A 72,089-nucleotide genomic window follows, 5' to 3' on the forward strand; every position below is an offset into this window, starting at 1 on the left:
TGTTAAAATTATCGTAGCATTTTGAAATTTTTTTACTTTACCTTTTTACTCGCTATGACCTTTTTTGGAATGTAGAAATTGCCAATATATATTTATATATCTAGCGGCTGCGCCCCTAGCATCAAGGGACCCCGAATTCTAGAAGGTAAGAAGGGTAAAAATAGCCTAAAACCACCCCAAGGCTTAATTCTAAAAATAAAATACTTTAAACCATCCATGGAACATGGTCAAGCTTCCATAAAAAGAACAACTCAATCAGTTCAGTAGTTATTAAAATCTTACGGTTCATACAAAACAATCCTACTACAAATGATAAAGATATCAATAAAATATATTTAAAAGAGAAACCATTATTCATTCAGAATGCTTTGTCTAGTTTTGTCATTATATACTAGTCAAAAAAACAAAAAAAACTTTAACTGGCAGAAAAATAATTTTTCGTGAGGTGATGTATCTCTGTCACTTTAGTACCTTACCTTAAGACAATGTTCAACGTAGGGCTGAAACTTTTCTGCACTCCAATCTAAAAAAGTTTTCAAATCTTAAATAGCAAACTTTTGACAAATGCATTTGTTGACAAAATATGTATGATAAGTAAAATTGAAAGTAAAGAGATCAAAAGACAGTAGGACAAATATAGTCTAACAAAATGATTACCATCCCTTTACTTTTGCATGGTTAGTTCTCCTGTGTAAATTAACTAGTGGCTTTGCCCCTAGCATCTTGGGGATCTATAGAATAAGAAGGGGGTGGACAAATGGCCTAAAACCATCCATAAAATATATTTGAAAATAAGTCTAAAACTTTCCCTGGACCTATCTTAGGATTCCCTTTAAAGGAGAACTCAATCGGTTCATTACCTATTGAAATCTCAAGCTTTAGACAAAACCCATTACTACTTTATAAAAAAGGATAATTCTACAGAAACTCAGGAAAAAAAACAGAAAAATTGGAAGACGGACGACAAGACAACCTGAGAAAGCCTTAAGTGTCATATGTGACGCAATAAAAATTCATTTTTTTGGGGGGGGAGGGGGTTTCCTTTCCCACATCTCCTCTCATACTTTCTTTTTAGACGTATTTTTTTGACGTCACACATGACACTTTAGGCTTTCTCAGACAAACTGACATTCAAGCAAAAGAACATCATGGTACTTTGCATACCTGGAATTTCATTGATAAGTCCACTAAGTTTACAATAGACATTGGGACATTGAGCAGCTAAACTCATCTTGTCACACCAATCTCTAACAAAAAAGGTGTTTAAAAAAACAATTGCTTCACTTTTTTCAATATAACCCTACAGTTTTGGTCAAAATCTAACAAAAAATGACCCAAATCATGTACAAGCAATGACAATGAGAAAACACAATTGAATTTTTATTTCTACTCACCTCTCCAGAGCACCACAGCTCAAGTCATAGTCCTTGTTGAGAATTTTTCCTTACATGGAGATTGATAATCAACAAATCGTCTTAATTACTAGAAATTTTGTAGTTAACCCCCATAATGTTCAAAGATTTTGATGGGGCATGTATAGACCTTTCTATAGACACATTAACCAGGTTTCTAGCCCAATCCCAGCCAATTTGGCATGAAAAAGACAGACCAATCAAACATTGAGACATGACGGCTACAAAATTTCAATTACTTTAGACAGTTTATTCTTTTAAAAAAAGACAAAACTGTCTTAATTTTTTTGTAATATAATATGCACTCTCCACGTAGAGAAATTTTTTTTAACAAGGGCTAGGTCTCGAGTTGTAGTACTCTGGAGCGGTGAGGAGATTCAAAATTCAATATTGTTTTCTCATTGTCATTGCTTGGACATGAATTATGTCATTTTTTGTTATTTTTTGACCAAAACTGTAGGGTTATATTGAAAAAAGTGAAGCAATTGTTTTTTTGTTAACGTAAGTCGTAGATATTGTGAAGGTATAGTTATTCTCGCATCGTATTATAAACGGCTTTCCGCGGATATATAATGTACAATGGTTTTAATCTTATAATTGTACATTTCTATATTCGTAGAAAGCTGAATATAATACGATGCTAGACATAGTTTTTTCGTATGGATTAGAACCGGTTCCTATCCACCGGATTCGAATGAATACGAGAAAGGTTTTTTTTCTAGCGCAAAATTCACATTACAGATTTACGGACAAAGGTCATGCAATTACCTACCCCATTATAATTGAAATTGGGAAGGCCTGCTTTCCTTGTTTCGCCACCTTATGGTGTTACACCTCCCCCTCCACGTTGGGATTCGTTGTGCACGCCAATGACTGTATTTTTATGCAGAATTGTAGATAGAATAACCAATGACCATTTAGCACCTTGTTTAGTTTAGAAACGAATGAAAGAAGTAGAATAGGTAATTCTACTTATCTTGAAAAATTAAATCACTTACTTGAAAGCTGTTTGATCATGGTAGTAGGGTTTTGCAATGTGGTCAATGACCATTTTTATCTAAATAATAAAATATCATAGATAGAGAGAGGAAAATGAGCTGTTAATTAAACTAGCACCCAAAGTTTTTAAATTCGTTGGCTTTTTAAATTTTGGAAAGCTTTCCAATATTTATGCATATATGTGAGTCAAATGCAAAAGTAATGGGAAAAATTACACTGTTGCCCAAAAATTCTTAACCAAGTTATTCCTATTCTTTGGATTAAAAACCTTTGGATACTTTTATTGTATTTTGAAAGATTTGTTACAATCTAGGAGTTTCCATGCTTTTCAATCAATTAATTTTTCTACGTGAGAAAGAATTTTGATTATAATTATTGTATGTAGCTATATATTCAGCAAAACAGATTCTAAATCCGATAACTTACATTTGGTACTTTTTCAGCAATAGTTGGGATATGATGAATTGTATCAGGATAGCTGTGAAGGTCAAAGGTCAAACCATGATCAGCCAAAATCTGAAAACAAAATGAAATTGTTTTTTTTTTTTAAAGTAGCGAAGCTACATTCAATTGATTGCTGTGACGTCTTAGATTAAAGAGCTTTGATGAATATCCATTAGATTACAACCGCTTCTAAGCCTTACTAAAAAATCATGTATAGCATCGAATGACTGAACATTTTCTACAAATATTATCTAAAAATTATAAAATTGATACCAGTTTTGTTAGACCGTGACTCTGACCCCTCGGGACTAACAAAACTTAATCTTATAATTTTTAATTTTAATGTCACAGGAAGCTGTCTATAATACGATGAGATAAATAACTATGTTCGACTCCCATATTGATACTTTTCATTGCTAAATAGTTCTATTAGAATAAAATTTACAACCACCATAACAAATAGATGGAAAGATAGGCTAACAAACCCTATTTATAGAGTAGCTGAGCTACTGAAACTTTCTACCAATACCTTCAATCCTTGAATGAACGAGTCTTGAATGGAATAATCCACATCCTCTAAGCCAATCAAATGTCGTATTCCAACAAACTACAAATTAAATTTTCAAGAAAGGTTTCGTGATTTATTTAAAATCTTATTTTAGTCAAATAGTTTGTATTCCTTTTCATTTAATTAATCTACAGCTAACGATATAAATTAGAAAAAATTATTGTATTTAATATGTAAAACCATGTCTTTGGTAATATTTTTCGAATTTTATGTTTAAAATATTGTCAAAAATTATCTATTCAGCAGATAAATTAAATATTTAGCTACAAATAAGTTGGTATAAATTTCTCAACAGCAAGGATCCTGATTTAATAGAACGGACAGTCAAGTTACACCGATTAAATAGTAGCTGCGCTACCATAAACGTGATGTGCATTGAATGTGCTGGATTTTGATTTTGTATGTTTTATGTTTACAAATTATTGTCTAAACCGGAAATTGTATTATATGTAGTTTGAAATATCGCCGCGAGGTGTCTCAACTAAAAGTTTTATCTGTTGTGTAACCTTTAGTTTAATAAAATTACGTTTTCAAAAATTAAACCTTATTATTTCGTTTGAAAAGAATATAGAATTAGAATGTAAATTCTAAAAAATTAACATTTTATTTCAAACAATGCATACATTTTAAATTTTCAAATTTTATGTTACAAATCACTAAATTCAGATTTACGAGATCTTATAGTGCTTACAAGCAAACCTCCTCTACTTCCTGTTTATATATTTAATATATATAAGCGACTTAAAAGTAGACTTTTCTGGATACCCTGTTGAATGTTCTTCAGGGTAATTATACACTTGACGTAATTAAAGCATCGGTATCTCAAGGTCTTCGTTGCTTGTTTGTTCATTTGTTGTTAAAGCGAAGCTTTTTAATAAGTTAACAAATAACTCTTTTGTTCATTTAAGCAAGTTAGATTATTCTTATCTATTTAAACTAAGAATGGTTATTTATTTAGTAGTTAGGCACGATTTAGAAGGCGTAGCAACTCTATAAACGTTACCAGAAGGTCCTTGCGTCCATTAATTTTTTTTTGTTTGATATTATCTTTCGATTGATCTAATTTTTTGAGTACTGATTCCTATTACAACAAGGTACAATGCAAAGCATCTCTATAATCAAGTCTGAAAAATGTATTTATTTCCTTAATTAGTATCCTGTATCTAAGCAGTTTTGCAACAATTTTCGTTTATTTATTTAGACTTGTGCATACATTTATATTCTGATTGTTCAGTTTGTCACTGTACAAATATTCATGTTCGTTTGTCCTACCGTTTTAGAGCTTTGCTTTTATGGATGTTGTCATCCTTGTTGCATTGTACCTTGGGTGAGCCAACTTTGGAGAATTTTTCAATGTTCTCCTTGAGTTTGTCATGTTTTGCAGGATCCAAGCCAGCAACAAATCCTTTCACAAAGGTTTTTCCCTGGATAAAAAAATATTTTGGTCTGTTATCTGTTTCATATTTGACTTTGATATAAATTTAGCTTTTATTAGTAGCGAAGCTACTCTATAATTCACTTTGTCCGTCCGTCCGTCCGTCAGTCAGCCCGTAACGCTATGGGGGAAATGGAATTTACTCAGCTCCTATAAGAGATAAAAGGCTGAAATTTTTTGACAACATTCCCATTATAAAGGAGCACAATTAACTATAAGACATCAATGGCGATAGGACCCTTTTTTAGCAGGTTTTAGGCTATTTTTGTATTTTTCACATTTTTCTCCATATCTTTGGTGTTTATGGTCCGATTTCCAAAAATTTTTCAGTTATAGTATCAAAATAAAATTTCTTGTCGTTTCAAGAAAACAACTATGACGGTCAGACTGCCTTTAAGCAGGTTTTAGGCCATTTTTGTATTTTTTACATTTTTCTTCATAACTTTGGTGTTTATGGTCCGATTTTTAAAATTTTTGTAGTTAAAAATATCAAATTAAATTTCCCGTTGTTTTGAGCATCCAGTATGTAGTTTACTTTGACCGCCAGTCTGTTAGTCATAGTACTGAAAAATAAATATTAAGAAATGAAAAAAAATAAAAAAAGGTTTTGTGATTTTTTTCCTAATATACATGATTTTGACAACTAATCTTTAAATTCTTATAAATATTTTTTGTGCTTCGCTACTTATGGATGTTGTCATCCTTGTTAATGTCTAACTATCTATTTATCACTAAGCTTATATCTATCCATCTTTTAACTATTTACATTCATGAGAAAGAGTAATATTAAAATATAAATACCGTATGGTTTTATAAACAGTTTTCCGCGAAGCAGAATTATTTTTTTTTGGTTTATTATTTTCTAATTGGCCAATGCCTTCGACTAATGTGTATAACTATCTATCTATTCCAGTGTGGCTTCAAATCCAATTTATTTCTGATTTAAACTTGTTTTGTTACATGCCGAAAAAACGTATTATATTGTACAGCATTTTTCACAAAAAAAATCTTAAGATTAAACCCTGTTTTGTTGACCCGGACCTATGCATACCTGAAACTGTTTTAGGACCCAATCAATTTCTTCTGGACAATCATGGTAACATTGAACAAACACTGCCTCCTTTATTTCCTAAATTAAGCGCTGGAAAGTGTCATGTGTGACGTCATAAAAATACATCTAAATCTATCTACTTTTTAGAGTTTTCTTTTCCCACTTCTCCTCTTATCCCTCCTTTTTAGACGTATTCTTAAGATGTCACACATGCACTGGTCGCCGGAAGGGAAAAGCAGTTTTTTGAAAGGGGCTATCTGAGATTATTACAGATTCTGATTTATACATGTATAGACTAATGAAAAATGCAAAAAACGAAATCAAAAGCGTTCCTTCTTGGAAGAAAATCCGGGAAAAAGATTTTAGCTATTTTTAACCTAAAATTCACATTGGCAAGCCTGCAAAAAATATAAAGACATTTTAAACATATCATTGCTCAGCACCTAGAAGTGGTAGAAAAATGCTACGCATACCATTGGAAAGCTCATAACCTCTAGTTTTCATTAAGGTATATAATGTTTTTGTACTATCATTAGTTTTTGAGCTATGCTCTAAAGTATACTCAAGTTTTTAAAATGCAGTTTTTTCATGAATTTTAAGTTTGATACTAGTTACACAAACCTTTTAAAAATTATATTGCTTAGCATTTAGGAGTTAAATAATTATTTTATATATGTATATTTGTATATTTTGGGTAATTTCAATTTTAGCTTAATTAAAAATTGTCTTTAAAATGTGTATAGTTTGTAGTAAGAACCAAGGAGCTGAGGGTGGAGTTTATAAACTTATAGGAAATGAAATGCAGTATAAAATTTTGCCCTGGATGTTTTTGGGCTTGTTGTTGTAGTTATTAATCTGATTTTTTATTGTAAAATTACATGATTAAATATACCAGTAAAACTTTGAAAATTGAATTTTGGCACTTTCCTTCTAGGGGCCAATGGTGTAAAATAGCCACTAAGACACTAAAATTTAATGTCTGAGCTTATTTTTAGAGATATCAAGCAAATTTTTTTTATTGTAAACCTTTTTTTGCATAATTTAGCTAGGTAGCCACTAAATATTTCATTTGGCACTTTCCTTCATGGGGCTAGTGGGGTATTTCACCCTCCAAAACACTAAAATTTAAGAATTGAGGTTTTTTTTAGAGATATAAAGATTTCATTTGAACACTTTCTTTCTCGGGGCTAGTGGGGTGAAACAACCCCAAATTGTTAAGTTATAAAATACAAGGAAGGGGGGGGGGGGAGGGAGTTTATACACTTATAGGAAATGAAATTTAGTAATTTTGCTCTGGATGTTTGGGCTAGTTGATATAATTATTAACCTGATTATTTTGTAAAATATCTTATATGATTAATTATCAATAAACATTATGTTTGATACTTTCCTTCTAGTGGCTAGTGTCGTAAAAAAGTTCTGGGCTTATTTTTAAAAATATTGGGCTGATTTTGTTAATGAAAACTTTTTTCAAATAACCTAACTAAATTATCACTATAGATCTCAATTAGGCACCTCTTTCAAGGACTAAATTATTTGTTTCTATGATGTGAAATAAGTTTTCATTAAAGTTCAACATGAAATCTTTGAAAATAAGCTCAGAACTCATAATTTTTTTATTTTAAGGGTGTTTTACCCCACTAGACTCTAGAAGGAAAGTGCCAAAATGAAATCTGTAATACCTCCTTACTTTAATTATGTGAAAAATATTTACATTAAAAAAATTAGCTTAATGTCTTTAAAAATAATCTCATATCATATAACCAATCACATCGTAGAACCAACTTTTAAAAAATAACTATAACTACAAGTCCAAAACAGCCAGGGAAAAATCTGATACTGACTTATAAACTGCGAACCAAAAAAATAGGCAAATCTGAATTTTCAAAATGGCAGCTTCATTATTCATTTGGGACGAATTTACTGTAAATTTAATATGTAGATGCATCTTTTTGTTACAAGTTTCCACCGTTGATTTTTTATTAATCAGCACCAATGAAGAACAAGATCTCAAAAACAGCATTTTGGGTAAAAACTGGTGAACCAAAAAGATATGCAAATCCAAAACAAATCAATGGGAAAACGATTTTTTTGCACTTTTCTTCTGTTTTAAAGATTGATTCTGATAAATTCACAATTTTTTAAGGGATTTATGCATTAATTATTATAAAATGTAGTATAAGGTAGAAAATAATGATTTTTTAAAATAAGAAATATTAGAAAAAAATAAATTCATCCCCTATCACTTTAGAGGTCAGCTGCTGACCTCCAGTTTAATGGATGTAGCCTAATACATGTTAAAGATATAAATTACCCTGAAAAGTATACAAAAATGCTTTTTAATGTGTTAAAAAAAAACATTTTAAAATCCTGATTTTGAGGATGATGTCCTTTCAGATGCTCCTATTGGTGATGATGGTGAGCCAAATGTTATCGAAGTACATGCCCATTACAACAACTTGTCTATCAACCTATGTACCATTTTTTGTAGTCATAGCATTCTCCACTGGAGTCTGCCGACAAGAAATATAAACATCTTCTTAAAACGACAGTATTTACCTTATGCATTGGAGTAATTAAAATTGAAATTTTTTTCTTTTTTAATACTGCTTGGCTGGAGGCTGCTATGAATACAGAAATTGGACCATAGTTCAATATATAAGTTGTCATCATGGTCATGCACTTTGATAACATTTGGCTTACCATCACTACCCATAGGAGCATCTTAAAGGCCATCATCCTCAAAATCAAGATTTTAAAATGGATTTTTTTAACACATTAAAAATCATTTTTGTATACTTTTGGGAGTAATTATTATTTTTAATATGTATTTAGCTTCATCCATAAGACTGGAGGTCAGCAACTGTCCTCTAAAGTGATAGAGTCAAATTTCTTTTTTTCTAATATTTCTTATTTTAAAAAATCATTAATTTCTACCTTATACTACATTTCATAACAATTAATGCATAAATCTCTTTAAAAATTGTTAATTTATCAGAATCAATCTTTAAAACAGAAGAAAAGCTCAAAAAAAACGTTTTTCCATTGATTTGTTTTGGATTTGCATATCTTTTTGGTTCACCAGTTTTTACCAAAAATGCTGTTTTTGAGATCTTGTGCTTCATTGGTGCTTATTAATAAAAAATTAACGGTGGAAACTTGTAACCAAAAGGTGCATCTACATTTTATATTTACAGTAAAATAATCCTAAATGAATATTAAAGCTGCTATTCTGCAAATTCAGATTTGCCTATTTTTCTGGTTCGCAGTTTATATAATTTTGATATGTTTTAGGAAGCCCCAAGAAGGAAAGTGCCACATATGGCTACATATCTAAATTATGAGAATAAAAAAAATCATCTTGATATCTTTAAAAATAGGCTCATAACTTTAAATTTTATTGTTTTGGAGGGTGAAATACCCCACTAGCCCCAAGAATGAAAGTGCCAAAATCTTTAGTGACTACTTTGCTAAAATATGTCAAACAAATTTAAATTAAATAAATTAGCTTGACATTAAATATGTCCAAAAATGTTTACATTAAAAGAATTAACTTAATGTCTTTGAAATAATCTCATATCTTATAATTTTAGTGTTTTGGGGGCTGTTTTACCCTACTAGCCCCTAGAAGTAAGTGCCAAAATTCAATTTTTAGAGTTTTACTGGTGAATTTAATCATATAAAAAATTTTACACAAATAATCCGGTCAATAACTATAACAAAAACAACCAGGGCAAAATTTTATACTGCATTTCATTTACTAGTGCATAAACTCCCCCCTCCCTCCTTGGTTCTTACCAAAAACTCACATTTCAAAGCTTAAATTGAAAGTACCTAAAATATACAAATATACCTATATAAAATAATATATATTTTATATAACTCCTAGGTGCTAAGCAATATAGTTTTAAAAAGGTTTTTGTAACAAGTATCAAACTTAAAATTCATGAAAAAACTGCATTTTTAAGACTTGTGTATACTTCAGAGGATAGCTCAAAAACTAATAATAGTACAAAAAAGTTATATACCTTTATGAAAACTAGAGGTTATGAGGTTTCCAATGGTATGCGTAGCATTTTTCTACCACTTCTAGGTGCTGAGCAATGACATGTTTAAATGTCTTTATATTTTTTTTGCAGGCTTGCCAATGTGAATTTTATGTTAAAAATAGCTAAAATCTTTTTCCCGGATTTTCTTCCAAGAAGGAACGCTTTTGATTTCGTTTTTTGCATTTTTCATTAGTCTATATATGTATATATCAGAATCTGTAATAATCTCAGATAGCCCCTTTCAAAAAAAAACTGCTTTTCCCTTCCGGCGACTAGTGCATGACACTTTTTCTTAAATATTTCAAAAAATTAAATGGCTGATTTTCTTGCCTCCCATCTCCCGCACAAAAATGTCAACTCTCAGTTATGTATAATCATTAGATACATCCCCCTCCCCCCAATCGTTCAGGATTAGCTCCTTTTTTCTTCATTAGTGTACTTTTTTGAGCTGTAACTGAGATATAAAGAAAGAAATTATGCCAATGTTTGACAACTAAAATTTTTAACAAAAGGAAAACATTTTAAAAACAGGGCATGACTTATTATTATTTACTAACTGACATACCCTTATATTTGTGTAGCTACGCTTCGAAAGAGAGGGGACAATGGGCTGTTTATTACACTAGTCCTCAAAGTTTTATGATAACATTTTCTTAATCGTTGACGTAACAACTTTAGAAAATTTTGATAAATTTTGATTGGTTAGTTTATTAAGTTAAGTGTCCAAACGTTTCAACCACTAATTGTAATCTACAGAAGGAATAATAATCAATTTATTTACCATTGTCTTAACCTTTAAATCCCTGGCCACCAACAAGTATAAAACTTACCATTGTAGCTAGTGCATTTTCTGCTTCATCTGCTGTATGGTTTCTGTGGATAGCTTTCTGACAAAAAAAGTAAACAAAATAAAATATTGAAGAACGATAGGTTTTGACCTTCCGTCCGTTTAAAACGTATTGTTATTGTAGGTAGTTTTATTGTTTTGTCGTATTTAAAACTATAAATGATGATTTATGTATTAGTTAGGTACAATTTAGAAAGCGTAGCTACACTATAATCAGTATCAGAAAGTCCATAACCCTTTAATCATAGCTATAGTGCATTTTACCATTGGTTAATGAAAATTTATTCTGGCCTTTCACTAATCATTTATATTGTATTACGTAATTTTTAAAAGCGAAGCTTTTCTATAATTAGGGTCGGTCCGTCCGTCCGTAACGGATAGCTTTTTTCGTTAAATTGGGCATGTTAGAATTGTCCTATCGATTTCAAACTTTGCATGGTGATTCCTTTAGTAATTAGTAACGATTTAGAAAGCGTAGCAACTCTTTAATCATTACCAGAATGTCCGTACGTCCATTTTAAACATGTCGATTTTTTTACTTTTTTAACAACAAATTTTCATGTGATCTAATCATCCGATTGATCTGATTTTTGGTATATCAATTCCTGGGACAACAAAGTATAATGTTAATAGCGAAGCAACTCTATAATCAAGTCCTAAAAATGTAAGTATGTTCATAAACATTATCCTATATCCAGCAGTTTTTCAACAAATTTATTTACTATTTTGGTTCGACTCTTATACATTTATATTTTGATTATTCAGTTCTGACACTATGCAAATTTTAACGTCCGTTTGTCCTACCGTTTCAGTGCTTCGCTTTTATGGGTGTTATCATCCTTGTTTTATTAGGCACTATAAGCTGCTTCATTTTCAGGACCATAATAGGATATATGTTTTAAGCGAAGTATCTTAATAAACAAGGCTCAAAATATGTAAGTTTTTTTTCACATTGAGCATCTTATATGTGAGTACTTTTGGAATCTCTTTAGATTTATAAAGAATTAGAAATAACATTTATCTCACAAACAAAAATACCTTCTTAAAGTTTTAAATACCTGTTCAGGAGCGGGAAATCCCATCGATATATTCTAAAATAAAATTCATAAAAGTTAAATATGAAATACAAATTGTTTTTTAAAAATAGTTAAGAATGGGGAAGGTAAGTCCTAAGTCTAACTCATGCGGTCGGTCATAACCCTGTGTTGCTACCTAGAATCAGAATATGGAGAACCATGTACCACAAACAGAATAATAAGATTCTAATTAAAAAATAACAGTAAACTATTATACAGTAACCTGGTTTGGATAAGCATCTCTGACTTCCAAATCAAAGATATGGAAATGGCTGTCGAAGATTTTTCGTCCTGACATCTTTTCTATAAAACATGGATGACAACATAATAAAGCGAAGGAACTGTAACTGTATGACAAATAAACATTAACACTTGTAAAGTGTTTAAAGAGAAGCTTCGCTTTTGAAAATGCTTATTTTTTTTATATATTTTCAATATCTGTTGCTTCACTAGACTTCAAAAACAGCTAAGATTGTATTCCAACCTAAATTGTAATATAAAATCAATCAGTTTCTACAGATTGTCCAAAGCTATCAAAGCCAGGTTGCAGTTTCGGCTGTGTATTTACTTAATTAAATACATTATTACTTATTCGAAAATCAAACAATTTAGATCTTACTATAAAAAACTTTTTTTTGCATATCACGATACTTTGATATACACTGAAATACTAAATTGTTTACATTTTGATATTGTGTGATTTATGTTAAAAACTAGATTTTAAAAAGCCACATTTCGTAAGAGATATAATCATTACTATGTTGACTATTTATGCAATGTACATATAAAACAAGGATGATAGCATCCATAAGTAGCCAAGCACAATAAGCATGGATTAACAAACGGACAAAGAGATTTAAAGTGCAGTAAACGTAAAAAAAAAAAAATTTAAAAAACACGCAACCTTTATTTATGTAGAATGACCTACATACAAAGTTAATTATATACTAGATGTTTATTATTAGGGGAATCATCTTTAATAAAAAAAATACAGCTGTCTAGCTTTAATTGAGCCGAGATAATTTAAAATGTTTGAAACAAACGTATAGTTCGAATTATAAAGTATTCTCGCTACGGAATAAAAATGATAAAACAAAAAAAAAGATTAAAATATTATACATATATTTAAATTTTAATTCTTTATTTCATGCTAGCGGTTACACAACTAGGCCCAAGGGTGTCCAAGCTTTTTCATTTCAAACTAAAAAAATTTTAACAACAAATATTCAATTCAAGCAAAATATTAGGATTAATCATATAAGTTTTCACAGGCTAGCCTGAGAAATATTTTGGGATTCTGCCTAATGAAATATACTGTTTAAATTTAATTAAACCATAAAATAAAATACAAAAAGATGACACATCCATAAAAGCGAAGCTCTGAAACGGTAGGACAAACGGACACTAACACTTATATATTGTCAGAACTAAATAATCCGAATATAAATATATAAGAGTCGAAGCAAAATTCTGAGTAAATTTGTTGAAAAACTGCTTTAAACAGGATAATGTTTATGGACATACATACATTTTTAGGACTTGATTATAGAGTTGCTTCGCTTATACCATTATACTTTGTTCTCCCAGGAATCAATTTACCAAAAATCAGATCAATCCGATGATTTGATCACATAAAAATTTGTTGTTAAAATAGTAGAAAAATCAACATGTTTAAAACGGACGTACCGCATTTTGGTAATGATTATAGAGTTGCTACGCTTTCTAAATCGTACCTAACTATTAAAGGAATCACCATGCAAAATTTGAAATCGATAGGACAATTCTAACATGCCTAAATTAACGAAAAATGCTATCCGTTACGGACGGACCCTAATTATAGAAAAGCTTCGCTTTTAAAAATTAATTGTCCTTTAAACAAAACTTTTCTTCCAAAATTAAGGTGTGATATGGCATCTCAAATATTATAGATGCTCGTAGTTGTATATACTGAATGACTAAAAAAATGACATGTTCATAAAAGCGAAGCTTACAAAGTCAGATGTACACCAGAGCGACAAAACTCTAGATATGTCGAATATTTTGTGATACTAAAAGATGTTGCAATTGAAATTTGTAGCGCTGATTGCACAAGAAATCACATTTATTTGATAAATATATAATCTTAAAAGTTACAAAATGAAGTTTCATCCCTTTTTATTCCTAAATGCTACAGAAATCATTAAGCAGAGTTTGACATCGAAAGCTGAATTCAGAGTTATTAGAGTTTACTAATTGTAGAAAAGTCCAACTAATAACATGTTTTAAGCAAATATTGTATTTGTCGCCATCGACATTGAAATTAGAAGTATTTAGTTCAATTTGAGAAATGAGGGTTTTTTTAACGAGCCCACTGTGTCGATATGGTTCTTCTATACAATAAAGTTTCTCATAGGTCCAAGGAATATTTCTAACTATTTCGATTATACTTACAAAATTCGAAGATAAATAGCCCCCCCCCCGCCCCCCATTTCTTTTCGCTTTTTCCTATAAAATCTAAAATTAAAAGTTGAGATTCGACTCCCCCCCCCCCCCTCCCTCATCTCAGATAAGTGGCCCTAGAGACCTCTTAATTAAGTAAATGTATAAGTTACAGGCTATATATTTGCTATGCTGAAATTAATTTCTATTTGATTAAATCAAAGTACACAAGCATACAATTAAGTATAGTACGTAATGCGTATATTTCATAAGAAATAATTAAATGTTTTACCCATTAATTATATAAAAAAAATCGCAAATTTTTTTACATGAAAATTACACGCTTTTTTAGCGGAATGATTATACAATGCTTTTTAAATAATTAAAGTGAAAAAATTCCTTATAAGGAGACATGAGAAAGAGAAGAGTTTTTGGTACTCGGAATTGCAACAACCTGTAAAAATAAATGTTGGTAAAAATGGCAATATTACACTATGTAGTTATATTAAGGATCTTCCATAAATATTTAAAAGTTCTTTCACAAAAATTTGCTGGTTGTGTTGGTTAGAAAAGGCAGACATTTCCAATATTCAGTTTATTGGGGTATTTACTTCTCCCCCTCCCCCTCTTCCCTTAAAGTCTCAAAAGTTTTCTAACAAAAACTTCAATGATATAAATTTATGCAGTTTTGAGTTTTGCCCAAAAATATTTGGCCATCATCCAGTTAAAGTTTACCAAAAGCAAGGGGAGAAGGGTATATTCTTTCCACATGTTTTAAAAATCTCTCAAAGGGTCTATTCAAGCAAAGTACCCCTTATAAGTTTTTTCAATAAATTAAAAATATGGGGAAGATGATATGTTTTTGTTAATAATATGGTTGGGCCGGATAATTTTTTGGCTGGATACCGTATATCCAGCTGATTTCAAATGCCAGATATCCAGTATCCTGCCAGATATCTGGCCAACGATGGATATCTGGCAAATCACCAGATATCTGGCTAAATTACTGGATATCCTGCCAGATAACATGCCAAATTACTAGATATTAAAGTAGCCAAAAAAAAATCTTCATAAACTGGAGTTTTATTATATAAAATTAAGGTCAAAACTTAAAAATTAAGTAACTTTTAAATGATTTTTCTTCTATGCAAATAATCTACTGAACTATTAATACCATCAATCTGTTATATTAACCCCTAACGGTTGGAGGATAGGCAGGGAGGTGGCATTGAACCCCCCCCCCCCTCTCTCTTTTTCTAGGTATAATCCTGCAAGTCCTGAACCTCCAGGTGTCCAGAAATCTTAAACAGTTCTTGTGACTGCAATTTTTGACTTAGAGACTTCAAATTTTAAACTTAGGCTTTCTTATGTGTCTTAAAGAAAGCCTGCAAGAAATACCACGCTTTAACTGCTGAAAGACTGCCACAAGTAGACCAAATACCCCAAATTTGAGGCCTTCGGCTTCTAAAACAAAAAAGTTCTAGGCATTTTAAAATGACATTTTATGTACAATGAAAATTTTGAAAGAATTGCAATGCTCATGTTGAAAACTTTGAAATTAAACTACGTGGCCTATAAGCAAAATTATAAGCTTATTTTTGTCATGAATTTAGGTTTCCAGTAACTAATTATATTTTTACATTAAAAATACCCATTTTTATAGTCAAAATCATTAACTTGCTTTGTACCGAGTGTACTGTAGCCAATCAGAAGGCTAATTCTAGGTTCTAGGTAGCCCCATATGTAAAGGCCCTTCATATATTAGACATCAAAAACTAATTTAATTTCAATTTATTATTTGAAATTAACTCGGGGGGTTTTGTGTTCAAAAGACACTTTAAGGGGGATAGAAAAATGTAAAACAACAACTCAATTTGTAACAATTAAGGGATTTAAAGATCTATTTATAGCAAAATCCGATCCTTTTTAAGTTTTTCAATGATACCCAACAGGAAGTAAGGGCGGGGGATAAATTATTAACACATTATCTGGTACTAGGACAAATGTCAGAGCAACAAACGTCAGAGTGACAAAGGTCAGAGTGACAAACAAAAAATAGCTTTTGTAAAAGTCTGACATTTTAAAAGAACTTTAAAGATTATGTTTTGTATTCATTGTTTTTGAGGATTAATCAATCATAAAAAATATTTAAACCCAAATCACAAAAGACAAAGGTCAACCTCTGCAAATTTTAGGTTGACCATAGAAGCTTTAGGTTGACCAATTTTATAAAGGTATTTGTGGGTTGTACTTGTTTAGGTTGACCTACAGAAAAAATCGGTCGACCTTTAAAATTAATTTCTGAACTGGGCATTATGGAAAAATGGTTTTACTTATAATAGAATTGCTACATATGTTTGTTTGACATCCATTTGAACAACAACTGTCAATTTTAGCTGATTTTACTAATTGGCCAAAATTATCAGTCTTTTGGGGATATATTTTGCTAGGGTCAATGTTTTTAAAAATTGTTTTTTGATCTTAACACTTAACAGTCAGGCCCCTTGCCGCACCTTAATCGGTTGGGGGGGGGGGGGGGTTCAATGCCCCAGCCCCCCCCCCTAACCATTAAGGGTTAATGTACTCTTCAAGATGAATTCAGGAAGGTATATAAAGCAATAGTTTGAAAGAAAAAAATCTCACCCAGGGGGACCCTTCCCCTTTTTTTTGAAAATTGAATTTGACATATTGCTGGAAAAAAAAGCTACCAAAACACTTTTTAGATTAAACACAATTAAAGGATTGGGTTGGAATAGCCCGCCCATTGATTCTTTAAAAAAGTGGTAATTCTGAGTCGGTGTATTATACACATTTGGACATATTTGAAGATTCCTTGGAAAGGAGAACTAAATGGGTTAAGCGGTTAGTGAGATTACAAAGAAAAAAGCTTATTACTTTATATAATAGGATATACTTTTACTTATCCCCAAAAAATAATATAAAGTATAGTTGTTTACTATAGTGTTATTTTTAATGTGCAATAGCAAGGTTTAAAGGAGTACCAAATCTAGGGTGAAAAAACAAACCAAGAAAAAGACTAATTGTGTATTATAATTCAAAATGATTTTGACACACCCTATTACATACTTTAATCACATAAAAAATACACACTTTTACTTTTCATTTAGTCATTTACAGTCTTATTTTACACATGCAAGAGCTAGGTTTAAAGCAATATCAAATCTAAATGAACACTTTATAAGCCTCTAAAATCCTGTTATTTATACAAAAATTTCTTTTACTTGTCTTCCTTCACAAAAACAATGAATACAAACATAGTTTTTAAGGTTTATAAAAAACGTCTAACTTTTACAAAAAGCAATTTGTCTGACCTTTGTACCACTCTGATGTTTGTATAGTCTGACGTTTGTCCAGTCCGACGTTTGTCTCTCTGACATTTGTCGCTCTGGCGTTTGTCACTCTGCGTTTGTCCTAGTACCCATTATCTCATCCCAATTTTTCTTCAAATGCCCATCTAAAAAAAGTTATAGGGGTGCCTATGACATTGAAATCTAAACCTAAACAAAAAATGTAGTTGCAAATTCGTCAAAACTAATATAATGATTGACAGTTGTTGATTTTGTGGCCACCCTTCAGAGGAGTGGTCACTAACCAATATCAAATATAAAATGGGAAGGATACTAAAAAGGGGGAATAGAGACAGAAGGCTCTTAAAAAAGGGGAAAGGTAATGTGAAAGGGGTCCTGAACTTAAGTATTAGGTTAAAATGGGTGCTTTCAATAAAGGGAAAGGGGGAGCAAGGGAAGGGGAGGAGTTAGGGTAATCTTAGAAAACGCTATTGTTTTAATCAGCGTCGAATTTATTTAGTCATTAAGAAAAATCTGCCTTAATTAATAGTATTATTGTACAAAAAGATTAAATTTTGTACAAAATCTTTTGATTTAAATTTATAATTTTCGAAATGCTCTTTCTTGTGATAGCGGTTTTACCTTTGATATTTTTCATCAAATTTTTATCCAGGGAATGGGGGGAAGTTTGAAAGGGGGTGGGGGAATGAGTGGGCAAAGCTTAGATAAGGTGTAGGAGGAATAATCATAGCTTGGGAGGAGGAGCAGGCAATAAACTAGGAGATGGGGGGGGGGGAGTATTATGGGTAGGGGAGGTGGTGCTGGAATTCTTGTGATACCAGTAGACAGTCAGGAGCCAACACTCAGCCAGAGAACATACACAGATATATGCTTATCAAATCATATAAAATATTTCAAGTTTTTAATTATTAAAAAAGATCAAGCACTGGTTCTTACTGGTATATTGAATTCACCCTTCAAGTTTATGCATATTTGAAACCTGCATTTACAATTCAATAAAGAAAGACAATGTGATAAAAAAGAAATATATTTGAAGTGGCTTGTTCATAAAATTTGTGAAAGCAAACATGACATATTTTCATAAAAAGTGTTAAAATATCAAGAAATATAACATAACTTTGAAAAGTGAAACGAAAAAAGAAACAATATAAATTTCATAATGAATCCATTTAAGTTATTGGTACAGTGTTTAACATTAATAAGCATAGTCAGCCTTTGTCGGGCATTGGACAGTAGTGCACAGTACCTGGAGCAAGCTTTATTAAAGAATCTTGGTCTCCGGGCGAGGCCCAGACCTGCTAAACGTGATATCCCAGAGTTTTTGATTAAGCTTTACGAGGCCCAGAGCGGCCTGGAGTTTGACACAGTTAATTTTCCGCTGGCGGGCAAGCTGACCGACTCGGCCAACACGCTGCGCACATTTCCAGCCCACAGGGACAGCGCCAGCTTAAATTATAACAAGCATAGAACTTTTTTAAATTTTTCCCTGGAAAGTTGGCCACAAGATGTGGAGGAGCTTAAAACTGCGGAGCTAAGATTTCACCTGAGTCCGAGTTCTTCGGGCGGAAAAGTCAGTAAAAAGGCAGCGCGCGGCTGGCTTGTCTCTGTACTTGAGGTTGTGTCGGCCAAACGAGGCCAGCCCCCGAGCTTACGCCTACTGGACACACAGACAATCGGCCGGGCGGATGAATACAGCGAAGGTTGGTACAACTTGGACGTACAGCCGGCGGTTGAACGGTGGCGCAACGGCAAGGTAAAGGGACTTGTGCTGGAGGTTAAGCCGGTTGCTAGCAACAGCCTTGCCTCTGACGTCACGTGGCTGGTTGATCATCCAACTTTGATCATCTACACAGACGATGGTCTTAACAAACAAGAAGAAAAGGGCGAAAACGGTCGTGTCAAGCGGTCGCTGAAAGCCCGCCGCAAACACCGGCGGAAGCACAGGCAGCGCGACCGCAATTGTCGCCGCCATAAGCTGTACGTGGACTTCCAGGAAGTCGGCTGGAACGATTGGATCGTGGCGCCATCCGGCTACCATGCCTACTATTGCGACGGCGAGTGTCCCTTTCCGATGGCCGACCACCTGAACTCGACAAACCACGCGATTGTGCAGACCTTGGTGAACAGTGTGAATCCTACGGCGGTGCCGCGGGCCTGCTGTGTCCCCACCGAGCTGTCCCCCATCTCCATGCTCTACCTGGACGAGTCGGAGAAGGTTGTGCTGAAGAACTACAAGGACATGGTGGTGCAAGGCTGCGGGTGCAGATGAACAATAAAAAACACATGTGTCCAGTTAGCCTTGGCATTCACATATAGTTATGATTATTCACCTATTGTTTGAATATGTTGTGATATTTAAAAACCCATTTTATATCAGCATTCATCAACCCTTTATTATTATCCCTCCAACATAACTCTCTAAAAAAAAGAAGGCTGTGGTTTCTTAATCTAATCCTAACCTAACCCTCCACCCCTCTCCCTCTACAGGATTAATAATCTTGAAGTTTAACTTTGAGTCAGCTTATTATCATTATTAACACATACACACAACAATACCAAACAAGTCAGAAACAGATGGATGGTGAGCCCCCAGCTGGGCTTGTGGCAGCTCGGAGAAGTCGGGTCAGCTGCCAGAAAGGAGGACAGGCGGATGGATGGATAGAAAGAGAAGGGTCCAAAGTTGTTGGTTTACAAATCTGCGCGTACAGCATTTAGTCAGTTGAGAGCGCAGGATAGCAGCAGTAATAGCGCGCGCAGCCGTGCCGCAGCTGTTTTCAGCAGCTCAGTCGTGACAGCAGCATTTCCAAGGAAAATTCACTCAGCTCCAGTATGTACTAGTAATACATTATTTTATATATAAATACATTATATATTATATCATATACCATTAATAATAAAAAAGAAAATTTGAAACTGCATTTTTTTTTATTTTTTTGTTTGGTTTGAGTTTGTATGGTTTAAATTAGATGTTTATGGTAATGCATAATGTCTCTAAATTTAAAGCGTCACGAATCAAAGAGATATTGAATTACTTTATATTTTTTCGTTTGGTTTGGTAAAATCATACATATTTGCTTAGAAATTTGGTTCTAAAACAGGTTGATAATTTCCATAAGTAGCGCAGGAATAAGCTAGCGATATTTAAACAACAGTAAACTGTAGCACAGTAATTAGACGATTTTTGGGTTTTAATAGGTCAAATTAAGCATTGCTTTTAAATATAAGAAACATATACATGGCAATTTAGTGTAATGCTGTTATTAAAGTAACAGGATGTCTGTTTGTAGCAAAGGATCCCGCTAAACATGTGTATATTTTTATACATTGAAGATTCTCATAGGTCCAGGTCATAGGTCATAGCGAAGCCCCTTCTATGAAATGACCCCCCCCCCCTCCCCCCAATAAACTAAAAATTCACCTGCAGCCGCTAGCAGTTTTTTTATTTTAATATAAACTTTGTCTAAAAATGTAAACTCCTTTAATTCCTGGTTTTAAAGATGGTTAGTAAAGATTGCGCAACTTGGGAACAGGTTCTAAAAAATCTCAAGTCTTCTGGTGTTTGGGAGGAAAAGAGGGAGGGGGGGGGGGACCACATACCAACATTTGATAAAGCACAAGGAATAGGATGTAGTAGAGACAATTAAAGGTGCATTAATTGTTTCAATATTTTTTAAAGTTTTCTTAGTATAAGATTTAAACTACCGAATTTAAAGCTTAATCAATTATATCGGATTTTTTGCCTATAAAAATTAGCTTCATATAAGTTTTGCCCTTTTCTTGCCCCTAGAGGCTAGAGATGCAGCCGATAGGCGTGTAAAGTAATTCTATAACTTGGGTATTTCCGTCTGCTATTGGAACTACGCACTTCCGTGACCGACATAAATTTATAAATTTTTCCATGTAAGAGAAGCTACTCTATAGTTAAGACCAATCTCAAGTGCGCATATAAAAAAGAAACCGGAATTATAAACTTTCAAATCCACTAACATTAGGATTCTTCAAGTTAAAAATAAATTCATATAAATTAAATTTTCCCAGAGGCCCTTAATTTTAAAAAGGCTACAACCATATTTTAAAGAAATTTAATTAAAATTGTTTTAAAAAATTTAAATCCGGGTTTTTACAAAATATGCTTTTTTGCTGATTATTCTTTCTTGTATTTCACATAATGTTACTAGCGGCTGTGCCCCTAGCCTCTAGAGGCTCAATATTCGTTTGGATTGGGAAATCATATAAAGAGCTTGACACCATTACAAAACTTAAATCTGAAAATAAAATAGCTCCTTCCCGGGACACATGTATAGCTTACCTAAAATGTATAACTCAATCGGTTTAGGAATTCGTAAGCTACAGAAAAAAAACTTACTAATTAATATGCTAAGATAAATCTTTAAATGGTTAATTAAATTATTGAAATCAATTGATATAAATTCTATATGTGTTAATGTGTGGTTGGTTGTTTCTAAATTAGACAAAATAATATTAGACTTTTAACACAATTTTAAAACTTATATTTAAGTAGCGCAGCTACTAATAATGGTTTGTACGTCCGCCCTCGTCAATTACAAGCTTTAGTTTGAGTAAGTTTTATCATATATTTTAAAAGTGTATTCTCTTAGGAGAGATTGGTTAAAAATACAATGCATTAAATGTCAATAATAATCCGTTGTTAACATTTGTCAAATGATAAGTACATCCTAAAAGAATTCTTACAACAAATTTTGATTTTACCTTTTCCTACAAAAAAATGGCGCACTTCGCGCTATTATACCTTCTTAAACTTTAATTACCCCTCTACCCTCCCACAAAAGAAAATTTTTAAATGATATTGAAATCAATTTTATTTAAAAATAGTTAATTTTAAGAAGTAAAAAATAGGATTACCAATTTGTTTTGAGGTAAAAAAAACAGCATTCTATTTTACACTTTGACACTCTATTAGTTGAGAACTATTTTTTGATTGAATTTGGTGATAAGTAAAACTTGTTTCAAGGCCTTTTGTTGATATGTGTATCTGTATGCTTTTTATACCAACCACACTCCACTTACAGTGCATTTATTATACATTTAATTAACTGTTTTTTTTTTATAATTTGTTATGTATTAATTAATATCATTTTGATATTTATAATCTGCGGCTTATTCATGATGTAAAGAATCAAAGATTAATATAGATTAGTTATTTCTCGCATCGTATTATAAACAGCTTTCCGCGGATATAGAATGTACAATAATAAGATTAAAACCAGTTTTTTTAGCCCCGAGGATGATCAAAATCAGGGATCTAAGGGGATAAGACAATGTCCGATAAATTGATGTACATTCCCAATGGTGAGTCAAAAAGTTACCCAATCTATAGTTTACAATCATTGGTTGAAACGATAGGACACTCAACATTTTTTAAAATTCCCCAAAGTTGTTGAGACTAAGATTAAGAAAACGCTATAATAAAACTTTGGGGACTAATTTAGTAAACTGCCCAATGTACCCAATAGACAAAGTAGTTATTCAAATTTCTAAACAAAATTTAAATTTCAGCAATCTATCCCTAATAACAGCCAAGAGAAACATTTGAGCCGTCTATCTACAATAGCAGCTGAGTCAATAATTTTTTCCCTACAATCTAATGACCGTCAAATCATTACCGACAAACTGACGGTCAAAGTAAATATATATTTGATTGGTTATTAATTGAAATAAAAAAATATCTAATGATGAAATTTACTTTTTCATTGAATGCATTTTAAACAATGAAAGTTTAGAAAATCTAAAAGTACGTTTTTGATTAAGTAATTTATTATTTTATAAAGCGTAACTTTTATATAATAAGGAACGGTCCGTACGTCCGGCTGGAATGAATATATTTTTTTATTAATTTAAGCATAGTGATTCCTGTAGTAGTTAGGTACGATTTAGACAGTGTAGTAACTCTATAATCGTTACCAGAATGTCCGTACGTCTATTTAAACATGTTGATTTTCAACTAATTTAACAACAAATTTTTATTTGAAATATCCGATTTACCTGATTTTTGGAATACTGATTTCTAGGACAACAAAGTACAATGTTATTAGCGAAGCATCTTTATAATCAATTCCCAAAAATGTAAGTATGTCCTTAATTATTATCATGTATTTGCGCAGTTTTTCAACAAATTTACTTACAATTTTTTGGACTTTTATACACTTATATTGTAATTATTAAGTTCTGACACTCAACAAATGTTCATTTGTCCTACCGTTTCAGAGCTTCGTTTTTATGGGTGTTGTCATCCTTGTTATTTGAACAAAAGAAATTTATTGTGCTTTCTTTTGGAAGTCCCGTAATTTGCATTTCTAAAGTTACATTGTGTACTTAAGTAATGGGATGGTCGTCTGTCTATAAGTTAGTTATATGAAAGTTTTTAAAAAGACTGGAAAAATTCACCAACCCGAAATTTTTGCCAGGTTTTATCGAATGTGTCTAAATAAATTAAAGTTGCCATCATTGACATATTATTGACATACCGATATTATTATATCGATAATGATGTATATTCCCAATCATGATACACAAAATTACCCTTTCTGTAGATTACAATAAGCGATAGAAACGTTTGAACACTAAAGTTATCAAAAGTTCCCAAAGATGTTAAGCCAACGAATAAGAAAACGTTATTGTATATCTTTTGAGACTAGTGTAATAAATAGTCCAATGTCCCCTCCCTCCCTGTATGTTGGTAGTTTTGAAGGATAAGGACGCAGCAAATATAGTTTTAAATGGCACATATAAGATCTTTTAAAAACGTTTAACTTATGAATTAGATATTTTTTGTCGGCTAAGGAAACGAACAAACCTATGGAATTGTTTGTAGGTATTTATTATTGTTTACTATTACATATGTACATTTGATTTATAATCCATAACAAGGATGGTAACATCTATAAGAAGCGAAGCATCTAAAAAGTCATGGATGGACAAACGGACATTGAATTTTTACAGGTATATTGAGAGTAAATGAACTAGATTTATATTGTTACAGGGAATCATCAACCAAAATTTCAGCGCCTATCATAAATGCCAGTCGAGAAAATAACATATCGCAGATTGTTATACGTTATGTACGGACGGATGCTCAGACAAAATGTATTATAGAGTAGCTGCTAAAAAACAAAGTAAAGATTTGCTTTTAAAGGTGATAAGCGTAGTTACGACTCCGACCATTTCCCTAGCCGCAAGTTTATCGTCTTTCCGTCCCCGCCTACTTTTACAATTTGTAGATTTTGTTACCTGGATAATGCACGGAGGGGAGGGAACGTTGGTATGTAAATTTTTATGATCCTAAGAGCTCAATGGACACGCTATTTTAGGACTTTTACTAAATCTTGATTGGTTAACACAAACTAGCAGTGTCCAAACTTTTCAACCAATAATTTTAAGCTATATCGTTTAGATCTTCTTTAGGGAAAAGAATATACATGTTGTTAAATTGATTTAAGCTATCATGAGGGAGGGTTAGCCCGCCCCCCAACATAAAAAAGAAGGAAAGTTTAAATAATTAATTAGAAAGAAAAATAATTCCTAAAAAGTTAAAAATAAGTCCATAAAAAGGCTTGGGACAAAGACGCTAGTGTTTTATAATTAATTTTATATTCGGTGTACTCTTCTTATACTCAATTTTAGAATACGAATGTACATTTTTGGTAAGCTGAAATTACAACATCCCAAAAGCGAAGCTTTACAATTGTGTTTAAGTTACATCTAAGGCGCATCTAATTATTTATCAAACTAAATGTCATTCTTTTAAGTAAAATTAATAGCGGGACAAAATGACTCAAGAATCAGCCATGTCACACCATAAAAATGAGGGAGATGAGAGGATAATTGGTAAAGAAAATCTCAAAATAAGAGATGGATATTCCCTCATTTTTATGACGTGACATGGCTTATTTTGACACACTTTGTCCTGCTACAATATTTTTTCGTTATTGATGCTCTACCTATTAATCATATTGTCCTTGTAATTATAGAGAAGCCACGCTTATAATACCCCCCAAAAAGAATTTTAAGAACAAAATAATTACTTTATGAGATTGTCATATTTTTACAGGCTTAATTGTAAAATTTGGTTTTTGGTTGTTGGCATTTGTTTATTTATTTAAGTACACAGATGACTATCTTTTATCAACAATCAGTGTCCTTGCATTTCCACAAACTAACCGGTTTTTTAAATAATTTCTCTTGAAAAGTCTTGAGTTACCTTACTTTAATTGTAAAACTTCTAATGCTTTTGGTTGTAGCTAATTATCTCGAAAAGTCATGATCAAATTAAGTTGTTCTTTTTAGAGAAGCTCTATAATTAATTGTCTTCTAAAGGTTTTGATGATTTTGTGTAAGTTAATTTATTTTGCCTAAATGTTTGCCCATTGTAAAATCTACATCTATCAGTGTTTCTTTAATTATACAAATTACATTCAATCAATGAATTAGACATTTGAGAGTAAGCTTTTTTGATGATTTCAACGCTAAAAAACATATTGGAATAAACAAAGAAGTTGCCCAAAATGACTCAAAATAGAAATTATGTTAGTTTATTATCGAAAATTAGTTACAATGTATGGTATACTTGCAAGCACATTTTTAGATGACCTCCGAATTAGTTGCCGAATGTGTACGCAGTTTCCTGAGTGTTTCCCCATCCTAGCTCAATATTTACTACTAGCTAAAAAAGCTTCAAACTTTAAAAAAAATATCAAAATTTGAAAAATTCAAATTTATAATGTATAAATCGTTTATACATTCAAATTTAGATTTTTTGAGGGAAGTTTGAAGATTTTTAGCTAGTAGTAAATATTGAGCTAGGATGAGGAAACACTCAGGAAACTGCGTACACATTCGGCAACTAATTCGGAGGTCATCCATTTTTAAGTTTTCTCCTCCCTCTTTCTCAACCCCCCTTCTTCTTTAAACTATTCTGACCCCTTTCTCTTATTGTTTCAGTGTGATTGGGTTGTTAGTATTTTAAATTATTTCATAGTTTGTGATGACAGGATATAGATAATTACAGGATGGTCATATGCCCTGGTTTCCGGCTCAACTACAACTATACAACCCTTTTTTATCCTCCGGCTAAGTAAAACCAAGGATTGTTTCACCCAAAGGTTAAAAAAAAGATTGTACATCTGTCTGTAAATTACACTCTTTTCTTGGCTAAAACTATGGGTTATAACTTTTATTTACTTTTCATTGGTTTGGTTTAATATTAGTAGAGTCCATACTTTTTATCAACATAAGGGTTGATTTTGTTTATCATTATCGGTCATTGTATTGTCTGTGTGAAAAAAAAACTACGATTGCTAACCTTTGTGTAAAAGTAAAATTGGTATAAAATTCTGTTTACTTATGATTTGGTTGCATTTCCTTAACCTTAAAATGCAGGGAGGGAGGGAAAAAAGAAGTACAAATTATACAGGTACCAAATGTTTTAAAGTTCTCTTATTCGTTGGCTCAAAAACTTTGGGTACTTTATAAATTTTTAAAGTGGTACAAATCAACATTGTCTAAAATTTTCTAAGTCTACAGAAGTGACAATTTTAAAATGTATAATCCAATAACGTATCCCTACTAAAATCTTACCATCCCCCATTCACCCCTTCATTTAAAACTTCATGAAATTCCTAATAGAACATTTGCATATAAGTTTTGGTTCGAGTCTATATGTCTAACATATCTCAATTCAAAATATTCACGTAGTAGGTAATATAAGCGAAGCTTTTTATTTATAGCCGGTTCGTATTTTCATTCTTCCTATTTAACAGATATGTTATTATCTTATGATCCTGATTTTGGATGGAATAACCATATATTTTTTTCTTGCTTTAGTTATTGCTGTCTTTCTTGTTTTTGCTAGAAGTAAAGTTGCTATATCATCAATATCTGAATGTCCGTCAGTTCGACTCCATATCCGTCTGTATCAGATTTTTAAGAAATAAATATTATTTATTACCAACTAAATTAATAAGCATTTACTTTATAGCTGTTTAGAAATTCTCGATATCTTATTAAAGTTTCAAATAAAATCATATATAGTTTTACCAAATAAAAACTTTATTTAACTCAAGATATGAAATCTTAACACAATGTACTAACGAATAATTATGATTTGATAATTTATTAGAAGTCAAAAAGCTAAATTTAACACGGCAATTTACAGAACAAAGTATTTTTAAAATTTAATTCATTTTCAAATTTTGGGGGAAGGGGAAATCGTTGATCATTCATTAAAAACTAAACTATCTGATTTATGAACTTGACAAGGACAACAAAATCCATAGGTATAAAATTTTTGAAATTACAGATATACTTTTTATGTACTATTAGCCTATTATGTCTAGTTGTCATAGGAATTAACATTTTAAGATAAAGTAATTGTGGTTTCAAGTTATAAAAGTTTATTTCTTTGATATGGACGTACAAACTTACTTCAGTAATGATTGTATAATACATATGCTCATCAGATTATCTTATCGTTATAGGAATAACAATATAACTGTATAAATAATTGAAGACGGATGAACGGTCAAACGGACCGACCTAAGACCTAGAAAAGCCTCGCCTTTAAACAAACTTGATAATTGACATGATAATTGTCCTAATGACCAAAAAGCTCATTAGAACTATCTGGAAATAATTGACAACTCATTTAATTGTCAAATAAACAGGATAAACAAATATTTAGCCAAGGAGTAATACAGTATCCAGTTTCATCTCCCCCCCCCCCATTTTACCAATAATTTACCCTTTATAATAATGTTAGACCTGCGATGTATTGACTAATCACAAACATGATTTAAGTAGATGCTCAAAAAGTGGATTTAATTCTAAAACAATTAGTAACCAACCATTTGATAACATGATATTTATCTTAAAGTCTTTTCTGTGTTTATACAATTTCTATAATATATACCTTACTCAATCTATTAACTGGAAAAGCCTGACATTATAGTAACTTAAACCTCCCCTCAGTGCAGACAACTAGCAGAAGTGAAATTATGAGTTTATTCAAAGTGCCTAGTTTTTCGTTTGATTGGTCAGCTTAGTTAGGTTATATTAGGTACTGGGTAGCCCCACTGGTTTAGGCCACGCAGGAAAAGGCACGGCCAAGTTTGGGCTATACATTAGGGAAACAATACACCCCCTCCCCTCCCTCTTGATTAAAAAATAAGAGAATTAAGTGCTCAAAAGACACATTGAGGAAGAGCACCTGAAATAATTACCTGAAGTCGCAAACCTTCTTAAAATTAGTAGCAGCAGTGCACGACGAATCATGTAACTGTTAGGTAAACAACATTCATTTATAGAAAGTCAGGGCATCAGATGGTCTAACATATCTAAGCTCTAATGTTCCTTCTGTAGAAAGCTTAATTAGAATTGACTACATTCCTGCGCCCCTCATTATTGGTTTTCCACCACAAAGTAAATGTGTTTACTACAACTTTAACCCTCGGCCTCTTATTCCTTTCCCACCAAGGTATCAAGGAATGGTTTACTTAAAAGTTTTTTTTTCATACGTGAGGATAACGACATCTTAGACATCATAGATAGACAAACGAGCAGAGTGATTTAAAATGAAGATGTAAAAAAGAAAAAGAATGAAAGAAAATGAAAAAACCTTTATGAAAAAAAGGCTTTTGATTGTCAAAGCGAATCATAAACTAAATATATACTGGGAATCATGACAACCAACTTCAGCTGTCTATCTTCAATAGAAACGGAGAAAATCGCATTTCGCCCCAGTGCAGACGGACGGAAGGACAGATAGACAAGTTAATTATAAAGTAGCGTCGTTGCTACTAAATTAGAACATGGTATTAAAATTATCATATGGCCATTGTTTAACTTTCTTTTGGTCTATTTTCTTGATTTTTGAAAATCCTAGGATGATATGGCAAAATTAGCAAAGTATAACTACAATTTAAATGTCCATATTGAGCTTTTTGTATTTAAATTTGTTTCTGAATAGATTTTTACAAAATTTTGTTCAGGCATATAAATAAATTTTAAAATTAAATGCATTATTACTCCAAATTTGTTCATATTCGTCTGTCTGTCCGTCTCGTCTCTTTGCTTTTATTGATGTTTGCATTTTGGCTTTTTAAAGAATATTTGATTTACCTAAGTTTCAAATAAAAAGTTAAAAGAGTTCTTGTATTAATTTATGAAACAGGAAAATCTTCTGCTTAGTTTACTATTATGAAAGATTGAAATCTATTTCTAGTTAAACAAGGATGATACAATTCATTTGTAGTGAAGCATATAGCTAATTAATATGAAAATGCCGACCAAACGTCTGATCAAAAATGTTTTTTTTCTATTTTTCACAACATCATGACACACAAAACAAAATGGATTATCGAAAGAAAATGAAACTTAGCAATTTTCGTCGTATTTTTAAAGTAGCTTTTCTCCTAATTCTAACCTATCAAAAGCTGCTGTGAAAATTCGACGATACGAAGTAGTCTTGTCATATGAATGTGCGGCTTGCCGGTAGCAAAGTCTTCGTATAAAGTTGAATTTTATATATGCGGCTTAGCACGGCAGTGGATAACAAACCCAGTTTATTCTAAATTTTCACAACAAGTTTCTTATGATAAATTTCTTACACAACCCAAAATTGTGTCACGATATTTTAGGGTCTTATATAAAAGTTCAGCAAAAATTGTCTCAGAATTTTAAATTAATTTCAAAAGAGTATATTGAATGTATTTATTTTATGTTTGACCTTTTAAACTAGAATTAAGAACGCTCAGGAACAATGATAGGGCAATGGCAGATAAATTTATCTCCCCCGTTTTCATTTAAAAATCTGGCTAAGGTAGCTTAGAAAAAATTAGGTAAATCTTTTTTTCTATGAAGGCAGAATACTTAATGGGGTTGTTGGATGAAGATCAATTAATCTTCCACGTTGTCCCCTCCCTAACTCCCTGAGTATCGCAAGGTGTGTATTAAAACGTGGGTATGATATAATTCCAATAGTACGTAGGGAAAATATTCTAAAAATAGCATTAAACCTGGATAAAAATCAATTTGTTCGATGTTTCCTATTAGTTACACAGTCGAGCACAGAACGCCCCTTTCTCCTTCTAAATTTAAAAAGATGAAAGAGAGTTGATGTTTTCTTGGTAGGTTTAGTTAGGTTATATTGGGTATAGGGTTTAGACACTTCAGGTATAGTCCCCGCAGGCAAAGAGTTAGAAACAGAAAAAAACGCTCTCTTATTTTCTATTTAGTTTAAAAATAAGGTTGTGGGGTGAGGGGTTTGTGCTCGATAGGCACTTTAAAGAAAAGTCAATCTTTTATCATTTTCGATTGTAACAAAAGATCAGTAAAGAAATTTAGTCACCAAAAACAGATTACATAACCAAATTCAAAAAAGTCAATATTGATTTAAGCATTTTTTCTTCAAATTAAAAAGAAATACATGTTAACCACACAATTTTATGTGTTTCTTATGACGAATCAAAGAATTTTTATTTTTATTTGCGACTTTTTAGTCTTGGTGAAGATTTAGCTATCTATTTTGTTGGTAAATATATTTTGTTACTTAAAATAGCCTATAAATTATTATTCTTAGTCCATTCATTTAATGCATTTTTCAAACCCTTCATTGTTATCATCCACTTTAATTTTCATTACTTGTACAGCTCTTATCATTGGGCACTTTTTTAGAAATAATAGATTTAGAGACTATTTAGTGCCTAGAATGTTTTTTTTGGAGAGGGGGGGGGGGGGGGGGGTTATATAAGGTAGTATGGGGTATAGAAATAAAACTTCTCTCAACTCCTTATTTTCAAATTATTTTTAAACTTAAGGGGGTCTAATAGGCACTTTCAGAAGTACAAATTTCTGGCCGCGTAAGATGATTACAAAGCAAAACAGAATGCAGTAAATTTAAAGACTTAAGTAAGATATATACATTATACAACAAACTGTACGAACGAGTGAAAAAAACTTGTATGACCCTCTGTTTATTCCTTTCACATGTAGTAGTATGTACTCTAAGAATGTTGGGTGTGTGTGAGTGTGTGTGTATGTGTGTGTGTGTGTAACTCTGCTCACATATAAACAACTTCACATTTTTATAAACAAAACAAGAACAAAATTATTTCTTATTCGTTGGCCTAACAACTTTGGAGACTTTAGTAAATTTTGATTAGTTGATCATTATGTTGAGTGTTCAATCGTTTCAACCACTAATTTAAATCTACTGAAGGGATAATTTTGTGTATCATCATTAGGGATGTTTATCGGCCATTGTCTTATCCCTTTAGATACCTGGGATTATTTACTCCTAACCATTAGATTATTTCTATTCATAATTTGGTTAGGTTTGGTAGGGGTAAGAGGATTCCACATGGCCAGTTCACCTGCTGGGATAGTACTCCACAAAGGCTAAGAACACCACTAAACCTGTTAAATTCTTCATTTTAGGGAATCTTCACATAGTTCTTCGGAAATTTTTTGGGACATTCATTTTTAAATTAGTGTAAAAATTTATTCCAGCTTTGACATTTAGTGTTGATAAAAAAATCAAACTTGGTTAGGATGATTGATTTAGTATTAGCTAGGCTCTTTAAAAACCTGTGTTTGTTTTCAGGGTGGGAGGGGACATTGGGCCGTTTATTACACTAGTCCCCAAAGTTTTAAATAATGTTTTCTTATTAGTTTGCTTAACAACTATTGGGAATTTTGATTGGTTTGTTCATTAAAATTAGTGGACAAAACTTTCAACCACTAATCATATTCTACATAAGGGATAATTTTAATATCATCATTATAGGGATGTAAATCAATTTACCGGCCATTGTCTTATCCCTTCTGATCCCTGGTTTGTTATAATCTTTATAGGTCAAACTCGTGTAGGCCGGCAACCACACATACCATGACACCATAACCACCTACAGTATTTTTTTGTCTTCTAATTTTGTACTTTTTGTACAATATGATTGGTCTGCTTTTGAAGCACTGCATACCAAAAAAAAATATTTGGCAAAAATTGTTTTAAAAACTTAAGTTTCTTCCTCTACGTCTCTCCTGCAGCAGTCCCTAACCCTGCATGCTAGTATCCCATGTAACCTAACCTAGCCTACCTTAAAGTAGTAATTAAAGGAAAAAATATACTCCTCCTCCCACCCCCCCCCCCCTATTTATTGCCATTTATATATTGTAGTAAACCAACAGTTAGCTTTTCCCGTAGAGAAAAGTAATGCAGGTTTAGAATAAATATATTTCAATAATCAGTTTGAATGTTTTTTAGTATACATTCAAGTTCATTAAACAATCTATACAAATGTTTTGAATAACTGTTGAAGGTTATCACATACCCTGGCCTAGTATGTCGTCATCAGTGATATGCAAAACATTGACTTTTCAAACAAACATAGCATCTCTATAAATATCTTATCGTAGTCATTTCCTTTTGTCTCAAGCATTCCTTTGTTACGATACTTTCTATCTCTAAATGAAGGTATTTTCTTTTCTATTACCTTTTTGTTCATGCTGTTTAGTAGCGAAGCTACTCTTTAATTCACTCTGTTCGCCAGTCAGTCTATCTGTAACGCTGCACTGGGGGAAATGTGATTTTCCTGGATTCAATTGAAGATAGACTGCTGATTTTTTTGTGGAGATAATTCTAAGAATGATTTTTGTAATTTTTTTGCGACTACTGAACAATAACATATGCATTACTACTCATTTTGTCGGATTGTTCATTATTTCTGCTACTTTTGTATGTTGTCAACCTTGGTTTAAATTTTGTTAATTAATTGAATATCCTGGATAGTACAGTAACTTAAAAAGCCAATGTCCTTTCAACATATCATGCAGTGACTATGTCTTAAGATTTATATCTTAGGGATCTAAAGGGATAAGACAATGGCCAATAAACTAATATACATCCCCAATGATGATGCATATAATTACCCCTTTTGTAGATTGCAATAAGTGGTTGAAACTTTTGGACACTTAACTTAATGAACAACTAATTTAAATTCCAAGAAAAGTCCCTAAAGTTGTTAAGCAACGAATAAAAACCATATTAAAAAACTTTGGAGACTAGTGAAATAAAGAGCCTAATGTCCCCTCTCTCCTTGTTTATATCCGCTTACACTAGTTAAACAGGGTAATCTAGGCTAAGATCTTTCACTGGTTGTTTAAATATCCAAATGAAAGAAAAGAGGGGCCATGAGCTAAATGTAACTCTGCCCACGGGGTAAAGACATAGTATCGACTTTTAACTTTGTTCTTTGAATATCAGCCAATAGCGTCGGTAATATTAACACAGCAAAGTTGCTCTAAAAGAGAAGAAATCAATTTGCTCGCAGACGAAAAAGGTCCCTACCGCTTGGGCCAGGTAGCTGTCTGGGTTATGCATCTACACTTATACATTTCTTATTAAATAATGACGGCTCCACCATTGTTATATCATTTTGACTTTGTCAATGCAGTCACTTGCAGCTGCAGGCAATTTAAGCCACATCCGGCCACAGCTGCCCTCATCCGTAGCCGCTTCATCTGCAGCTACCAACACCTGCAAAAAAGGTTTACAGCTATCGGTTACTGACGGATGGACTTTCAAATTGTAGAAAAACTGCACTGTAAACAAACAAGAATTCTTAATTTTGTAATAATATTTATTATGAAAATCAAAATAGCATGAAAGCTTAAATCTCTAATATAAGAAAGTTAATAATCCAGTGAGCAACCAAAAATGTAAAATAGATTAGCAACCATAATAAAATATATTTGTAAAAATGAATATACTTTTATATAAAATGAATGACTACATAACCTAAAATGCGCAAGTCACAAAGCTAAAAACAGAGTTGTATAATCGTACTTTAAAAATATAAAAATGGATGGCAGGTGTCATACAAAATAGAGAAAAAAAAATTAAAAATTTCTATTGGAGTCTGAACAAAATTGTCACTAAATTTTTTTTGTAATTGTTTCAATATAAGTAGTTCTTTACTTATTTAAAATTTTGGTTTTAATTTAATTGCTGTTTTTGTAAGCATAAAAAGCATCAAGCAAAAAGAAATGAAAAATCAAGACTTAAAATATGATAGTACGTTGTTTAAAAATGTTGCATTTTTTGTACTTCTTTATCCGTTTTAAGATTTGTTTTATTTTAAAAGAAATTAAAGTGAGGCATGATCTAGATAAGACTTGGACATTGTAGTAAAGTAAGAAATTGCAATTTAAGCCTGTTAAAATATTTTGAGGCCTATGTACATTAGTAGGTAAATTCATCTGTAAAAATTCAGGTTTTTACAGATGAAAGTCAGGGGGTAATCATGTAGCAAAAGGGGAAAGAAAACTTTTAGGGCAGTCTTTAAGATCTAATTTTGTTCTAAAAATATGTGACATAAGATTTTAAAGAATAAATTAATCAAATTGATAATTTTAAACAATACCAGAAAATAATTTATTATAATTGTTATATTTTTAAAAGAATAAATATTTGATAAATATTCTTAAAAACCCTGCTTGCAGTGGCCTAGCAAGGACGTTAGACCACTATCAATGCATCTAAGTTTCATCTTGACTACTTGCCTACTAAAGGGTTAGAGTTGTATAATGTATAATAGAATATTAAGTAACTATAATGTCTGTATTATGAAATATTTTTATCTCAGATAAAATCTCAAGTTAATGTTAGATGTAAAATTTACAAAACTTAGCATGCAACTCTTAAGGTTTCCTTATTCTTCAAAGTATTTGGATTTATTTTTTTAGTCTCATAAATTTAAACATATTTACTACATATAAAGGTTTGCTTGAATACGTAGTTTTAATAGACAATTTATACTATAATTAACAAAAATTAATTTAGGGACATTCCTTTCCTATCTGTAGAAAAGTTTTGCCTCAGAAGACACAAAAATAAAATTTTATCTTTCAGGTAAAACACTCAAAGTGCCTAGTGAGCACCAGAGAAACCCCCGTATGAAAAGTTAATTAATTGGAGATAGTAAGTAAAATATGTATAAACACATGAAAACAACTGCCTTATTTTCAATTTATGAAAATGGGGGGGGGGGTCTGGCTTTAATGGGCACTTTAAAGTAAATCGCCAACAAAAAAGGCTAAAATACCAAAAACACAAGAAAATTTAGTTCAAATACATACCCTCATTTTTTTAGGAAACTCTAGTTGCCCCAAATTGTAACAGAGCTAAATTTTGGTCAATTATATGGTCCCTATGAAAATATCACAAAAAAAGTTTAAATTTTAAATATATTTCTAATGTTTTTTTTTTTTTAAATTTGTGCTACTAAATTTTCTACTAGTATAAAAGATTGTTGGGTCAAAGCTTGATATTTTATGCATTTTTGATATACACAAAATGCTTAGGTTTTATATAAAAATGCACAATTATTTCAAAACTGCATTGACGAGTGGATAAGTTAAAAGGTTTTTAGTATTTAAAAATGAAGGTTTCGTGATATTTATAATAGTTTCTTCTATAATTTCTTTTGTTAAGAAATATATATTAAGATTGTATTACACTTGCACCTTGAAATATAATGTTTTAAAAGTTTTATTTGCCATTGGAGTATCATGGACTGAAAGTACTTTAATCATAAAAGATAAATTTAGAAAATAAGTTTATTTTGTTTTAAAATTGTATTGTTTGTTAACTCATTGGATTAAAATTGAGGGATTCTTTGGACTTATTTTCTCTAAAGATTATTCCATTAATTCTGATGGCTGGTAAATAAGGTCTGTAATTAATTAAACCGGTAATTTCTCCTCTATCACAGGAAATATATATTCTAATGGTTATGCTCATTGTCTCTCCATCAAATAAGTATGCCTACGTGCTAATTTATTTTGTAAATGGCTATGCTAGTGTTTTCCCTCGAAGTGCCAGTCGAGCAAAGCACTCATCTACCTTTTTTTTGAATAAATGGAAAATAATAGAGAGGGAGATGGTTAGTTTTTCATTTGTCTGTTTATTACTTTTGTCAAGTTATGCTAGGTAGGTTATATAGTTCCTGGCTTTGCTTTGAGATTGGGCCTTTTACTGGCATAGCCCGTCCCGAATAGAATTAAATTTACTAATCATTCACTAGAAGTGGACGCCATTTTGCAAGCATGTGTACGACAGCTGTACGAACAAGCAGGGTTACCGAATCATTTCAAAGCAGGGTTGCCAAAAATTTTTGGCTGCTGATTCGAAATGCTTGCAGTTTCCACAGGAAAATCAGGGTAGAAAAAACGTAGGTATGAGCCCAACTTTATCAGGTACCCCCAAAGATAAGGCAAAGAAAAAATTGGTTTTCAATTAATTTTAGAATAAGGGAGGAGGGAGTCAATGCTCGGTAAATACTAGGAGGTAAACCAGCAACATTTCTTTATATAATTTAACTATGTATAAGAAAACAATGTCAATTTCTGTTTCTGTTTAAATTTTAGGGACCAAGTGGTGACCTGTAAAGTTAGAAACAGATAGAGAGAGTTAGTACTTCATACATTTACACAAACAAAAAACTTCGTTTAGAGAATTTATATTATATCTGATTTTATTATAGAAGATTCTTTAAAATATTTTTTTTCAAAATATAAAACGATGTCTCTCTACAAGTCGTCAAACTCTAAATATATTGTTGTGCTTTTCTTGTACAACAGAAACATGTATTTACTAGCTTTTCATAAAAATAATTTCAAAAATTTCTAGCTGCAAATATTTCAGAACCTGCTGCCAAATATTTCAGAACCTGCTGCCAAATATTTCAGTTATACACAACCGCCAGCCGCTAAATGTTTGATGCCGAGCTCTAATAGTATCGTCTACGCTAATGAATGCAAAGTAAATTTGCTAAGAAAAAAACAAATATTTTTTGTAGCTATGTGTTGACGTCTTAGAATTGACAGACAGCCTGGTACCTCTAACTATTGTTTTAACATTCATCTTCTTTTACAACCCCCCCCCCTTCCCTCCCCCTACACTCCCCACACTATTTTCCCCTCCTTGTTTTTGCTGAACTAATCTTCCCTTTTTTTTAGCCCAACCTTCCCCTGTTGATACCAAATTTGACAAGAGGCTTTCCCCTAATCCTTTGCAAGACAATTACCCTGCCCCCCTGGATGTTGGGAGGGGGGGGGGGGGGGGGGTTGTTAACCCACCCATTCTAGATTTGGTATTTAGGTTCTTCTTGCTGCCTGTATGTATATTATTTTACAAACACGGACAGGTTTTAAGCTATTTTAAAGGTTGCAAGTTTTTTTTCCACAGTTCGCCTTATATTATTCTCCCCATTTATTCCCTTTACTCCTTGTTTATAGCCTAAAACCAAGTTTGCGACAAAATTATGCTAAAAGTTTATTACAGTTTAAAATCAATATCAAATAGAATTAAACCGCAGAATAGCAGACCCTACTCATTTCCAAATAGGCTAGCCAAAATTTCTTTAACTAAGCCGCTACCCCCCCCCCCCCATCCCTACATTTTCCCCACTCCCTTCTTATAATTTCTTGCAAGCAGGGTATTACCCCTATCTTGTATCTATTGAACAAAATTCATTAAATATTCATCACATTTACAAAATATGCATATTTAATATTGATTTGTAACACCAAAATTTCTTACTTTCTTCTTATTTTCACAAAAATAAATTTCATTTGAACTTATTTGCAGTAACTTTCAACTTTTCTGTCTTTTAAAAAACGAATAATTGGTCTAGTTTTTTTTCTAAATTGTACAATGATTGCTGCAAATGTCCTTAATAACCAAAGTATAACAAAATTCAATGGGCATGTATTTTTGACAAGCATAAATATTAAAACTAGCCCTTTTATGTCTAAGATCTAGTTTGGAAAGAATATGCTGTACAAAACAGGAAAATAAGTTTGATCTAATCTTGAATATTCTAAACTCTGGCCTGGCAGACATACTGTCTGTTAAATTCTACATAGAAAATAGGGGGGGGGGGGGGGGTGTTGGATTTAGTTGGTGCAAGGTGTTAATTTGCTAGAATTGGAATTATCTATTCATATATGACAAGAAAACAATGATAATATAATAATATGTGAACATACAAATGTAGGAGGAGCAGTGGGGTAAGGATTAATGTTGACCACAGGTGTGCTCTGCTGCTGAGAATCAAGGGATTATACAGAATTAAGATTAAGTATTATAAGTGGGATTTTCCTATCAAGTTTTAATATGACAAATTTATTCCTTTTTATCAAAGATTTGTTTTCATTAATTCCCTTTACTAACAAGAAAACTTGTGTAATGTATAAAACTTTTTCTAAACTAGGATTTCAAAAAGTCCAAAAATATATTCAGAAAAAGCAAAATTGTTGAAAATATTCAAACAAATTTTAAAATGATATTATTTTCTTCTTTGTTAACTACTATTACATGCAATTTTACAACAAAATACAGAAAATCAAACATTTTTTTTGCCACTTGCTTTCTTAATTTTCACTTCATTTAGATATTTTTTAAAATGCATGTTGATAATATAGCTTTAAACCACCCAAAACTTTCCTTAAATTCACAATTTAATATGTCAACCCATTTAGGAAATCGTTTTCTTCAAAGATTAATATTATTTAAACAATTGACAATTTGCTGAAAATGGCAAAAAATTAACCAATTGTTCTCCTTTACGTTTTACATAGTAAAATTTCCTTTAATTATCTCTAATTAAAGGCTTACAGCTTATGGCCTTATCCCCTTAGTGATAGATTGATAGTTCTGGTGCGTAATTTAGTAGTATACGGTATTAGAAAATAATTAAAGGGTAGCTTAGTTAGATACAGATACACCAGAGAGTAGTTAAATTTGGTGTACATTCAAGACAACCAAAATAAGTAGCAGCTTATAGTGCCTGACAAAAAATTACGTCATACAATACAAATGACCAAATATAGGTCAATATATATATTGTAATTGACCAATGGTAAAATGTATACTGGCCTATCATTGGTCATTTGTAGTGTATGACTTAATCTTTCTTAGGTTTATAAGCTGCTTTCGAAAAAAATATAGAAGTAAAATAATAATGCTTCAAATAAACATGGTTCATTCGAGAAATAGTATGTTAGGCTATTTTCTGCTCTTCCATATACCTTTGAATATAGAGCCCCATAGATGATAGAGTGCATCCGCTAGTATTTTTAAAAAGAACCTAAATGTAATTAGTTTGTGTTCCAAGTGTTAGATTTCTTGATAATATTCCCCTGAATTTAACTCTATTACTAATCCGTTTATCTGATATTTAATGCTATATGCTTCTGTATTGTTATAAAAGATTCTTGTCTTCAATCAATTATCCAAGCTGTAATTTACATAAAAGATTTTATATACATATAAATTTGTACAGCCAACTTTTTGTGTTATTTTATATGAACACTTGCAATGCACCCACTAACAGGCTTGAAAATAATAACTCAGGCTAAATAATTATCTGATCTCTAGCAGAAATCTAAAGGGTTAAGACAATAACCGATAAATTGATTTATATCCCCAATGATGATACACAAAATTACCTCTTTTGTAGATTACAATTAGTGGTTAAAGCTTTTGGACACTCAACTAACTGAACCATCCAATCAAAATTTAATAAAAGTCCCTAAAGTTTTAAAGCAAACAAATAAAGAAAAGATTATTATTAAACTTTGGGGACTGGTGTATTAAGAAACCCACTGTCCCTCTCCCCCTGGATCTCTAGTCACTAAGTGCCTTTCAATATTCTAATTTTTATGTAAATTAGTTTTAAAAATGCTATTCGAAATTAAATTTTATGAAAATTGTATTAATTACAGTCAAAGGGGTATTTTTATGACATAGTATTCAATATGATACTATTAGTGTTATCAGCAAAGCAAATAAAAAGACATTTAGAATACCATATTTCAATTATAAAGATCTTATGATTGAAAAATCACTCTGATTTAGGGTATTGCAGTAATTTCAACTGGTTTAAATCTAAGTAGCTTTAGAACTTTTCTAATTATTTAGGAAGCCAAAAAAAAGTAAAACATAATTTATCTTTTCTTTTGTAAATTATTGCCTGCTCATGTTGGTGGAGACCTTCCCACAGTGATAGTTTTATTACCCAAAGTTGGTTATCTTAAAATTTAATCCCCCCCCCCCCCCAGTTTTTCAATTATGGGAGTACAGGCATGGGCCCCTGTCAAAAAAAAGAATCAGTAATATGACACATAATTTGCATTCTTATTTTGCATTATTAAAGGTAACAATTTACCATTATTTATGTCGACTATAAGACTTTCTTATTTAAAAAAAACAGGAAGTATATCTGTCTGTTTGTGTATAGCTTGAAATCTCGCTAGCCTCCGGACGGACATGATTCTCCTTTACAGTGAAGCTTTGCATAGTTTCAGGAAAGGTTTATAACTATTTTTATTAGGGTCCCTTCAACCTACCAATTGGAATCACTCATGGAATAAATAACTCCAAATAAAAAAATTATTAAAACTAAAATCAAAATTAGAGAGTCGATTTTACCCTCTTCCTGAAGTACCATATTGGACTCTGGGGGCGTAGCCGCTAATTAACGATGATACTTATTTTATCTTTAATAGGACATTATTATTATGTTGTTATAATTAAAGCACAAAAAATTTACATGGATACCTCAAAGACAGAAAGAAGAGATTACAGGGTTTTCCTACTAACACCCCCCCCCCCACTATAATCTAGGGGGTGATTACACCCCCACACCCTTGTTTTCAAAGGTTTATCCTCTTTATGTGTGGTGCCAGGGTGTCTGCCCCCGCCTTAATCTTAAGCTAAGCTCTGTATCTGTGTCAGGGAGGTGGGGGATATTGGACTATTAATTAGAAACTTAATCTAATTATTCAGTGGCCTTACAAACTTATCACTTTATTTTTTCACAAATGTGTTGTTTACTACATCAATTTTTGTCCATTGGAAAGACGAAGAAAGTCCCTCAAAAAATCAGCATGTTACCTCATAGAAACGAGAAATTATCCATCTCTTTTTTAGAGATTTTCTTTCCCACTCCTCCTCTCATCATCCTTCATTTTTATGACGTCATTGGGGGACTTTCTTCGTCTTCTCCAGTGGCATATCCCTTGATATCCGTGAACTGTGTAGGTGCCCAACTGTCTATCAATATCTTGTGTACATCAGAGGGGCGGAGATATGTATTCAAACCAGGACAATTATGCCCAAAACGGGAGCAGTAATCGAAAGCAATATTAATTAAATGTTAAATGGATAGCAACAGTGTTGTGCACATAGATTCAACAGGACAACAGGGGATAAAAAGGCGGAGCCGGTTTTTCCTTAAATCTTTTTTAGGAGGCTGTTAACATCCATAATTACTCCTTTTTGCTCAATTTTGATGTTTTGAATAAAAGTGGTCATAGATGACATATTTATATCAACTATATGGCACTACATTTAAGTTGCTATTTCTAAATAATTTGATAACATAATGTTATGTAATTTGTCTACAAAAAAAGGCAGCAAAGCGAAGATTATTATAGTGGCCATAAAAATGACGTCATAAAATGCAAATGACCAATGATAGGCCAATACATAGACAGGTAATTTACATTTTAACTGACCAAAGGTAGGCCTGCATTACGTCAATTCTTATAGGAACCATAAAAAGCTTCCAGCAAAGCTAATTTTGTTGCTGTGAGTATTGGTGCAAAAAATATGACGTAACAAAAAAAATTAGCCAATGAGAGGCCACTATAAATTTTACCATTGGTCAATAACGGCCTCTCATTGGCTAATTTTTTTTGTTACGTCATATTTTTTGCACCAATACTCACAGCATCCTAGTTTTGAATTTTGTAAATTAAGACGGCCTGTATTCGTCCATTTAATTTACTATTTTATTTACATGAGATTTACTATAATGATTTATGAAGTATCTACTTTACAATGCAGGTTGTATATCCGTTTCTGTACATATATATTTCTTATACATAGCCATAGCTAGAGTTGAAAAACAGGTGTGAGTTCTTTTAAAGAAGAAGAAATCTTCCCCCTAGGCTATTGCTTTCCCCCCAATGACAAAAAATGTCAATGTCTTCCCCCTCCCTCAACTAACCATGGGTATATACAATGTATATACAAGGTCATTATACACAGAAAACAAGGATGACAACATCCATAAAAGCGAAGCTCTGAAACGGTAGGACAAACGGACATTAATACTTGTAGATTGTCAGAACTGAATTAGCAGAATATTAATGCATCAGTACAAACAATATTTTAAGTAAACTTGTTGCAAAACTGCATAAATAGATGGTACTGTTTAAGGACATACTTACATTTTGGACTTGTTTATAGAGATGCTTTGCTTATATCATTGTACCTAGTTGTAATAGGAATCAGTTTTTAAAAAAATCAGAAGAATCGGATAATTTTAATATACAAAAATTTGTTGTAAAAAAAGTTAAAAATCGACATGTTTCAAATGGACGTACGGACATTCTGGTAATGATTATAGAGTTGCTTCGCTCTAAAGCATACTTAACTATTAAAGGAATCACCATGCAAATTTTGAAATCGATTTGACAATTCTAACATGCCTAAATTAACGAAAAAAGCTATACGTTACGAACGGACGTACGTACGGACCGACCCTAATTATAGAAAAGCTTTGCTTTTAAAAACAAGTATCAATAAGTTAATTGATCCAATATGGACTGCACAATAGATATAAAACGTCAAGATCATTGGAAACATGGAACAGTGGCTGACTCATATTATGACGTAAAAAAATAACCAATGAGAGGCCACTATAAATTTTACCATTGGTCAATTACAGTGTATTCTGGCCTCTCATTGGTTAATTTTTTTTGACGTCATAATCTGAGTCAGCCACTTTTACTAGGTTCGAAAAATATATGGCTCTGTGACCAGATGACCCAGTAAGGTTTTCTGGCATAATGTGCCTGCCAGGATGGTGATATTCGACTTGTGTACAATTACCACGCTTACAAAGTCAACCAAATATCACTTTCTATCTTTTATACATATCAAGGATGACAACATCAATAAAAGCGAAGCTCTAAAAACATAGGACACAAGACAATTAACACTTGTAGAACTTAGTAATAGATTATACTGTTAAATACATACTCACATATTTAGGACTTGGAGATGCTTCGCTTATAATATTGTACTTTGTTGTAATAGGAATCAGTATTAAAAATTCAGATGAATAAGATAATTATATCAAAAAAAAGTTTTCAAACAGGTTAAAAATCAACATGTTTTAAATGGACGTAGAGACATTCTGATAAAGCCTTCTAAATAATACCTAACTGTAATAGAAAAAATCATGCAAAGCTTAAAATTGATAGGACAATTCTAACCTGTTTAAATTAAAAAAAAAGAGCTAACCGTTACGGAATGACCGACAATTATTATAGACAACCATCGATTTAAAAAAAAAGACAAAAATTGAAAAGAATGGATTTATTCGCCACACCCTTACTGCCAAAAAAAGCCAAAATCTTGCCTTAATACACAGAGATAATTGTTAAACGATTAATGTATAATACAAAGTAGCTTGATATTTGTCCGTCCGTCCGTCTGAAGCTTAAGACACCCCTAACCCCCCAAAAAATGAAATTTCCTCCCCCGCCAAAAAAAAAATTTTTGGGGAAACTACTTCACATAAAATTAGCAGCACCAGTAATACTTTTTTTAAATTACCTCTTGGGGCAAAGCCCCTAGAGGCTAGAGGCGAAGCCGCTTGTTGTTATTTAATGGATTACATGGTATGCATTATGGGAAGTAAAGTATTAAATGGACAAAATAGTACCCTGTATGTGTCATATCGATTTCAACAATTTTTCTTTAGTTTATAATTCAAATTTTGAACTAGCCATCTCACATATCTACTGACTACAGCTTTACTTGCGTGGGTTAGTATAACAAGGACAACAACATTCTTTGCGGCAGCGTCTGCATGTCTGCCAAGTGTATCTATGCAGAGAGAGAGGGGACAATAGGCAAGTTATTACACTAGTCCCTAAAGTTATGGAGCCAACAAATAAGAATACGTTGTTACAAAACTTTGGGGGAGTGTTCAAGCATTTCGACCAACAAATCTAATTTACAGAATGGGTAATTTTTTGCATCATCATTGGGAATGTACATCAATTATCGGCCATTGTCTTATCCCTTTAGATCCCTGGGTATAGACATAGACTCAATGTCTACCATAGTACCCATAGTACAACCTTTTAGCTTGGAATTGCGTATTCAAATGATGAAAATTTTCAGCATATTTTTTTTTCTTTGATACTTCTGTAACATCGCCTACCAGAATGGAAATGTCCTATATTTTTTAAACTTAATTTTTAATGATAACGTGGGCTTAGACTTATTTAGATAGTTATATAAGATTTATTTTAAAAAAATATTTTAAATTTTGCTTTGTGAAAATTCAAGCTTACAACAAATAAGAAAATGTTTAACGTTAGGATAGGTTAAGTAGAGTTTAAAGATCCCTACAGAGTTAGATATTTTAACTATGGCCGAAAAATGACCTGAGATAGCAAAAAAAGTGGGATTTATAAGTTATTTCTTGCATCGTATTATAACAGCTTTCCCAAGCAAAGGCAAGGGCTAAAAAAATGGTTTAATCTTATGATTGTACATTTTTATACTCGTAGAAAACTGGATATAATACGATGCGAGGCATAGTTTTTTCGTATGGATGAGAACCGGTTCTAATCCAACGGATGTTAATCTGTTTTGAAGCGATACTGGAAAAAATATTCAGATTGGCTAGGTTGCGTGATTGTTAGAAGGAAATACAAAAAAAAAATTTAATGCAAAGGATGTAAAACAACTTTGAATGGTATAGCGTAGTACAAATACCTAGAAATATGAAATTATCAAAAAATCCAATTCGCTCTGGTTTGGAGTTTTTAGCGCTTTTAAGCGGGATTTTTGGTAGAAAGTCGGTATTAGCTAGTTTTAAATTGGTCTTTCACTTTAAAACTTTAGGGAGATGTATTATGTGAAACAACTCAACAACAAAATTCTCCCTTCTGTAGATTAAAATTAGTGGTTGAAACGCTTGGACACTCGACTTTATAAACTAACCAATGAAAATTCAATAAAAGTCCCCAAAGTTGTCAAGCCAATTATTAAGAAAACGTTATTATAAAACTTTGGGGACTGGTGTAATAAACAGCATATTGTCCCCTTTCTTCCTACAACAAACAAACTACAACAACAACTAGGGAGTATTTATTATAAGATTTATAACAAAACAAACTGTAAAACAAACTTTAAATTGCAATCAAACGATATTTCTTAAGCTAGGTTTGATTAGATTTTGGTTTTCAATTGACAGCTTTTTCGATGGTTCATATCGACTATAGGGCACAGAAAAAAAGTTATAATGACTGACATTATATTGGAATGCCATTTTTAGTAATTAAATTTGGTATGGTAAACTGTTTTTGGTTAGTTATCTCTTTTCTAAGAATATGCTACCGCAAGGCCCCTCGCTAGAGTTAGGTTCAGTCTGTGTAATTTAATACCTATATTTGCGACAACTTTTATAACACAGAAACTCCCAATGTTTAACAACAACAAAATCCCTGCCCCTCTTGGAGAGCCTCGAACCCACAACGTACAGATAAGGAAACCAACATTCTATAAATGAGCTATATTAGAGACCAATAATCAGTTGTCAAAATAGACAATGTAAACAAAAACTTATTTCTTATAGTATACTTTAAAATTTCACACTCTTTCATGTCTGTCATCGTAGCTCAGGGGTAGAGATGAGGTTCCATTCAGATAGTTTTCAGTTCGAAACTACCCAAACACCAAATTTAATTTTCACTGTCTGAGATAATAAGTAATAAAAAAATTAAAAATATTTTAATCATTTACATTATACAGTCACTTAAAATATCAAAATATTTTTTTAATTTGTTTTTGGTGAGACTCGAACTTGCATCCATTAAACCAAATATCAGTGGTAAAATAAATTATTTTCTCATCAAACCTCCAAATCTCTAAAGGGGTATGTGTGTTTTGTAGATTTATTGTTTTATTGTTTGAAAAAATATTGTTTCAGTGGTGGGTCTGGAAACACCCTTCTTGACATCTGAAACCTGACGCCTTAACCAAAACATGTATTACAGTCTTATTTTAAATGCCAATGTATATAAGATTTAAAAGATATTGTTTCAGTGGTGGGTCTTGAACCACCCTCCTTGACATCTGAAACCTGACACTGTAACTAAAAGAGCTATTTCAGCATGAGACATGTGTATGTGTTCAACAGTTTTATTTTAAATGTTAAAGTATATAAGATTGAACAAAATATTGTTTCAGTGGTGGGTCTTAAACAGCCCTCCTTGACATCTGAAACCTGATGCCTTAACCAAAAGAGCTATTTCAGCATGAGACATATGTATGTGTTCAACAGTCTTATTTTAAATGCCAAAGTATATAAGGTTTAAAGAAATATTGGTTCAGTGGTGGGTCTTGAACCACCCTCCTTGACATCTAAAACCTGACGCCTTAACCAAAAGAGCTATTTCAGCATGAGACATGTTTTTGTGTGTACAACATTTTTATTTTAAATGCCAAAGTATATAAGATTGAAAAAAAATATTGTTTCAGTGGTGGGTCTTGAACCACCCTACTTGACATCTAAAAGCTGACACCTTAACCAAATGAGCTATTTCAGCATAAGACATATGTGTGTGTTCAACAGTCTTATTTTAAATGTGAAAATATATAAGATTGAACAAAATATTGTTTCAGTGGTGGGTCTTGAACCACTTCAGTTGAAACTTGATATCTGAAACCTGATGCCTTAACCAAAAAAGCCATTTTAGCATACAACATATATATATGTTTTACAGTCTCAGTTTAAATGCCAAAGTATACAAGATTGAGAAAAAAATATTTCCCCTTGCCCTCACCTTTCTTTACCTTCTCTGCATTAACACAGCATTCCTTTTATAAAAACCTACCTCTCTTTATGTTACAACATGTTGTGATGAACACAACATGTTTTCAAAAACATATTTGATGTTGTCTTTTTCAAAAAAAATCTAAAGAGAGTGAAATAAAGTGTATGAATTAAAATTTCAGTTTGTAAAGGTTATTTGATAAATTTTAAATTGGTTATTAAACCATGCCAATACATTATTCTAAGATTCTAAGAAAAGCAAAACCAATTTAGGCAAGTATTTTCCAAGAAAATTATCTTATATTAAATTTTTTTTCTATATTTTCTTAACCCATAGGGTGACAACAAAATTGTTCTGTAAGATCATAATAGGTAACTAGCTGATAACGAGATAGTTATATCGAGCCAACTCTAGTAGAACAATATGACTATAAACAATAATAATTCTTCTTTATGGAAGCGAAGCTAAACAAATATTCAATTTGTGTGTTAGTCCTGCATTTAATTAGAATTAAACTAAAATTATTTACCAAATATCAGACAATAAAAGGGTCTATAGAAATGACCATAGCTTGGCTAATGAATAAGCAAAACAGAATCTAATCTCGCAGTCTTGTATAAATTATCATTTTATCTAAATAAATAAAATGTTTTTTTTTTCATCCAAAAAAAATAAAATAAAAAAGAAATCCTTTACTTTTCTGAACATTCCTTAAATTAGCACAAAATTTAGAGCCATTCAGAGATGGTATAAGAAAATCTATTTTATACAGAATACCTTTTTTTACTTTTTGAAATAACTTTATCCCTGAATATCAATACAGGGTGATTAGCAAAATTTTTCCTTTTAACCTTTTCTGTACAAGCTAAAAGTCTGCCAGCAAAATAATGACATTCTATGTCAACAAAAGTATGTAGTTATAGTGTCACCATACTGTCGATATTTGTCAATCAAGACTACTTTAGTCATTAAAGCCATAAAGTAGAATTAAATGTAGTAAAGTTATTATTTAGAAAGCTTGTTGATATTATGTCGGTCAACACAATTATTTATTAAAGCTGTATAGTCGACACAAACCCCTGAAATTGCAAATCCATAGAAGTTCGACAGTTTTGACAGCGGTCCATGACATCTAATATTTTTTTATTTTTTTTTTGTAAAATATTATTTTGTTAGTATCCGATCTGTATTGAAAATAAGGGTGCCATATTATCAAATCTTGATTGGTTAATTCAAACTATTAATGTAAAAACTTTTCAACTAATAATTTTAATCTACAGAAGGGTTAATTTAGATTATCATCGTTGGGAAGGTTCTTAATTTTTTTCTGCCATTGTTAGTTTTAGTTTTTTTTTAAATTCAACCCTAGTTATTTGGTGTCTGATTTCAATAGAGATTTTCCAAAGTTTCCGATACTCTTTTGGCCACCCTGTACAAAAAAGTTCGCATGTTTGCCCTAAAATGTCCAAATATAGAGAAAACTGTTAAATTTAGCCGGCCAAATATTGTTGAGCAAAGCATCACAAATTTTAGACAGGGAGGGAGGGGACATTGGGATGTTTATTACACTAGTCCCCAAAGTTTTATAATAACGTTTTCTTATTCCTTTGCTTCAGAATTTAGACCACTTTTATTGAATTTTGATTGGTTGGTTCATTAAATTGAGTGTCCAAAAGTTTTAACAACTAATTGTAACCTACAGAAGGGGAATTTTAAGTATCATTTTATGAGGTGTACATCAATTTATCGCCCATTGTCTTATCCCTTTAGATCCCTGCGTTTTAAAAACATTTGGAATGGACATGCAAACTTAAACTCGACAAGAGAGTTGAAATTATATAGAGAAACGCAGTGATCTAAAGGGATAAGACAATGGCCGATAAATTGATGCACATCCCCAATGATGATACACAAAATTAACCCTTCTGTAGATAAAGATTAGCTGTTGAAATGTTTTAACACTTAACTTAATGACACAACCAATCAAAATCTATTAAAAGTGAACAAAGTAATAGTGTCTGACTGATTATGACGTTACAAAAAAAAATTAGCCAATGAGAGGCCGTTATTGACCAATGGTAAAATTTATAGTGGCCTTTCATTGGCTAATTTTTTTTGTTACGTTATAATCAGTCAGACACTATTACTGTGTTCATTAAAAGTCCCTACGTGTTAGGCCAACTAATAAGAAAACCTTATCATAAAACTTTGGGGACTAGTGTAATAAATAGCCCTATGTCTCCTCCCTCCCTGAGAGAAACACCCCCTAGTTGACAAATTTTATTTCAGTAAATTTCCTCTTTGCATATTATTTTAAGAGGATAAAATACCTCGAGTTGACCCCCTCTCTCGTTATTTAGAACTATTAGAAAATTTTGTTTCTTAACCTTTCGGTGACCTCTTTCAGGATTTTCTAGCCCTTATGTAGATAATCTAACGTGTATAAGGTATGCATTAAAACTTTTGCTGACAAAGATTTTATGTTTGCAAATAAGGTTAAAGTAAAATTGCCAAATCAGGAAAAGAAAACGAAGTAGCGGGTCTCGTCGTATTTTCACAGTAGGTTTTCTACTATTTATAGCCTCTGCGTAGGGCTTTAACCCTGCTGGGTAATCATTAACATTTACATAACCTAACCCAACCTAAAATAATGAAAAGCTACTGTTTCTCTATCTAAAAGTATATCTATTTATATACTATATTTAAGTAAAATCAAAGCAATTTAACATTAAAAAGCAAAACTAAGTTAAGTTTTCGTTTGAAAATTTAATTTTCATAGACATAATTTCACCTACAATTTTATTTTTAAAAAAAAATGATGGCAACATCCAATAAATCGAATATCTAATGAGACGGTAGGATCAACTTTGGAGCCTGGAGGGTCCAATACATTCTTGGGGTGTGACAAGCCCGCCATCTAAAAAACATTGTCTTCCAATTTAATTGTTGGAGAACGTCTGTTTAAAGATCTTCTGAGGGCGAAGCTTTTGTTATTTTAAATTCAAGGAAGCTTAAAGTACTAAAATTATATAATATTTATAAAATATCAAGGTTTTCTTCAGACAAAAATGTGCATTATCTTCTAGTGTAAATAAAGTTAAAAGCGCAGCTTTTCAATAATTAGGCTCTGGACAACTGTAATACACGGATAGCTTTTTTCGTTAATTTAGACATCTTTAAAGGTTAGGTACAATTTCTAATGCGTAGCAACTTTTTAATATTTAAAACATAATGATTTTTTAAAAAAAATGTTTTTTATGATATGATTATCCTATCATCTGATTTATAGAATAACGATTCATAAAACAACAAGGTACAATATTTTAAGCGAAGCATCTCTATAATCAAGTCCTAAAAATGTATTATATATTTTGCACAATTTTGTAACACTTTTTACATACAATTTTGTTTTATATCTTTAAATTAAATTTCTGTGTATAAAGTTTTACAAGTTATTGTTTGTTTACTAAGTTTCAGAGCTTTGCTTTTACCTGTGTTGTCATCCTTGTTTTAAAACTTATTATTTTAGCCTTTTTTTAATTTATTCTGATACTAGCGGCTACGCCCCTAGAGGCCTCTAGGGGCACTTGAGGAGGAAAGAGTCGAATTTAATAATTCAATTTCTTATTTTAGATTTTAAAAGAAAAAGTAAAAAAAAATTTGGGGGGGGGGCGAAATATTTTTTTGGGGGGACGGGGGTGCCCCCCCCCCCTCATTTTTAATTTTAGTTTAAAAAAAATTTTAAAAAGATTTTTTTTGGGGGGGGGGATTTTTCATTTTTGGGGGGGTTGGGGGTGTCCCACCCAACCAAGAAAATAGTTATAAACCTTCCCGGGACCTATGAGAAGCTACCCTGTTAAGGAGAACCCAATCGGTTCAGCGGTTAGCGAGATCCTTCGGTACAAACATACAAACACACAAACATCCTGAACCCCTGAACCCTCTATAGCTAATTATGAACTCTCTAAAAAAAATCCGCAATCAGTTTTTTCAAAAATCTTCAAAGTAAATTTTCATATGTGTAAAAATTAAATACAATTTGTGTTTTTTTTCAGGTAAAATGATAAAACCTTTAAGAGATGCTGTGAAAATAGAAAAGAGGTAACTATTTTTAATTCGATATGAAAGTAAGTTCGGGATTTAATAACGAAAATCTATTTTGCCTTCAACTTATACCAAAACTGTTTATTAATGATTTTAATTGTTAACAAAACAAAGATGACAACATCCATAAGTAGCAAAGCATTAAAAGATCATAGATAATAATACGGACAAAGTATTCAAGATTATTTGTTAGATCAAGAATATTAAAAAAAAATCACGAAACCTTTCTTACATATTATTAATATTCATTATTTTGTTTGATGACTGACAAAGTGATTGTCGATGTAAATTACATCCTGAATGCTCAGAAAAAAACGGAAAATTCAATTTTTATATCCACAAAAACTTTGAAAATCGGACGAAAAATAGCAAAGATTTGGGAAAATATGTAAAAAAAATATAAGAAAGAGTTAACTTTGAAAACAAAAATACCTCAAAGACAACAGGCAATTTAATTTTGATAATGTAATCTATGTTTCTCTACAGATGAATTTAATATTCTTGTTTAATGATAAAATATTACATTATAGATAACACTGTTTGTCATTAAATTCTCCTCATCTAATTTTTTTAATCTTTGCTACAAAAAATGAAAAATAGTAAAATTGTCCAATCTGGTAATAAATAATGCAGCTATTATATAATATAGTTTCTAATAGCTTCACATTGAATGGGTGGATGTAGAGATGAAAAAATGGGCTTAAGCCATCTAGAAATAATAAAGCTTCTATAAAATGTAAACTCAAAAAACCTTTTAAATGTAATTTTATTTTCTTAAACTTTTAAATTTCAGTGTACATGTTTATAAAATTTTTAAAAAATCTTATTTGTAACCTAACTTATCTGGATTAAGACGCAAAGATTATTAATTGTTTATTAAATGCTTATCTTTACCTTATTTTCTTTATCCAAGGTCCAGGATTTCTTTTATTTGTCAAACTGTCCAGTCAATTTCTACAGTTAACTTGACAATCACATATATTTATATTAGTATCATTTTATTGTAACTGGATAGTCTCAAAAATCAGCCATGTGACGTCAAAAAAAAGGGATTATCCATATCCATTTAGGGGTTTTCTTTTTCACTTCTTTTCTCATCTCCCTCATTTCTATGACATCACATGGCTGATTTTTAAGACATTTTTTTATTACACGAATCTCCAAATTTATTTTCTTGTTTGGTTGTTATTTGCACCTTTTTTTCTTATGTGTGAAAATCTGAATTTGATAAATATTTGATAAATATTTGGTAGAAGAAAATAATTTAGATTTTAAGCCCTAGTGTTCACTTCCTAAATACTCTACGTCATCAAAATATTAAAAATATTGATATATTTGTTGACTTCACAAATTTGGGTACTAAATCTTTAATGGTTGACTTTTTTCAAAAAGTGACAAAACTTAACAACCAATTATTTTGATCTACAGTAAAGGTTATTTTGTTGATTATCATTAGGGATGTACAATGTACATCACCTTATAGTATATTGGTTTATCTCCAAAGATCCATATTAAATGCTAACATACTTTTTGAAACAGTCCAGGTATTTATTAAAGCAAAGTTGTTACCAAAAAGTAAGAAATAAGAACAATTGTTATTTATTGTGTGTGTGTCTGTTTGTATGTACCGAATGATCTTGTTAACTGCTGATCCTAGATAGTTCTCCTTTACATTGTAGCTCCTCATTGGAACTAGGAAGGTTTATAACTATTTTTAGGAGGGGTACTTTCATTCTTACATGAGAAATCGCCCCTAGAAAAAAATGCCCCCCCCCCAACAACAACAAAACTTTTTTTCTACTTTTTCTTTTTAAAACTACAAAAGAAAATGGTTTTGAGGCTTTATTTATATATAGATTTTTGCTATGTAACAATTAATTCTTGATAATTATAATTTGTAGACAATATGGCTTGGAGTCCGTATCAGATTGGTATTGTTGTCTTGATGGTCGCCACTGGCACCCTTAACACTATTTCTGCCGGGTAAGTCTTAAATTTTAGATATCATTCAAACTGCTTTATAAACAACGTGGTCATAATGGTTCTTAGCAGGGCTCGGCAGCCATGCGTCACCAGCACTAAGTCTTTTAATCCAGTTTAGATGGTTGCAATTTTTTTCAAAGATCCAGATGATTTTAAAAATTTAAAAAAGTTTGATTTTCCTCTTATTTTTGTATTTAAAATGCGCACTAATAAATTGAAATCCATGTTTTAGAAATAAAAAGTTTTTCTTTCCAGGACCCATAAAAAGCTTCATAAAGAATAGCATCACTCTCATAAAAAATTTTAGGTACCAACAAAGAGCATCTGGAAAGGGTAGAGATTGGGCCACCCCTGAAGATGGATGGATTGAGGGAGAAGAAAAGAAATTTGACCATCCTTATTTACAGGTTCAATATCAAAAACATAAATATGTAGCTGTCTCTACAGAGCCCTAGCAAAATGGGGATTGATGTCACTGCTTGTACCTACCTATTCTATTGACGACAGGACATATCTTATGCCCCATCTCTTTTTTAGGGGCTTATTTCCCCCTTCTCTTTCTCTTTTCCCCTATTATAAGGGACATGTATCCCTGAACGAGGTATCAGATAGCCCGGGCCTGAGATACCCAGCACCTATTTTCCTAGGGCACTAAAAACAACTACCATAAATATTTTTGGTAAGAAGATACTCTACAAATTTAACGGCGAGTCTTACTTAAAGTTTGCATTAATTTATCTTAAGACTACCGACGTCGCCCAAAAAGGTATCTAGAGGCACGTAAGTCAACCTCCCCCCCCCCCCCCATTTCCATTTTGATTTTAAGAAGATTTTTTAGAGTGGCATTTTTTATCCACGAATGATTTCTCTATGAAGGGTAGAGGTATCATATCGCAAAATATGAATAAACCTATACTGGATTCTAAAAAGCTTCACTGTTAAGGAGAATCATGTCAATCTAGCAGTTATTGAGATCTTATGCTACAGACACACAAACAGAAAAATGCTTTCCATCTTTTTTTTTATAGAAAATAAAGAATACTTTTTTTAAAAAATTTATAGAAAAAAAATACTTTCCATCATTTGATAGAAAATATTATTTGATTTACTATGGAATTATTTTCTGCAGGCTATGGGTATGATGGCAGGAGAGTGTCTCTGTATGGTTGCTTTCCTCGTCATGACAAGGTTATTCATTATTAAAATATAAAAACGGTGTATCCATAATCCCCTACCCCTTCTATTGATGAAAATATAAAAAAGGAGGAGGGGGGGGGATGATATTTTTAATACTTCTGACCCCTTCAAAGGGCCTTCAGCAGCGGGGCCCATAATTATGGTGCCCTAACCCTGGATCAGGTACCAAATATAACCTACCCTAACCTAATAAACCCTTAGTGTAAACAAACAGACGAAAAACTAATAGGGAATAGGGGGAGTTTCTGATTTTGAACAAAAGTACAAAGGTAATCTCTTAGGAGGGTAAAGATACCATCCACCAAAAAAAAAGTTAAAACCCCTACATGAACAATGCAAAACTACACTGTAAAGGAAAACCATATCAGTCCAATGTTTAGCAAGATCCTTCGGTACACAGATAATTAATTAGATTTTGAATTGTTTTGTTTAGAGTGTTCAAGAGGGGAATAGCAACAGAGGAGCAGAATACTGCTAACAGAGATTTTCATGCAACTATCCTTTATCCAGTAAGATATTATTATTTTACCCTTCTTGTGTTATGTTCAAGATATGTGCATTATTGGCTAACTATTCCAGATAACAGTTAGGAGGGCGAAACCTTTTTTTAAAGCAGAAATATAATCTATAGTTACAGTTTTGTCCCTCTAAAAAAGGCAATGTATGATGATATTTTCCTTCCTTTTTGGTAATTGCATCATGGCCAATATAATTTTTGCAATTCACCATTCCACTTCCAAAATTTATTAAGATTCAATTAAATCTCATAATTAAAAAAAAACATTTTTTGGTTATCTCAATTTTGTTTATTGGTTTAAAAATCTAAAATGTCAAATTGTTTTTATTTTTAAAATGTTTGTAGATTACAATTTAACTTTCTTATCTTTTGATTAGCATAAAGGTTATAAATTGATTGTGTTTATCAAACGTACTATTTGTTTTCTTCTTATTTAAAAACAAATTGACAATTCACGTTTTTAATCACACTAATATTACAAAACAAGATCGATTTCGGCCATAGCAATGGATTATTTTTACGGATTTTTTATGGATATTACTCTAATGTACTCTAATAAAGTGAAACTTATAACTAGCTAAAATGACGATCTCCTCCATCTACCCCCTATACCCCATACCTTCCCCTCTTAATGGACAAACAAATTAACCATTAAGTGACGACACAGTTAGGACTGTCCGACAAATGCCCAATGATGGGTTGTCTGTTGGATGTTATTATGCTTAATATCATTGAGAGGTAGACATTGCTCCTCTTACTTTCTACTTGTCTTTGTTTAACTGTATGAGCAGTCCATAATGACAAAGACCAAATTGTGTCAAAAATTATCCATGTGACGTAATAAAAATGAGGGAGATGAGAGGAGAGGTGGGAAAGAAAACCCCTAAAAAAGAGATGGATAATCCCTCATTTTTATGACGTTACGTGAATCATTGTTTTTACACAATTTGGTCTTTGTCGTCCATAATTTTTTTCTACAGCTCTTTTTTTTTACAGAATCCAAACTCTAATTTGTTTAGGCTGCCCTGTTTGACTTGATTGGTACAAGTTTGAATTATGTTGGTATGATTCTATCCTATCCTTCCTCCTTTCAGATGTTAAGAGGTAAGTTTGAATTATGTTGGTATGATTCTATCATACCCTTCCTCATTTCAGATGTTAAGAGGTAAGTTTGAATTATGTTGGTATGATTCTATCATATCCTTCCTCATTTCAGATGCTGAGAGGTAAGTTTGAATTATGATTGTTGGTATGATTCTATCATATCCTTCCTCCTTTTAAATGTTGAGAGGTAAGTTTGAATTATGTTGGTATGATTCTATCATATCCTTCCACATTTCAGATGTTGAGAGGTAAGTCTGAATTATGTTGGTATGATTCTATCATATCCTTCCACATTTCAGATGTTGAGAGGTAAGTTTAAATTATGTTGGTATGATTCTATCATATCCTTCCTCATTTCAGATGTTGAGAGGTAAGTTTAAATTATGTTGGTATGATTCTATCATATCCTTCCTCCTTTTAAATGTTGAGAGGTAAGTTTGAATTATGTTGGTATAATTCTATCATATCCTTCCTCATTTCAGTTGTTAAGAGGTAAGTTTGAATTATGTTGGTATGATTCTATCATATCCTTTCTCCTTTTAGATGTTAAGAGGTAAGTTTAAATTATGTTGGTATGATTCTATCATATCCTTCCTCATTTCAGATGCTGAGAGGTAAGTTTGAATTATGTTGGTATGATTCTATCATATCCTTCCTCATTTCAGATGTTAAGAGGTAAGTTTATACACAAGGAATCACTCCTTAATAGATAAATGGATTAAATCATAAAGAAACAAAATATACAACAATTCATAAAAAATATAATCTTCATATATATTTGGATATTTGGTGCAGATTTGTTGAGGCTTAAGAGCCAGGATCTTTATCGGTCAGAGTGGGGGGGGGGGGGGTAGCTGAAAATACGCCAACCCTCCTTAATTTTGTCTCAGCTCCCATGAGAGCCAGAGGGCTGAAAACTGTTGTATAGCTAAAGGCAAATAGAAAAGACAATTCCATTAATAATAGCTGTATATTTTTTTGTGTAGGTTCCGTGATTATCTTTACTGCTGGTATGTCCATAGTTTTTCTGAGAAGATGGCCCAAGCCTTATCAGTGGGTTGGAATTGTCATTATTATTGGTAATTAGTTTAATTCCTATCCACATGCTATGACGTCCAAGTTTTTTATTTTATTGATTTTTTTGAAGGGGGGGGGGGGGTTCCCTTGAGGGTTTTAGGTAAAAAAAGTTCTGAAGCTTATTATTAATATAGAAAGATTAATTTGACCAATAGTAAAAGTATTAGTGTAGTATAAATCTATTCACATTAACTGTAAGAAAATGTAGATATTTTTATACTTTCTTCGTTTTATCGATTTAATTAGCCAGCCATTATACTTGAACTTATTAAAGGTTTACTTGGGGTATAATTATGTGATAAAATCATGTGTGGAAAAGTATGGCCTAATTTGAAAACTAAAAGATTATTTTTATTTTTTACTGATTGGCCATCTAGGTAAATAAATCTACTAATTGGATTGTTACCAAACAAATTATTGTTTAGGTGGACTTTGTATTGTTGGAGCTGGTGACATGATCTTCCAGGAGGATGTAAGTTTTATCTTTTCATTATGGCTTCGAAACAGGTCAATTTCCGGTCAATTATAACTGATCCTCAGCAATAAAGTTAGAGAATAGAGGGAGCGAGTGAGAGAGTGAGAAAGCAAAAATTTCCATGGAAAACAAACTTCTGCAAAGTGGTAGGTCTTTGCGAGAGTTCTATATAGTCACTTACCCTCGATCCCTCTATACTCTAACTTTATTTTCTCAGCTATACTGAAAATTTTAACCCTTACAGATCGGGGGGGGGGGGGGGGGGCTCAAAGAGCCCCCCCCCCTCTAGTTTTTTCAATCTCATTTTTTTTGTAGGTAAGATGGAGAGCTGTGACTTCATGACTTTTTAAGTTTAGTAATTATACGTCGGCAAGAGTTGATTTTATTAGGATATCTGGTCTGTGTCGGTCGTGGTGTCCGGTCAAAGTCGGTTGGGTAGCAAAAAAAATTAGAAAAAATTCTAAATAAATCTTAATTTCTACATTATGACTTTTGTGTATAAGGTAGAAACCTAAAATTTTTTTGGTGAATACTTAGATGTCAATGACCTTCTGAGAAAAGTGGTGTTATGACCGTTTGACCGCTCCCTGACCGACTTTATGACCGATTTTTGTCCGGCTTTTACTACAGACATATAACATGAATATCGTGGCTTCTATTACAGCTAGAGACCTATAATTTTTTTTGGTAAATCCTTGAGCAATAATAAACAGATAAAAATATTAATTTGCGCCGCCAACCGCCGTTTTACCGCCGTAACCGCCGAAAATGGCGGTTTCCGTTATTTGCCGTTTTTCGGCGATGATTAGAAAAAGTAATTTTTTTGTTATGAAAAATAAAAGTTCGTCCTAAAATTTGGTCATCCTAGCTGCAAAATTGGCTGCTCTACAGCTGTTTTAAAATTTAGCGGCTGGCCGCTAAAAAGCGGCTAAGGAGCGGTCTGACTTCTATGACTAGAAAAAGTAATTTTCTCTAAAAATACACATGAACCACCAGAAAAAAATTTTACGTCTTTATCTGTACCAGGAGCCGAGATAGAGGGGGGGGGCTCTTTGAGCCCCCCCCCCCCCCATATCTATTAAGGTGGGAATTGGGGCCCGATCTGTAAGGGTTAAATCGTATACTAAAAAGTAAAAACTATATTTTTAGACTATTACTTTGGCATCTCAGGGCTAAAAAAGCTGGTTATTATCTTATAATTGTACATTTTTATATCTACGGAAAGCTGCTTATAATATGATGCGATAAATAACTATTCTCGCCTGTTTTTTAATAGTTTCATTACATACAATATCTTTGCCAACTATCTGGCACTAAATAAAAGCAGATTTATTAAACAACTGAATTAATTCAGAAAAAATATTTCATAATTTCAGTAGATTTTGTACACCTTACTACCTTATTACTTTAGAGCTTTGCTTTATTGGATGTTTTATTTTTTGTAGACAGATTTAACAAGATGTCTAACAGCGTATTCCAATGCTACTACTGCTTCTCCAGGTAATTTCTTTCCAGTATCGCTGCAAAACCGATTAATATCCAGAGGATTAGAACCAGTTCTCAGCCATACTAAATATTTATGTATAGCATCGTATTATATTCAGTTTTCTACAAACATAAATTGTACATTCATAAGATTTAACATTTTTATATCCGTGGAAAGGTGTTTTATACAATGCGAAAAATAACTATTCTTTGGTTAGTAAAAATTAAATCCGCCCCCCTCCCCCCACCTGAACTAACACTTATTTTTAATTTAAATCAAATTGAAAGTAAGGGAGATGGAGGGGGGATGAAGTGCAGTTTTTTGTTTGTTTGATACTTCAGTTCAGGTCAGATTAGGTTAGGTTATATTGGGTAATTAACAGCCCCCCTAGATATACCACACTTTTCTGGGATCTTGCTGAGTCAAGTATCAACTGTTGGGAATATTAAAGGATGACTCCATGCAAAATTTGAGCCGGATCCGGCCAAAACCGGCCGTGAATTTTATGAAAAACCGGTTTTTTCCGGTTTTTAGGGGGTATCTGTAAATCGATTCAGCTGGAGCAAAACCGGTTAGAGGTACAAAAAATTTTACTTCACATGAAATTTAGCCAATGCAATTGCCTACAAAAATGTACTTCATCATCAACTTGATTGGACAACTCTTTCCCCTCCTAAATGTCCATTAAAACCTCGGAAACGGCAAAAATCGCCAAAAATCACGCCTTCGGCGGCAAATAACGGCTAAACGGTCAGCCGGAGGCAAATGAAACATAAATAAAGAAATGTCCGCCTTAAAAAGTTGTTCAAGATCAAAGAGATGCTTGAAGTCTCTAAAACGACTCCTTCCCCTCCTTTAAGGGGAAAAACTGAAAAAACGTGATTTTCAAAAGTATGCCCACTTCGTGGGTGTGGGGGGCACTGAACCCGTCACCCCAGGGTCACCAAATATAAAGTCTAGGCGGCCCACAATGCTGAATTTTCACCAAGTGAAAGTCTTGTGTCATTATCTCTTATGAGAAAAAAGTTATTAATTAATTAAAATTTCAAATTGTGATTTTTTGATGGATTTCTTTGATGAAATGACAGGCTGGTCAATTTTTAGGCCATTTTTTGCTGTTTTCGGCCCGCCACGCCCAAACGGTTTGAGATAATCTCACGGGACCTTTTGCCCGACCTAAGCCTGGTTATTTATAAGGTCTAAGAAAAAAAAAATCCCGGATTGGATGAAGCACGACGTCGCTGCGCGCCGTCAAAAATCGCTGGTCGGCTCATTTTGCCCCCTCAAACCCTCACCTCGTGCCATTTTTCTGTGTAAAGATTATAATTATAATCTTTTGCGTAAGTCTGTTTTTTTTCCTAGACCTCACAAATAACCAGACTTAGGTTGGGCAAAAGGTCCTGTGAGATTATCTCAAACCGTTTGGGCGTGACGGCCCAAAAACCGCAAAAAATGGCCTAAAAATTGACCGGCCTGTCATTTCATCAAATAAATCCATCAAAAAATCACAATTTGAAATTTTAATTAATTAATAACTTTTTTCTCATAAGAGATAATGACACAAGACTTTCACTTGGTGAAAATTCAGCATTGTGGGCCGCCTAGACTTTATATTTGGTGACCCTGGGGTGACGGGTTCAGTGCCCCCCACACCCACGAAGTGGGCATACTTTTGAAAATCACGTTTTTTCAGTTTTTCCCCTTAAAGGAGGGGAAGGAGTTGTTTTAGAGACTTCAAGCATCTCTTTGATCTTGAACAACTTTTTAAGGCGGACATTTCTTTATTTATGTTTCATTTGCCTCCGGCTGACCGTTTAGCCGTTATTTGCCGCCGAAGGCGTGATTTTTGGCGATTTTTGCCGTTTCCGAGGTTTTAATGGACATTTAGGAGGGGAAAGAGTTGTCCAATCAAGTTGATGACAAAGTACATTTTTGTAGGCAATTGCATTGGCTAAATTTCATGTGAAGTAAAATTTTTTGTACCTCTAACCGGTTTTGCTCCAGCTGAATCGATTTACAGATACCCCCTAAAAACCGGAAAAAACCGGTTTTTCATAAAATTCACGGCCGGTATTGGCCGGATCCGGCTCAAATTTTGCATGGAGTCATCCTTTAATATTCCCAACAGTTGATACTTGACTCAGCAAGATCCCAGAAAAGTGTGGTATATCTAAGCCCCCCCCCCCCCCCAGAATGCCTTGGCTCAAAAAAATCACATCTTATCACCATGCACATTTTAGACTTCAAGATAAAGATTATGTAATAAAAAGGTGGGTTGTCTGCAATATTTGGGATATTTTTACCATTGCTCTACGTTGTATTAATTAGTTGTAACCTTGTTTCAGATACATCCACCCAAGAACCTTGTGAAGAGATTGTAAACAAGCTAGGATCAAATCCCCTTGTAGGAGATATCATTATTGTCATTGGAGAGGTATAATATATGTCTAAAGACATTTTTAGACATAATTTTAGCAGAAACAAAAATAATAGGGTCTGGGCAATTAAAAGGGAAAAATCTTGTAAATTACGTTTTCGAAGTTGTTAAGTTTTTGTATGGGGATCAGAACTATTTTGTATATTTTTGTATAGCTAAAATGTATACCATTCGGAGCTGATTCATTCAATTTCTTGAAAAAATATCACGCAACCTTGTTATATATTTGCTAAAGTTTGCTATGATTAAATTATCTTTTATCTGGTATTGTCTTAATCTAATTTTTCAATCTATTGGTCTTGAAAAGTGTACATTTGATATTTACTAAAGTCTACGCTCCTAGCATTGAGGGACAGAAAAATAGTTTATAAACATACACAAAAAAAGACCTAAAATGAAGCACTCAGTTGGTTCAGTGTTAAAAAATATCTAAATGGCCAAAACAACAGAACTAGCGTTTACCCATCCCCCTATATGCCTCTAGGGGCATTTTAGGGAATGGGTAGGATAAAAGTCAAATCTCCACTTTCAAATTAGTTTCAAAAAGAAGGACACAAAAATTAGGAGTTGGAAGTAGTGTTGATTTCTCCTGGGAAAGTTAAGATATTGGAACATTGGTTCTGTCCAGATATGACCTTCTATCTATCTAGGTATTCAATGCTCTGCAGTTTATCTATGAAGAATATTAACTGTCCAAATATGTATCTATCTATCTATCTATCTAGGTATTCCATGCTCTACAGTTTATCTATGAAGAATATTATCTGTCCAGATATCTATCTATCTATCTTTCTATCTAGGTATTCCATGCTCTGCAGTTTATCTATGAAGAATATTATCTGTCCAGATATCTATCTATCTTTCTATCTAGGTATTCCATGCTCTGCAGTTTATCTATGAAGAATATTATTCCAGATATGTATCTATCTATCTTTCTATCTAGGTATTCCATGCTCTGCAGTTTATCTATGAAGAATATTATCTGTCCAGATATCTATCTATCTTTCTATCTAGGTATTCCATGCTCTGCAGTTTATCTATGAAGAATATTATCTGTCCAGATATGACCTACCTCCTCTAAAAGTTGTAGGCTATGAAGGTAAACTTTATACGGCGCTTTCCCCCAAAGATCCTAAGGAACACAGAAAATAACCTTCTTTTGTAAAGATAAATTGAAAATTCATATTGTTTCTTGAATATATTTCAAAAGCAAAAGTAACAACTACAATAAAATAAAGCTTGCAAGTAAAATTTTTTACCTTTAACGATTATTTATCAATAATACAAAGTAGAACGATGTCTGTCTGTTTGTTTGTTTGTAGCGAAGGATCTCGCTAACCGCTGAACCGATCTGGTTCTCCTTTACAGGGTAGCTTCTCATAGGTCACGGGAAGGTTTATAACTATTTTCTTAGGGGGTGGGACACCCCCAACCCCCCAAAAAATGAAAAATCCCCCCCCCAATTTTTCTTTTTCTTTTTAAAACTAAAATAAAAATAGTGGTGTCGACTACCCCCACCAAAAAAAAAAAAAAATTCCGTCCCTCATATTTTTTTTTTTTTATTTTCTTTTAAATTTAAAACCTAGAGGCTAGGGGCGAAGCCGCTAGTGAAATATAAAGTGTTATAATATACTTTTATTTTGAGACGAAATTACAACTGAACAATAAATGTATAGGTATAGTTAATCCAGATAATTACCTGAATTCAGTGTTGCGGACCTTTTGTCTGCTAGCAAATTGCTCTCGGCTCTATTGTAACAACTTAGCTGTGTTAATATTTGCAAAGCTACTGGCTGATATTCAAAGACCCAAATGAAATTCGGCACAGGGTCAACGGGGTTTTTAAAACATTTAACCCCTTCCCCCTCTCTTGTTTTACTTTGATAACTTAACTATGCTTGAAATTCAGAATCATGTTTATGAATTTTTTTGATAAAAAATAAAAGTGTCGAACTATGACGTCAGAAAAAATTAACAATTAACCAATGAGAGGCCGCTATATATTTTACCACAGTGAATACTGGCTTCTTATTGGTTAATTGTTAATTTTTTCTGACGTCATAGTTCGACACTTTTGCTGTTTTCATTTTTTTAGGTATCTTTGGTTTCTGTACCATTACTGTCCTACTGTGGCCCATGTTTTTCATCAAGGTTGGAGAAACTTTTGGTCTTGGTCCTGAATTTAGGTAATCACTAATATTCACTCGCAATGCATGTTTTATAAAGCTTTGTTCCTGCATTTATTCTTCTGTTTTATATTTCCTTTGGAGAATTCTTTTGTTTTTATCTTTGTTCATAAATCATTACTTTTCAAACACAATATGTGCTCTATAGCTTAGTTTCTTTATATCTTCTTTGGGGGTCTATTTTCTTTATTAACTCTTAACATAGATATTAAAATTTGGGACATCAAATTTTAGGGTTATACACACAGACAGACTCACATTCCAACTCTAAATTCTAAAAAAAAATTCTGGAGGATATTTATCTTTGGAGGATGGTATTACCCTCCCCTAAAATAGTTATAAAACTACCCAGGACTCATGATAAGCTACATTGTAACGGAGAATGAATTCAGTTTAGCCGTTAATGAGATCTTTCAGTTCAAACGGGTAGACAGACACATAGACAGACGGCTCAACATCCTGTTGATTTAATATAAAGATTACTAAAACTTTAGGTTTGAGGACGCTATTGATGGTCTGACCCAAGTTGGTACTGGTGCTGGTGTACTTGGCTGGACTATTGGAAACATGTTTTCCATTGCTGTATTCAACTTTGCTGGTAATAATATCATCATATGAATAGTTAACTAGTGGCTAAGCGCCTTGAGGGCTCTTATGGGCATTTTGAAGACTAGGAAATGGGTACATCCTCAAAATTGATACACAAAATTATACCTTGTGTAGATCAATATTAGTAGTTAAAACAATTAAACACTCAACTTTATAAATAAACCAATCAAAATTCACCAAAGTCCCCGAATTTGATAAGCCAACGAATAAGTAGATGTTATTATAAAACTTTGGGGACTAGTGTAAGAAACTGCCCATTTCCCCCTCTCTCTCTGGGTGGTTATTGATCCATCAAGTAACAAGAACTTTAGACAAAGCAAACTTAAAACTACTGACGGAAGAACAAAGTTAAAAAGTAATCCGCGAGTTCAAAGCTGGACCACACTGCATCATATTTGAGACGCAAAACTGGTACCAACTGCTGATATGTTCAATAGTAAGCCTATGAGGAATGCCATGGCCCACAAACAGGCGCAACACATTGCCATTTGCAGAATTTGCAGACAAAAGTCATGCAATCAAAGAGTTGGAAGTAGATTGGATGGGTAACCCAATACCCATCAAGTACAAGACGCTTTACACTGCAATTATAAGACGCAGACAGAGAAGGTTTCAAAGTGTAGAGAGAGCTAGAGGTAATTGTAGGTAGTAGGTTGTTAAAGAGAAGCTACGCTCCTTACAATTTATATAATTTAGGGGTATCAGTTACCAAGACCCTGAACGGAACCACGCGTGCTGTCCTGGACAATATCAGACAGATCTTTATCTGGGCATTCTCACTTATTGTCGGGTGGCAAGAGTTCAACTTTATGACGGTAATAATTTTGTGTAATTTTCCTCAAAGTGCCAAGAAATCCCCCCTTTTATTTTGCAATAAATCTTAAAAAAGAAAGGGAGGGGTAGTTTTTTGTTTGTTTGTTTATTAGTTTAGGTTAGGTAAGGTTATGTTATATTTGGTAATGGGTTGGACTGCATGGTTAGGGCAACGCAGGTATAAGCCCCACAGAAAGAAACTTAATTTTAATTAATTTAAAGAATACGGGACGGTGTGGTTTCAATGCTTAATATTCACTTTATTTGAAAAGCACAAAAAATAACAAAAGTATTTACAGCTGCCTTTTTCTACATTTTTAATTACCTGCAGCCATTTACTTGTCTAATTGGGTATAAGAAATTAACTCAAACTTACCTAACATTTTGTTGTTCAAAAGTTGAAAAAATAATTTTATTAATTGCATTTATATCAATTCTACGTTTTAACATATAAAAGACAGATTTTATTATTTGAGATCAAAGTACTTTAAAATATGTATTTGAATTATGTTAGCATTTCTATAAAATAAAGATAAAACTTATCTTTAACTGACGCAATAAAAAAAAAATTTAATAGCACAGCTACTCTTAAATTTACTGTAAACTAACCGTCAAACTGTCTACTTGTACTTTGTTTTAACTGCACAGTTCTTATAGCGATATTTTACTAAAGTCTACTTTTCTTATAATTTCAAATAATTGTTTCTTGTTTTTGCAACTTTAGGATAAAATTGTCCTTTTTAATTTTAAAAAGTCCATTAAAGATAATTGTTTACTTTATTATCTTTAGATTTAATGAATTATTACTAATTTGTTTAATATTAATTAATGCTAACTTTTAGTTTTAAAAGGGGGCGATTTCTTCTTGGGTGATGAAGGTACCCTAAACCCAAATAATAAACCTTCTAAGGCCATATACAGTGTGTTTTTTTTATGAGAACTTTTTTGAAAGCAATTTTACCCCACTTATTGTTATCAGAATTTAATGATTAAGGGCTTATTTTCTTCGTTTTTTAAGGCAATTAATAGAACAACAAAAAAATATTTCAGTTTTTTTTTTAAAGTACAGTAAAATCTAAAATTTAAAACTTAGGTGTCAATATCTAAAAATGGTTTTAGCGCATTTTTCTTATGCTCAAATAATCAACCTTTTGCAAGAATGGTTGCTAAACACTTCAAAGTTGAGATATAGAGCTAAAAATGTATACATGTACTAAAACATATCAAAGTTTGAAGGTCATATCTCAACCAGGGAGGGAGTACTGGCCCCCCAAAGTCGACTACAGAAAATCCATTTTTTTAGGAAAAATGCGCTAAAACCATTTTTATATGTTGACACCTAAGTTTTGAAATTTAGATTTTACTGTACTATAGAACCATAGCAGAGTTGATAAAGAGACAGATAAGCTCACAGACAGACATTCTGTTACTTTACAAAAGGATAAAACATATCTTAGTTATTAAATAGCATTTTAAAAAATTATATTATTTTTTTTCAGCCAATTGGATTTGTAGTGTTGATTCTTGGTATCTGGATCTACAATGATGTTATTGTCAGAGTCCTAGTCTACAAGTGCCTGAGAAAGCCTATGCCAACTTATGATAACTAGTTTTCTCCCTAATATTCAAGTTTAGGCATGTAAAACTAAAAGTTGCATACTCTTCACCCCCTAATTGACTTTTTAAATTGAAACCAATGAACAAGATTGTTCAATGACCAAATTTTAAAATTGAAACAGCAATTTTTATAGCAAGTCCTTTTGTTAAATATTTTAGATGAAAGAATTTAAATAGGGCTCCAACAGAAAAGTATTTCTTTTTATTCTAATGCATTTTTATATGTATTTAATATAATTATATATTATTATTTTAAAGAAAGTGTTAAAATACATAGTTAGATGAAACTAATAATTAGGATTGACTAGTTTTTCTTTAGTTGCAAAGTCCATTTCCATATATGCAAAATGCTTTAGTTTTATATTTGTTATGCTCACCTTTATATAAGAAAAGTTATTTTCGCATGGTATTATAAACAGCTTTCCGCAGATATAAAATGTAAATTATAAGATTGCACATTTTTATATTTGTAGAAAACTGGATAAAATACAATGCTAGACATAGTTTTTTTCGCTTGAATAAGAACCGGTCCTAGTCCACCGGATATGAATCGGTTTTGAATGAATACTAGAAAAATAATGATTTACCTTCATACATACATGCTTTATTATAAATTATAAATTTTAAGATTACAATAAATTATTGAAATATTTGTTGTTTTGATTTATATTAATTTTAAAGTTGCTTGACATTTATTGTTATCTTTGAAGATAACGAATTATTTGGATCATTTATTTTTCACTTTAATTAAAAAGTTAAATAAACAATTTTAGACATCCATAAAATTATCTAATTACAGGATGTGGACTGATTTTAGATGTAGAAATGATTCGATTTAAAAAAAAAAATGGGGGTTTAAATGTTTTAAAAATGACTTTAACAAATAATTTCAGAATATGGTAAAATAAATAAAGCAATATATATAATCATATTAAATCAAATTATTCAATTTGTCCTTCAGCTTAAAACCTGTAGCTAATGCACTTATTAATTAAATTTATCTTGAAGAGCATAAAACATACTAAACTAAATAAAACAATTTTTATAAAGTCTAGAAAATGACGAGATTTTGTGATTGATTTATCTTTTAAGTTTAATTCAGTCTTTTCAAATATACTGTTTACGCCTTTTAAAAAGCGAAGCTTTTCTATAATTAGGGTCGGTCCATCCATCCGTACGTCTGAAACGGATACTTTATTTGTTAAATTGAACATGTTAAAATTGTCCCATCGATTTCACTTTTTGCATGGTGTATTATCTGTATTGTTAGGTACAATTTAGAAAACGTAGCAATTCTATAATCCTTACCAGAATGTAAATACGTCCATTTTAAACATGACGATTTTTAACTTTTTTCAACAACAAGTTTTTATATGATATACTTATCTGATTGATCTAATTTTTGGAATACTGTATTCTACAACAACAAAGTAATATAAGCGAATCATCTCTATAATCAAGTCCTAAAAATTTAAGTATTTCCTTAAACATTAATCAGTTTTTCAACAAATTTACTTACATTTATTTTCGACTTTTATACATTTACTTTCTGATTATCTAGTTCTGACACTCTACAAGTATTAATGTTCGCTTGTCCTTCCGTTTCAGAGCTTCGCTTTTTTGGATGTTGTCATCCTTGTTTTGCAAACATTTCTATCCTTGTATTTTTATGCTGGCACTTTAAAATGCAAAAAAATCAATTTACAAATAATCTACAAAATAAGAAAAGATGTACAAGCAAAAATATTACTCCATACAAAGCATGAAAATTTGCGTGCAAAAATAGAGTGCAATTAAGAGATGCTTAAAGTCCTTCCACAGATTATGACGTCATACAAAGGAATAACCAATGAGAGGCCAGCATAAATTTTACCATTGGTCAATTACAATGTATACTGGCCTCTCATTGGCTATTCTATCATATGACGTCATAATCTGTGGAGAGGCTTTAATCATCTTCTGTGCAAGATTTTTATTTTCACCTTTGTTATGATCATACCCAAAAAAATGAAGAATATTTTCATTTACTAATAGGCAAAACAATGGTCAATTATTTATTTGAGGGAAAGTATTTGCCCTAAAAGTACTCTAATAAACATCCAAAAATATTAAAATACCCTTCCCCAGTCTTTAAAAAGTAAGCTGATAGGTATTTTTACATCAATATGTTTTTTTTCTTTTAGTTAAATCTTCCTGTGTTTAAAGTTTATAACTCCCACCCATCCCCCAATAATTTCATAATTGTTCAGCTATTATTATTATTTTTAACACATTGCTTTACTAAAAGGCTAAGATCTTATATTCCAACCATTGATCCTAGGACATAATCGAAAGACAAGCAAAATTTTCCAATTTCTCATCCTTATACTAAAGTAACAGGATGTCTATGTGTCTGTGTGTTTGTTTGTACTGAAGGATCTCGCTAACCGCTGAACCGATCGGGTTCTCCTTAACAGGATAGCTTTTCATAGGTCCCGGGAAGATTTATTACTATTTTGGGGGAGGGTACCACCACCCTCCCAAGAGAAATAATAATAAATCGAAATTTTTATTTTAAGTATAGATACTCCTACGTAACATTGCGAGGTATCGTATAAAGAGACACTTACGCAACATATCGTAGAAACTTGAACGCAACAAAAAACCAAACATTTAAAGTGCCACTAAAGGCTTCTACGGGCGTAGCCGCTAGTAATTATTAAAGAAACAGAAAATATCTAGTCTTCAAAACAGAAATATCTAAACTTCAAGTTTAATTTGATTTTGATTTGCAGCAGCCTTCAAAGACAGAAATTAGATTCTTTAAAAACAATTTTTCTTTGCCTTTTGTTAAATTTACATTAAGTTTTTTTATGATGCATTATATTGTTTCTTTTTTGTTGATTTAAGCCTTTTAAGAATTGCTCTATCTATTTCCAATTTTGTATCAAAAAATAAGATTAATGTAAAAAAATTGTAAAAACTAAAAAAAAAATTCATCATTACAGTATAGGTAGATTTTAAATATACTTTTTAAAATTAAAAACAGGGAGGGGGGGGGGACATTAGGCTGTTTATTATAGTAGTCCCCAACGTTTATGATAACGTTTTCTTATTCCTTGGCTCGACAACTTTGGGAACTATTAATGTATTTTGATTGGTTGGTTTATCAATATGATTTCTCCAACATTTCAACCACTAATTGTAATCTACAGAAGGGGTATTTTTGTGAATCATTCTTGGGGATGTACATTTTTAACGTATAGGTTTTAATTGCTTTTCCATTTCATCCAAAAAAGCAATTCTATTCTATAATAAGTAGCTTTCTGTTATCATGTGTCCTACACCTGTGACTGAGCAAGTAGCACCCTATACTTGATATAAATATGGTGGTATTTACAGGGATTTAAAGGAATAAGACAATAACCGATAAGTTGGTGTACATCCCAAAACACTAAATCGCCCCTTCTGTAGATTAAAATTAGTGCTTGAAACATTTGAACAATAAACTTAATAAACTAACCAATCATTAAAAGTCCCTAAAGTTGTTAAGGCAACGAATAAGAAAACTTTATTATAAAACTTTGGGGACCAGTGTCATAAACAGCCCATTGTCCCCTCTATCTCTGGTTATTTATCTATATATATATATATAAGTGTACATCTAAACATACTCTAGTAAACAACAGTATTACGATTATATTTGTTTTCTCAATCTAGAATGATGTCTGTCCGTATGTTCGTTTAGATTAAGCTTGAGATATTGCAAGCAATGTTTGACTATTTCATTGTGGTAAATAGACCCAACTGGGAATTCATTTTTAAAGGCAAAGCTTTTCTATAATTAGGGTCGGTCAGTCCGCACATCCGTTACGGAGAGTTAGCCCGTTTTTAATAATTTAAACAGGTTAGAATTATTCTACTAATCTCAAATTTTGAATGATGATTCCTATAAAAAAAAGATAGCGTAGCATTTCTATAATCGTTTGTCCTACCATTTAAGAGCTTAGCTTTATGGATGTTGTTATCCTTGTTTAAATATCATCATTGCATTAAAAAATTATTAAAAAAATATTGTCAAAGTTAACTATACGTTTCTGATATGAATGTCCAGGTCTTTTGGCTTCAATTTTTAATTGAAGCTTATCTTAATTGTCTACACAGATACATTTTTTTGTAATTAATTGCTGCTGTTTTTTTGCCGACCGCTGACAGCTTCAGCAAGGCCAGGGGCTACCTTGTACGGTGTACCTTGTTATGAAAATGTTTATAAAAAACTTACCTAGAAATAAACATTTCTAAAACATTGTCCATTTAGTTCATAATGAAAACAAAATATTACTGTTTTTATTATAAATGGATTTAAAACAAAGGTTGCTAAATGAAGGGGTTAAGGAAGCAAAAAAAACAATTTGACTATTTAATAATTGGAAATTCTTTATGAAAAAAGAAAACCGCTCAGTAATTTTTAGAACTTTAGCTATTATAGGATTCAAGATAGTTGGTGAGGCCGTTTTCGCACTCCCCCCCCCCCCCCCCCCATGATCTATCAAAGGAAGTCTGCTGGAAGACTGCCACCAGTAGACACAATACCCCAAATTTGAAGGCTTCAGTTTCTACCGCTCATGATAGAAATTTCAGTATTAAATTACGTCGGCTAGAAGCTAAATTATGATCTAATTTTAGCTTAGCACAAATTTAGAATGCCTGTAACTGATTACATTTTTACAATAAAATCAACCCTTTCAAAGTCAAAATATCTCAAAAAGATTTTGTTTAATATTTGCCATACTGTATTTTATATAAAGAATATATCTAATATGTATAAATATATATAAAGTTTATTTTTCTTCTTATGTTGCAAACTTTTGGTGTGCAAGTTTAGATTGCAGTAAAGGTGTTCATGTGGACCAGCAAAT

The 72,089-nt window shown here is 32.0% G+C and overlaps 3 protein-coding genes across 5 annotated transcripts in view; 2 read left to right on the forward strand and 1 right to left on the reverse strand.

The window, feature by feature from the left end:
- The window catches only part of LOC145335061 (L-fucono-1,5-lactonase-like), a 13,007-nt gene extending 805 nt beyond the window's left edge, over positions 1 to 12,202 (reverse strand). Inside the window, exons 1-10 of the mRNA XM_080180755.1 lie at positions 12,105 to 12,202; positions 11,864 to 11,896; positions 10,789 to 10,845; positions 5,910 to 5,987; positions 4,746 to 4,847; positions 3,385 to 3,462; positions 2,838 to 2,927; positions 2,411 to 2,469; positions 1,165 to 1,247; positions 477 to 523 (exon numbers count right to left, since the gene is read on the reverse strand). Of these exons, the coding sequence (XP_080036881.1) occupies positions 477 to 523; positions 1,165 to 1,247; positions 2,411 to 2,469; positions 2,838 to 2,927; positions 3,385 to 3,462; positions 4,746 to 4,847; positions 5,910 to 5,987; positions 10,789 to 10,845; positions 11,864 to 11,896; positions 12,105 to 12,179 (702 nt within the window). The 5' untranslated portion in view covers positions 12,180 to 12,202. The remainder of the gene's footprint in view (positions 1 to 476; positions 524 to 1,164; positions 1,248 to 2,410; positions 2,470 to 2,837; positions 2,928 to 3,384; positions 3,463 to 4,745; positions 4,848 to 5,909; positions 5,988 to 10,788; positions 10,846 to 11,863; positions 11,897 to 12,104) is intronic.
- A 6,250-nt stretch (positions 12,203 to 18,452) lies between these two features.
- On the forward strand, positions 18,453 to 20,541 carry LOC145335062 (protein decapentaplegic-like). The gene has a single exon (XM_080180756.1). It carries the CDS (start codon positions 18,788 to 18,790, stop codon positions 19,895 to 19,897), a length of 1,110 nt encoding a protein of 369 aa, XP_080036882.1. The 5' UTR covers positions 18,453 to 18,787; the 3' UTR covers positions 19,898 to 20,541.
- Positions 20,542 to 53,589: 33,048 nt separating this feature from the next.
- LOC145335063 (solute carrier family 35 member F6-like) lies at positions 53,590 to 67,843 on the forward strand. 3 transcript variants are annotated; one of them, XM_080180759.1, is made up of 15 exons: positions 53,590 to 53,673; positions 53,981 to 54,080; positions 54,803 to 54,861; positions 55,304 to 55,379; positions 56,407 to 56,432; positions 56,555 to 56,613; positions 57,478 to 57,570; positions 57,994 to 58,040; positions 59,489 to 59,543; positions 61,875 to 61,963; positions 62,981 to 63,065; positions 64,062 to 64,152; positions 64,647 to 64,750; positions 65,458 to 65,576; positions 67,074 to 67,843. In XM_080180759.1, exons 1-15 carry the CDS (start codon positions 53,597 to 53,599, stop codon positions 67,182 to 67,184), a joined length of 1,191 nt encoding a protein of 396 aa, XP_080036885.1. In that variant the 5' UTR covers positions 53,590 to 53,596; the 3' UTR covers positions 67,185 to 67,843. The 3 variants fall into 3 exon arrangements, with proteins under 3 accessions (XP_080036885.1, XP_080036884.1, XP_080036883.1); XM_080180758.1 differs by lacking the exon at positions 56,555 to 56,613 and adding an exon at positions 56,803 to 56,861; XM_080180757.1 differs by lacking the exon at positions 56,555 to 56,613 and having other exon boundaries at positions 56,407 to 56,491.
- The last annotated feature ends 4,246 nt before the right edge of the window (positions 67,844 to 72,089 follow it).

This window comes from Acartia tonsa, chromosome 13 (genome assembly GCF_053477335.1).
Source record: "Acartia tonsa isolate MP-2025a chromosome 13, ASM5347733v1, whole genome shotgun sequence".
NCBI classification, from domain to species: Eukaryota; Metazoa; Arthropoda; class Copepoda; order Calanoida; family Acartiidae; genus Acartia; species Acartia tonsa.

Bases quoted from the DNA above. Each gene is read 5' to 3' on its own strand.
- LOC145335062 (XM_080180756.1), top strand. From the start codon at position 18,788: ATGAATCCATTTAAGTTATTGGTACAGTGTTTAACATTAATAAGCATA.
- LOC145335063 (XM_080180757.1), top strand. From the start codon at position 53,597: ATGGCTTGGAGTCCGTATCAGATTGGTATTGTTGTCTTGATGGTCGCC. The intron at 63,066-64,061 runs GTAAACTTTATA...TCATTTTTTTAG, and splicing joins AAAAGTTGTAGGCTATGAAG to GTATCTTTGGTTTCTGTACC. The intron at 64,153-64,646 runs GTAATCACTAAT...CTAAAACTTTAG, and splicing joins GGTCTTGGTCCTGAATTTAG to GTTTGAGGACGCTATTGATG.